General features: G+C 47.0%; 2 protein-coding genes across 2 annotated transcripts; one reads left to right on the plus strand and one right to left on the minus strand.

Annotated features, from left to right (window-relative positions):
- Window positions 1-9,052: 9,052 nt before the first annotated feature.
- On the minus strand, window positions 9,053-17,598 carry ENDOD1 (endonuclease domain containing 1). The gene is made up of 2 exons (XM_042838700.1): window positions 17,231-17,598; window positions 9,053-12,151 (listed from the first exon to the last, which is right to left on the minus strand). The coding sequence occupies exons 1-2, from the start codon at window positions 17,549-17,551 to the stop codon at window positions 11,018-11,020; spliced, it is 1,455 nt and encodes a 484-aa protein (XP_042694634.1). The 5' UTR covers window positions 17,552-17,598; the 3' UTR covers window positions 9,053-11,017.
- A 14,054-nt stretch (window positions 17,599-31,652) lies between these two features.
- Window positions 31,653-46,351, plus strand: CWC15 (CWC15 spliceosome associated protein homolog). The gene is made up of 7 exons (XM_042839090.1): window positions 31,653-31,742; window positions 33,495-33,633; window positions 35,667-35,779; window positions 36,898-36,986; window positions 37,845-37,955; window positions 45,288-45,406; window positions 46,016-46,351. Exons 2-7 carry the CDS (start codon window positions 33,503-33,505, stop codon window positions 46,143-46,145), a joined length of 693 nt encoding a protein of 230 aa, XP_042695024.1. The 5' UTR covers window positions 31,653-31,742; window positions 33,495-33,502; the 3' UTR covers window positions 46,146-46,351.
- Window positions 46,352-59,351: the final 13,000 nt, after the last annotated feature.

Here is a 59,351-nt window from a genome sequence, read left to right on the forward strand (position 1 = left end):
GACCATCATAACACAAAGTGTGCAGTCTCCTGTCTGTGAAGAGGAAGCTTGTTAGGTACAAATTAAATAGCTAGCATAGGGAATGTAAGTAGGGAATGGAGCTTTTGAGCTGGGACAGCTTCTTGTCATTGCAGAATCACTGTAAAATGTGTGTTCTGATTGATAGAGTACATTATCACTGAAATTGTTCCTTTTTTTTCTTGGTGATGAAGAGAAATGGAAAAGATACTAATTGGAAGAAACATTTGCATTTTCCAGAATACTCTGCCCACAGCTGAACATCACAAGAGTGTCATAATGCTGGAGCAGAAACTATTTTAAACGAAGGTAGAATTTGGGAGATAGCTATTGAAAGTAGTGTTGAGATAGCCTATGAAAATTTTGGTAAGCTGTAGATGGATTTATTTTTAGTGGTTCAAAAATCCTAAAGCCTTCATTAAAATGAAGAGGATGTACTTTCAGCTTTAAGAACTAGCAGATTGCCACATCAGCTTTTCCCGTGTATTAAAGAAGTCCTTAAAGCACAGGGAAATCCACGATTATGAACAACTACAAATGTAGAGCTCAATACAAATGTAGAACAGATTAGAGCAGAACACAGAAGAACACATTTTGCTTCTCTCTCACTTGAGTGCAGAAGATCACAGCACCAGATTCCTCAGTAGTAGTCCTGTTCATAGCAGTGCTGAGAGATGCTTTCATGGGATTGGGGAAGAGCAGCGTGTTGCCAGAATTTCAGTGGGAATTTAAGCAACTCAGCACTCGGCAAATTTCTACAAGGTGCCCACTTGCATTTCTGAGTCAGATTTTTAAAGATACTTAATCACCTACGATGAACAGAATACAAGCAGTTTCCATAGAGATTAAGGGAATAACATGAAGCAGATCCATGTGATTTGCAGCAATTGTTAACAAAATGGGTTTTTGGGGAGGCTTAAAATAGAGCAATCTTTCCAAAAGAAGTTAAACTGTAAGCTGATGCTCTTGCAAAACAGGTTTTTGTTTCTCATGCATGTGTGTTTTCCATGGACATCAACATGCATTACAGGTTCATATTCCAGAGTTTGGACTCCCTTTTTGAAGAGTTGGATTATTTCACCTCTGCTTGCAGAAGAGATCAGCTGCCATTAGCAAATGGATAGCTTGTGCCAGGGCTTAAGAGTTTTGGCCAGGTGAATGTAATGCAGATCTTCTTAAACTCAGCTGATTTTCTTTCAGATGCTTTTATTAGGTGTTCAGATCCTTCTCCCCTAAATAAGGGATGATGTTGCACAAAATAGAGGTGGGGTTGAATTCACAGTAAGGGAACTTTCCCAGTACTGATCTGAATATATCTGTTAGAATTGGTTTGCCACTAGCCTGTCATTTCAAGAGCTGGACAAAAAGGTCAATTTTCCCCACCTGAGCTTTAGATTTATTCTTCCTAATGTAGCCAGCATGGTATGGTGGTCTAAAGAGATGCACCCACCAGTTTTTTCACCTTTGGAAATTTTAAATGCAGCTTTTTATCTGCAGTTGAAAATTAATTTGACATTTCATACCTACTGCATGGATCACAGTGGTGGGAGATGGAAATACACAGTGACATGAGGAAACTGGAGGTGCATCTTGAACGGTGATAATTTATTTCTTAGAGCAAGTTTTCTTGCCAGGCCATCATGCAGCTGCCCACTCAGTGCACATCAGATCTCTCTTGTAGATATTTAATTCTGCTGCTGCTCACCAGGGGCAAAACCTGTTGTTTTTCAGCCTGCTGCCACCACCCCACCTTACGTGCTTCCTATCATTCTAACTCACAGTCCCCAGCAATCTTGCAGAGACAGCCTTACAGCCATAACCCTGTAAAACAGTGTAGAACAACGTGCACTTCTTAACATTACCATTCATTGCTGAGTTCAGAGGACCTTTCTCCTGTTCAGAAACACTTAATTCCAGGATCAGGTTATTTCTGGGCAGGAAATATGAATCTAGTGTAAAGTATGGCACTTAGTACTTGCTTAAAACATTGAAGTAGTTTTTGCTAGTATTGCATCATGTTCCATCTGTGGAATTAGAGGAATAATTCAGTGTATCCACTGACAGAATGCTTTCTTTGGCAAAACACACCTGTTTGAGCCTTTGAGCTGGGCAGGCTTCTTACAGGGAGTTGTCATGGGAATTCTGAGTTGCTCATGTGCAGCGTGGATGGGTGCAGGGCAGGCACCAGCAGGGCCTCCCAAGCTGCGTTCCCCGTAATCGGACAGACACAGATGGCCTTCAGAACAAATAGGTTTGGGTTTTTCATTTATTCAAGGGATAACTCTGATTGCAAACTTAGTTACTTGAGGTGCAGACACATTTGGATGTTGATCAGAGTTCATGGAAGATAGGAATTCAAATTCTGCCCTTGTTACAGTAGGTAGAGCCAGTATTTAAGTTGCCGATGAACGTACTAAATGCGGGCAGAAGCTCTTGCTGTAGGAATCAAAAACAGGCTTTCTGGAGGGGATACACCTGGTACAGGAGGATGTTGACACTTTGGCCAGTTAGAGAAGCTTCACTGATGTGTCTGAAAGGTTCATATGCATGTCCATGCATAGAGGAGGCAGTAAGAAATACCTTCTTCCAAGATTTTCTCAAGGATGAAACCCCAAGCTGCTCTGGAAAGCTTTTTCCTTTTCTTACTCCACGGATGGAGAGCAGAAGGGAACCTTTCTCATGTGGCTGCATAAAGCATGCTCCTCATTCACCACTCCATGCTCATGCCGTGCCACCAGATGCAAACCAGCCTTCCTTTCTGCTTCCCTCCTCATCCATTGCCAGGCCAGTGGGGCTGCGGAGAACTGGAGGCCCAGAGAAGTTGTGGATGCCCCATTCCTGGAGGCATTCAAGGCCACGTTGGATGGGATCCTGGGCAGCCTGATCTGGTGGATGGCAATCCTGCCCATGGCAGAGGGGTTGGAACCGGTGGGCTTTAAGGCCCCCTCCAACCTGAGCCGTTCTGTGATTCGGCTTTCCTATGAGACACTCCAGCATCCAGGGCAAAAAGATGTTCCCACAGGGAAACCATAATGACTAGGCTGCATCCCTGGGACTCTGTGAGGAGACACAGGCACCAATATTCCACAGCTATTGATCGGAACTGGATATAAACGGTAGCTTAAAAAAATAGGAATTCTGTAAACTTGAAATCTCTCAGTTTTACCCTTTCTCCTTTTGCTGGAGAGCTATATAATGAATGTATATGCTTTATCTTTCTATCTGACGTAACTGAAAATCAGACTGCCAACTTCTTATTTTGTATTAGCCTCTTTTTTTTTTTTTCTTTTTTAAGGAAAAAAAAGTTTGTGAGCAATATATGTAGCATGCTGTGAACGTCTGTTTTGATCTTTATAGTTACTCTTTAATTCATCAGTATTAACACCAGTTCTTTTTTGTGTTTCCCTTGGTACTTTGTATGCAGTGTAATCAGAAGCTGTGATGGGCTCTGCAGTCCCGTGCTTTGTTACTGTAACTCCTTGATTTCTATGAAGCACCTGACTGTGGGCCACTGGGCGGGCAGTGCGGCCGTACACCACTGCCACTTTTCAATCTCTTGTACTATGTATAGTTTTGAGTAGAATAAGCTTTTTAACAGAATATTGATGCGGTTTATGATTCACACCGGCTGCGAGCGTCTGGTGAGTGAGAGTCTTTGTATTTATAGTTGTTGGGGGGGGTTGTTTTGTTGTTTTGTTTTGTTCTTTTAAATTCATAAGGTAGCAAACTTGATAAACATAGCCACTTTAAACTGCTCGTGCTAAACAGACCCTGCTGTAGGTGGAATACCACTGTCCATGCAGGAGGAGCTCTGGCAGCGCTGAGCTGGCAATGCCCAGCCATGCTGAGCCATGCCTGCGCAGGCCATAGCTGCAAGGCCCGGCCCTCCTCGCCCCAGCAGGTCAGTTCATCCCCTCTGCACAGAGCAACCCAAGTGCGGAGGAAGCCTTGCTGGCGAGGAGGGGCAGACAGGCAGACAGACAGATGGCCCAGCGCTGGGTCAGCCCGCCAAGGTGGGGAGCGTAGCTCCCAGGCCTCTCTGCTGTACGCAGATGGGCTTCTGGTCCGACGGCCACAAAGGCTGGCTGCTAAGGGCAGGAATTGCTCCCCATTTGGGTGGTTGTCCAGAGACGGCCTCGGTCTGAGCCTCCCGTCAGCAGCACGGTGCGGGGCCACCCCAGCAGGCAGGCAGCTCCCTGCTGACTGCAGCCCTCCCCTCTGGATGGGGAGCGCCTCGTTCCGTGGCTGCTGCCAGCTCTGCCCTGTTTGGGGACAGAAGAAGAGAGACAAAGCTCTGATCCTGCTGCTCCGTCCCACCACGTCCCCTGCAGCTGTGCTCTGCTGGGCGATGGGTGGCACAGGGACACGTCCCCGCATTGTCCCTTGGGCTGCCGCCTGCCCTCAGCTCTGGGCAGAGCTTGCAGGGTCTGTGCTGTAGCGGAGGTTTGCCTGCAAGGCATGGCAGCTGCTAGGAGTGAACTGTGGGTGTCCACAGCAGCTTTTACCATTTTTTGTTCTATTTTTGCTGATTGGTATATCTTTTTTTTTTTCTTTTTTTGTTGTTGTTGCAGAGGACAGACTGACCTATTGGGATGGGTTGATTTTTTTTTTTTTTGTGCGTGTGATTTTTTTTTTTTTTTTAGTTTTTAAGTTACCCGACTTGAATTTATCTGAACAGATGCAGAAGGAACTTTTTTTGTGAGTTAAGAGACAAAAATGCATTTTTAAACAAAGGAATCATGTATTAACATTTTAACAGCAATTCACAAATCTGCACTTTTTATGAGGTTTTGAAAAATCTATTTATAGGTACGGAACAATGGGGTTTGTTTAAAACTGTATTGCATTTATACTTGCTGAAATTACTTTCATTGTTATCAGTAGGAATTTCATTGGTTAAATAAAACTGATAAAACCTGCCTCTTCTTCAGTGCTTTATTTACCGAGTGCTCAGGACGGGGTCAGCAGAACACTTGGGGAAAGCTCTAGTCCTGGAAGTGTTACACCCTTCTGTGTACTTGTCCTGGCCTTTAGTCCAGGTCTGTACTGCAAACACAGGTCCTGACAAATCTATTGCTCTTGCTGAAGGTCAGTCATGTCTTTTCAATCTGCAGCTCTCGGTGATTGCGGTTGAGGCAGTGGACATCGCGATTCCATGGACATGGCAATGTGACGGACATTGTGTCATGCCAAAGGAGGATGCCAGGTTTCTCTTCCAGTGAGAAGCCCACGGACTGTGCTGCAGGGCACTTTGTTAAATGGGATGGGTTTGGGCCTTGTACTTCTCAGTCTCTGTTTTTTTAACACTGCTTGCCGGAGAAGCCATAATTTCAAACACAACACTTCAGCTTTGCTTGGGCACAATCTGGAACACAGGCGGTTCCTTCTGGCCCTCAGGAAGCACTTCTGTGCTGTGTGGGTGATGGAGCACTGGCACAGGCTGCCCAAATGCTGTAGAGTCTCCTCTGACGATGTTCAGAAGCTGCCCAGACATGATCATGGCCAGAAATCCTGACCTGCTGGCAACACATTGCCTGATGCAGGCAGGAGTGCTGTTAGCTTTCTCAGCAGCAAGGGCACATTGCTGACTTCTGCTCAACTTGGTGCCCACTAGGACTCCCGGGCCCATTTTATCAGAACTACTTGCCATCTGGGTGTCTCCCACATGTCCTGGTGCCTGGGGTTGTTCCTCTCCTATGCTGGACTCTGCACTTCTGCTTGTTGAATGCTTATGTGCCATACTGGGCAGATGTGAGATGATTTCACCATCCCCTGTAGGCAACTCCTGTGTGATGCCTAGTAGGATCTAGGAAGGGATGAGGGCTGGAGCAAGGTGGGCAGCCCCACATGGGTGGCACAGAGATATTCATCTGCGCTGACCCTGAGGCCAAAAAAACAATGTTTTTCAACATAGAAAATAAAAGCACTGGATTTGTATTTGCTGTTTAACTTTAAACTACCCAGGTTTGCTTTTTATGCTCTGGTTTTCATCAGGACTTTCAAGCAAAATCTGAGCATTCCTGACCCACACAAAACTGCTTTTCCAGAAGGGAAGTCTTCTTTCTCTTCCTGCCTGAGCATAAGTAGAGTATTAACATTTCTTGGGAAAAACGGTGTCCAAAAACAGGGCATGAGAAATACAAGAAAACTGTCATTTTGACTACAGTTGGGTTGCAGTGTTTATCTTACAGAAAAATGGACTCCTGCTCACACCTGCAGTACAGCACAGTGAGATTGAATAGGTCAGATCAGGTAGCAGGTTCTCAGGCACATCCCACTCCACAAAATCCCACTTTTCATTGGGTTCGGGGGATGATCCATGGAATGAAAGGATGTGAGGATGAATTCTCCTCCATTGCTGGAGTCCTTGTACCCCTTCCCCAGCCCTTGGTGATGCCACTCATCTGAATTGTTACCCTAGTGGGAAAATGAGCTTCTAAGATGCTCTATACCTCTCTGACATCAGGAAAAAAAATTGTTGCCATTCAAAGTTCTTTGGCAGCCAGCACGGTCCGTGCTCTGACTCTTCCAAAGGCAACCCAGCATGAAACACCACACCTTAATTCCACAGAGACAAGTGGGTCTTTTTTCAAGTGTAAGCTATTATCTACAGCAATGCAAAGGTGTCTGCTTACACCAGAGGTCCCCGCCCTGCCAGCTCCTTACAGGTGGAGGATGTGCTTGGCCACCCCACAAATGTGCATTCAAAGCACTCTAGGTCAGGTTCTTGGCAGAGTGGGAACGCTCAGTACAAGTCAGGCCAACTTGCAGGGTTTGAAGTTTGATGGTTCATCCCATCCGCTGCATCAGGACCGCACACACAAATGCAGACCTCCACCTAGATGGAGCTGTGAGCGCTGAGGGTTTCCAGCAGCACTCAGGTGTTGGTCACTGCATCCATCCTACCCACATGGAAAGGAAGAGCAACCCAAGAGCTCTCCAAGAGGATGTGGAAAAGACCATCTCACCTGGGGGACCTGAGCCCCTGGGCACCTCGAGGTTCCGAATGGCTGGGACAAGTCCCATCAGCTGCCAGCCCCAAACTAGGCTTCACTGACCCCAGCTTTGGGCACCTAGCTGAGGCATCCACGGTGAAGCCTGGATAACTCATCACCATGGATCACTGATACACCAAATAGAGGCATGCAGGTTAAGAGATTTTAAATGCCCATGCTTAGGTGCTACAAATCCAGATAGCATTGGCTTCTCCAACCCCTCATATGTCATCGCTCCATGCCCATTCCACTCAGCTCTATGGTTTGTTGGCATCAGGACCAAGCAGACTATTTCTTTGCCATTCATTCTCATTGTTGAGCTCTGGCCACTTGTTTTGAAGCATCCATCTGCCATCTTTCCTCTGCCAGAGAAGAGCTCTCACTGCTCCTTCCATGCCCAAGGGCACCTTCCTGCCCACCTGGCTCCATGGAAATATTGGGCTGGGCTTAATTCACCAGAACACGGTGGAACAAGGCTTCTGCCCCTCAAGAAAATGATTTAATTTCACAGTCTCAAGACATTTGAAAAGGAAAAGGGGTCCTGAAAATAAAAGAAAATGAGGTATCAGGCAAAGTGTGTGCCTCCCACATTCACATGTCAGGCTTGCTTGAGGAAGGAATGCACTGAATGTCCACATCCACACCTTGAATCCAGAGCATGGGCTCTTCTTGGATGTTCCTGGTCCTTTCAGCCTTGGCCTAAAAAGACTTTTCCACTAAAAATGGCAAAATACTATGAAAATAACAACAACAACAACAAATGAAAGAAAGAAAAAGTCCTGTTTGATACATCAACCTTTTCAGACAATAAATTTCCTTGGAGGTGTTCCAACCAGCTGTAATACTAACACTGCTAGGAAGTCTGCAGGCCTTTCTGCTTGGCTGAAAACACCAGTTCTGCTGAAATCAATGGCAGATGTTACCCTGTGTTAGGCACATTCACAAAGTGAAGCAAGCCCAGAACTGCACAACAAAGAGCAATTGCTCCATGCTGAGTGTGTGGCATTGCAATCTCTAAGATGCACACCGCAGACACGCCTTGCACTTTGTGCTCCCAGGCAATCCTTTCTGGCCAAACAAGTTACACTTGTAATTATTTTCCAGTGCCTGTTTCTTTTGCTAGCGCTGCCTAAGTGGAAGAGAGAACTTGTGGACAAATAGGGCTCAATTCCCCTCCAGATTGCAGCAGCTGCCTACCTTGAGAGGTGCCTAGCAGAGGATGGAGCTCCAAAGTACACGATGGCAGCAGAGGTGGGATCAGAGGACCTGACACAGGGCTGGGCCCCATGGGCTGTGCTGCTGGAGTTGCTGTTGTTCTAGACACATGGCTTGTTTCTCTGGGCTCAATCCAGAGTGAAGATAACAAAGGTCACCTTGAAGTGCACAGAAACTCCTGCAGTGATGGGCTGGGTGATCTGGTTGGGGCAAGTTCAACTCACATTGCTTTCCCTGTCCTGTGAGTGACTCTGAGCCTGCAGTTATCATGATAAAGATAAGGAAGACCAGCCCTTCCCCCTTTGTCCCTCTGCAGCTCGGGGCAGCTCTCAAGCACACAAGACCTCTCTGGGGGATGTGCTCAAGGATAGGTGTCAGCACAGAGCAACCTGCCCAGAGGCTGGACTGGTCCCAGCCTTTTCTCCTGTCCTAAGACCCTCCACCCTGGGCAGAGGGATCCCATTCCCAGCAGAGCAGGAGGTCCTGACCCCCCGTTCCCTCACATGGAAACTTCCCCTCCTGCTTCAGTCCCTTCCCACCACAGACCAGCCTGTCTTGGCAGGGAACTCTTTAGGCACACGCAGAGCTAAACACGTTGCCTGCAACCCCCAGCTCTAACTTACATATTCTATAGCTTAATGAATTAATTCTTTTTAATGTACTTTGATAATGAAAAGGTGTTTTAAAAGCACAAAAGAACCATTAATATCAGATGTCAAGCCATAAAAGAAGAACAACTACGCTGCTGTTACTTTCTCGATTAACCAGAGCTCTCTGGGCTGTGTTATCTTATTTGCAGTTGAGACAGAAATGTGATAGCCGTCCCTCTTTGCAAAAGTAACTTTTATTTTGTTAAAGCCATACATCTCCAAGGACACAGTAAAGCTCTCAAGCCATAAATCATGCCCAGATAAGAATAATCTGAAACAATACTCTGCAGCAGGATGTTGCTTGTTCTGTAACAATTACTGGGTGTTTCAGGCAGATTTCCCACTGCCTGCTCAAACATGCAGCAGAGAAGAAAAATGACCTGTGCTGGTCAGGGTCCTTCATGTTGGAATCCCAGCGTGTTCAGACAACTTTAATAGCATGGCTCCACATCTGCCCAAATCCAACACTGCTGCAGTCTCCTGGATGGAAAGAACTGGCTGCTCTGCAACCAGGGCTGCAGCATGGAGACGTGCCCGTGGGCTGGCCTCAACCTCTCTGGGTGACAGTAGTGATGGAGATGTGGTGACACCAACTCCACAGTGCACTGGGATATGAGAGCAAGTTAGAGATAAGGCCATGCTTAAGGCACAAGAGAGGCATGTGGGGGGCAGCTGGAGCTGCATTTGGACATCGGTGCCACCACGTGTGCCCCCTGAAGGTACCCTGGGGCACTCATACCGGTGCCCACCACTGCACTGACAGCTTCAGCACAAAGGAGGGATTGGTCAAAATGTTGCTGATTTTGCATGATTAGACCTTCCCTCTTCTCTTGTTCCCACAAAGTCACATCCATGGGAATAAGGCTGAAGAAACAGGAGCAGTGAGGACAGGGAGTGCAGAAGAGGGGACAGGTGCCCTTCTGGCATGAACACTGCTCATAAATGAGTCACTGGACAGAGATTTTAGCAGAATGCATACTGTGCCCCAGGCCTCCCTCACCTCCACCTGTTCTCCAGGCAAGGTCTATTAAGACATAAAATCTGTGAAAGAAGCAAAATTATCCACAGTGCTCCCTTGCTCTTCCCCTGTCATGTGTTCCCCCTGCCCCCCTTGTAAGTACATCAGTGCTGCCACCGACCCAGACCGGTCTTACAGGAAAACACACGAGGATCATTTTAGAATGACAGAATTACAGAATGGCCTGGGTTGAAAAGGATCTCAAAGATCATCCAATTTCAACCCCCCTGCCACTCGAGCTGCACTTTCACAATAGGCCTAAGAAGGATAACCAGGACAGTGCCAATCCCCAGCCTGGGCACAATCCAGCAGAGATCTCTGGCACAAAGGATCACCTGTGTGTTAGATGAACCACCGCTCTGAGCAGAGGCAGGGCAGGCTGGTCACTGACACGCAGGCTGATTCAAGGCCAAAAGCACCGTCCACATGGCTGTGCTGGGCTTTGGAGCCCACCAGCCAGAGCAAGGAATTTGGGGTTGAGATCTTGACTGGTCACCAGGGAATAGTTTGGGGAAAGTGTGCTTGGTATGGTGAAGGGAAGGAGTTGGAAGCTGGTCCGGAGAGCTGTGAAACACACCCAGCCAAATTCCTTCCCAGGCTCTGCTGGCAGGACTCCAGCGCAGTCAGCAACGCAACCAGCAGCACAACTTGGACCCATTCCCTTCCTGCTCCCCATCTTGCCCCTAACCCTTGCACTCTGCCCACCTTTTCTCTTTCAGAAACTGAAGTCCTTCCCCAGACCACCACCTCCGCACCACGAGGGATGTGCTTCTGCAGAGATCACTGCCAGTGCACAGGTCTCAGTGTTGTCTCAGTGGGAAAGAAACAACCTTGTACCACATTTAGAGAGCATCTCCCAGAGGAAGCAGCTTGATGTCTGCAAATCACAGGTAGTCTGTGACCTGCACTGATAAAATCCGAACACTTTGAAACAGATAGAGCTTGAGTTGCAATGGTGATGTCCCCTCGCGAAGTTACCTTGGCCCTCCCTGTTACTCCCCATATTATTAATGTCACTTACAATAAATACCAGAACAAAATCAACAGCATTTGGCCACATATCTTAAAGCATTTCCCCACTCCTCATTCACTTTTTGTCTTTGCAGCCTTGATTTCCACTCCTATAAGTCAGCAGAGGAGCCCTTAGGGACAAACCGCTTGGCTATGTGACAAGCCACATAATAAAAGCCATGCAGGATGGAGGCTGTGGCATCAATGGCCAGCGAGAAGGTGCCACCGATCCCAGCGGCCATGTCTTTGACAACAGAGGGAATGGCACAGATGGAGTAGTAGGGGAAAGAAGCGAGGTGAAGGACAAACCCCACAGGGATGCGTAGAATCCTATAGGCGATGACTGCCACATCTTGAATAATTCCCAGAAAGCCCAAGAAGATATTGGTGATGACCCTCCCCACATCACAGGGGATGCTGATGAGCACCATGCTGATGGCTTTAAGGTAGGACACAGTCCCGTTCCACATGCTGTAGACTCCATCCAGAAGAGTACTGCCAACTCGCTTGATAACAAGCCACAGAAAATAAAACATAAATTTCACCAGCTCCACAAACAGGTAGATGAGGAGTTCTAGAAGTTTGATGAAAGGGGTAGCAATTATGCCAACTATTTTCCCCACCAAGCCACTGTCTTTGGCCTCCTTGTCATTTGTTCCTACTTGCTCTCCAGATCGGATCTGACTGACAGCTTGCAGTATTGCTTCCATTTTCTCACTGCTTTCATTGTCTTCTCCACAGTTGCCCTTGAACAAGTCAAGCCCTGCTAGGAGCTGCTTCTCCAGCTCTCCCACTGTGAGGTCTACTAAACTGCTTTCATCATTGACTTTTTTCACCAGTCCTAGAGACCATCCCTCTGGAGCATCACAGCACGCTGCCAGCCAGAGGGTCTCTGGCACAGACACCTTGCCTTTAACTCGGACACTGGAAGGAATCGCTCCTGCAAGGAGATACAACTGGTCCTTTTTGGAACAATGAGGGATCAGAGCTTGCTCCACCACCCTCCCGATGTCACTGTGCCAGGTTTTGCTCAGAGAGGGGTGCAGAGGCACAGCATTTGTCAGTGTATAGGTGGCCATTTGGAAGTCTTCCTTGTTGAGCAAGCTAGGGTTCAGCAGCCCTCGTTCATAACCAGAGCCCACATAGTCTGAGGTCAGAGCTTGATTTGCACCAAGGTTGGCCAAAGAGCCAACAACATCAGCTTCAATCACCATCTCACGCTGGTCATTCTCTGGATCATCTATCTGAAATAGCAGAAAGAAGAGTTAGTGCGTGCAATTCACCTTCCTGCAAAGCAATGTGTAAAATAGGTTTTGAAGTACGTTTTCCATGAGGACTGCTACTACACCCTGTGCCATGGATCCCATCCTGCATCCTTCCTTACTGTCCTTGTGGCAATGGTTTCAGAGGGGTGTGCACTGCCTTTGCTGTCCTGCTAAACATGTCAGTTCAGACTGCCAGTGCTGACTGCAACTCTCCAGTCCTGCCTGCAGCACAGCACGGCCTCCAGCTGCTCACCAGCCATCCTCCATTAAGCTTCAAACTGGTGTTTATTTTCTAGAAGGGATTTTTGGTATTCCTAGGGGAAAACCTAGAAGGGATTTTTAATAGAAGGACTGATTTAAGTCTATGTTCTCACCCCCTATGGTGAAGGCACTTTCAGTCCTTTTAAGCATTTGCTGTCTCATCTGTAGTCGAATCCAAGCAATGAAGAATGAAAGGCATGATCTGTAGGATGCCTAAGGTGGGCATTTACCTGTCTCCACTAACTGAGTAAGTTGGACACCACGGCAGATGACCTGAATTTCACTGCCTTTAACACGGTCATTTTTCTGAGCTAAGGGCTTGTCATTAGCAGTCTGAACCTGATCTTTAATGACCTCCCAGAGTCCTGTGGGTGAGGAGACTTTGTCATCACAGGTCCTCAAGGTCCTCAATGAAATCTGTGCTATGAGCTTGTGTCTGCCCTTGCCACCGCGTGGAGCCAGAGGCAGTAAGAACCCCTCCCAGCACCTTGCACAGAGCTATGCAAGGAGCTCATACACAGCAGGAGCTGGAGCACTGGGGCACCATGGTGTGTTCAGGGCTTTCTCAGGTGACTGCAGCAATCCCTGCTCCTTAGACACTCCTCTTGACACTGCAGCCTCTCCAGGGGGGTGCGCCAAATTGCTCTTTTCTTCCCCAGATTAGAGGGCAAGCACGTTGGTAGGAACTCTGTGGCGACAGGCAGCCTCTGGCAGTTGCTGCCTCCTGAAATCTGTTTCTTATCCCAGCACTGCACTGACCCCATTACATCTGCTCTCTTTGCTCCTGGCCTCTAGACTGTTTACTGCACTGTATAACAAGTTTTGGAGATGTACACAGCAAACAGTTCATATTCTGCCCTGAATCAACCCCCCAGTCACCCTCCCTGATGCCTGGGATCTCCTGGAGTGTGCTTGGACACATGCCTACCATCTGTGTCCTTGAAACCTTACACGGAGCTGGCACCCTCTCAGAGCCGCAGCTCCCTGCATCCCCTCCTCTATGCTCTGTGCTCGGTGTCTGCAGCTATCCATCATCCTCACTGCACGAATCGAGGTCTGGTTGCTTCTCGCAGCAGCCAAGTCCCTGCAGCCTGGCCTCAGGGCTGTCTCTGGAGCAGGGCTGGATACAGTGCCAACATGAACCATTTCCGAGGGCTGCACTACCCCCGGCTGCCTGCTAGGAGGGATCTTGCTTCATCTAGAAGGCTTTTTGCTTCGGGACTGGAAGAATTTCTACGTGCTGATGCACAAATCTCAGTGGTTTGTTTGTTTGGTTGGTCGGTTGGTTGTTTTTTTTTTTTTTGCTTAGGCACCTACAGCCTTCTCGACAGAATAAGAAAAATGGTGAAGGGAGACTGAGGTGCTGTACTTCAAAGGCATACAGACCTGAGACTGTGCAGCTGTTTCCTTGCAGAGATTCCCCAGCTGCATGGGCATAGACTTGAATTTCTCTGGTTATGAGCTGATGCATGCATACCTGGAGGTGCCTATCAAGCAAATATGTGCTTGCTTTGCTGTTCAGCTCCAGGGCTTTGCACATACCATTGGGATTGTTTGTATGCAATTAAGAAAGAACATAAAAAATGTGGCTGTGTGCTGTGCATGCGTAAGACTCTGACATCAGTGAGTGCTTATAATAACTCATATCATGGTCTGTAATAACTCACTATTACTGAGCTTTTCATGCCTCCTGTAATCCAGCTCCAAAGGCAAGCTGTCTCTAGCACTGTATCTAACCTACACACAAGCTGCCTTCCGATTCCCACAGCCTTTGGTTTGTGTTGCAGCAAGAGCACATCTGCATCCATGGGCCAAGCGTGAATCCACCTGCCAAAATACCCTGCAATAGCTTGGGGCAAGGCCCCAGCAGACAGGTAAACAACTTGACCCTGCGAGGATTTAAAAATAAATTATGCATCCAGACACCTGTTTGGATTAGAGCCCAAGCACTATCAATGCAATACGTGCTTCATGAAGTGGGGGTTGCCATTCTGCAGAAGGGAGTGAACCTCATGCTCTCTCATGGTCTCTGTTACAGGAAGCTCAAAGTGGCTCCAGAAGCACGTTTCTCCTAATGACCAAGGCTGACAAGAACAGCAGGTCAGACGTAGCTGTGATACAAATCTTGCCTTGGTTCTCTGGCTGATGGAAGTCACCAGATGAAAACACCAGGACATTTACCCAGCCTATCCTGGACTAGAAGAGAAGAAGCACCTCCAGTGTCCTTCATTTCTCCCAAGTCAAGATTCAGACCAAACTATAGGCTTTTAGACTGAAGTGGCTTACTCTTAAACCTAAGAATCACAGAATCATTAAGTTGGAAAGAATCTCTGAGCTCTCATAACCCAACTATCAACCCACGCCCACGATGCCCACTGACCATGTCCCTCAGTGCCACATCTCCACAGCTTCTGAACACCCCCAGGGATGCTGACTGCACCATCTCCCTGGGCAGCCTGTGCCACTGCCTCACCACTCTTTCTGATAAGAAATTTTTCCTGATATCCAACCTGAACCTCCCCTGGCACAGCTATTGCCTCCTGTCCTAAAAGAAGTCATCAACAGAGCAGGTTTGGGGACCCAAGTCTCAAGGCATCCCATCAGTATCCTGATAATCCTCCTGCCCTCTCATTTTTTAACAGTCCTGGTTGCTAGATTAATTCACTGTTTCCAGCTGCCAATCAGCTGTGGGTTGTCTTGACATTCCTCTTACTTGTCATCTGATAACTGCCTCAGTATTACATTTGTATCTGGTACACACATTCCTGAGGAGGTACGCATACAGGGTGTGAGACAGAGCCCTCACAACTTATATCCTGATCTATTACCAAAAAAAAGCACGTGACAACCTTGAGTCACTCATCAGAGCGCAGAGAGAATTTTTATAGCAATTTTCCTCCTGCTTCGTCTATCTCCATGTGGGTGTGCATTCACACATAAAAAAGCACATAGCACTGTGCAGTTGGGCCTGTTGGTACCTGGCCATCTCAGTGTCAGCCAATGTAATCCTTAGGGCCCTACTGCAGAGCAGGTGTTGTGAAGACCTTTCTTCACCATTTGACTTAGCCCAACACGAGGAACGTGAGTGACAGACACTCTTCTCCACTTTCTCCTCTTGCATCAATCTGGACTGCAGCCTTGCTGCCCAGCGAAGGCATGATCCTTCTAGGCCAGAAAGAGCACCAGTGCCCTGTCCCACCACCAATAGTCTTGCTCTAGCCTTCATCCCACCTGCCTCTGCAGCCCCATAAAGGCTTCAGCATTGAGTGAGCAATGGGCACTACATCCACTACATCCACTACATCCTGCTCATCAAAACACTGGGTGGGGGACTATGGTAAGCAGGAGAGAGACAATCTCTGTCCTCTTTCCCTCCATAATGCCACCTGCTGTAGCACAGTTTCCTCCGTGGTGGCCATACTGGGACCTTTCTTTAGCTGACTCCTTCACTGTGGTACAAAAGCACAACTTGTTTAGGAAGCCTTTCACTTTCATAAAATCATAAAATGGGAGGACACTCAAAGCTCACCTCATTCCAACCTTCTGCCATGGGCTGGTTGCTCCCCACCAGCTCAGGCTGCCCAGGGCCCATCCAATCTGGCCTTGAGTACCTCCAGTGATGGGGACCCACCACCTCTGTGGGCAGCAGTGCCAGTGCCTCACCACCCTCCGAGTTAAAAATTCTTTTTAACATCTAACTTAAATTTCCCCTCTTTTAGCTTAAGGCCATTCTCCCTTGTTCTGGCACTATCAGACCATGTAAAAAGTTGGTTCCCTTCCTGCTTGTAAACTCCTTTCAAGTACTGGAAGGCCACAAGGAGGTCTTCCTGCAACCTTCTCTTCTCCAAGCTAAAACTTGTGATGCTTCTTTTGCCTGGAGCCCCACATCCTGACCACCAGTCAAGCATGGCTGTACACGGAGCATCCCTTTGAATGTGCACCATCATGTCAGTTGGGAGGCTTTGTAGTTGAAAAAGAAGGAAGCAGGCAAACAAACAGCTCAGAAAACAGCAGCCAAAGGAGTAGAGAAGGAAGCAAAAGAGTCCAGGGGATTATATTTTTTCTGAGCACCTGATCCAGCTGTAGGTGTCCCTGTTCACTGCAGGGGAGTTGGACTGGATGGCCTTTAAGGGTCCCTTCCAACCCAAACAATTGTATGATTTTTCCTGCTTAGCACTAACGGCAGCAACTCCATAGAAGAAAAGTCCTCAAAGCTCTCAGCAATTTGATGCTGTCACCAGCTGGCATCACCCCAGAACGCAGCCACTGCCTCCCATGGGCTACAGAAGGTGGGAGGCCACAGAAACTTGAGGCAGAGCCAGCCGATGGCTTCTGGGGCTGAGCAGATTTCTGAGGCAGCAAGCGCAGAGCCTGGGGAGCAGGGTGAGCGTGAGGCGGTCGAAGCAAGAGGGCTGGAAAAGAAGGGAAGCCGCTGCTGGAAAGCCTCCAGGCCTGCCCGAGCAGGTGGGTGAGCCAAACCGAGGCTCAGCAGGCGGCACGTCTGCCTCAGGTGCTGCAAGTGTCAGAGCAGCCGACCCCCCCGCGCCAGTTGTGTCCCCCGCACAGCGGGGAAAGAAACTCCAGGCTCTGCCCCGGCACGCAAAGGCAAAAGGGCAGCTGGGGCAGGGAGGGCTCTCCTCTCCCCCACTCCGCCCTCGCACTCAGCTCTCCCGACGAGCTCTTATCCATTCACTTTCAAGCACAGAAAAATCTAAGCTCGGCATCTGCCAGGGGTTCACGAGCATCCGTGGGGCTCCGTGTCTGGGAGCAGCCCCACCGCCGGGGAAGCGGACCTACCTGCGGCTCCAGCAGCCAGCTCTCGTCCGCCTCGCTTCGGGCTGCCCCCGTGTACTTGAATGCGGAATAAAGAGGGATTTTGTCCTTGGTGCTGTAGAGGGTTGCAAAGCGCGGCTCCCCGTTGTACTGCTGACAGATCTTCACGTGGAAAGGCTCGGTGAATCCTTCCGGTGGGACTCGGCCGGGGAAGAACACGTTACACTCGGCAAAGCCGGCTTCGTCCTTGCCGACGACTCTGCCCAGGGAAAAGCTCGGGAAAAGCGACAAGCAGAGCAGACACAGCGCTGACATCTTCACGGTCCGCTCCCCCGGGCCGGCCATCCGGGCTGGGTACGGCGCAGGTCTGGCGGTGCGGAGAGAGGCGAAGGCCGGCGGGCGGCGGTCCCTGCGGGCAGCGGGCGCTGCTGCCGGCGGCGGCCACGGGCGGTGCCGCGCTCACGCCCGCTGGAACGCCGGGCAAGCCGAAATCATCGCGGCTGACTGGGAGGAGGAGGAGGAGGAGGGAAGCCCTCGGCTGTGCCGTATGTAGCAGCGGGGTGTGGTGTCTGCATTGCAGCACAGTCCCCGGGAGGAATTTTGGCTGACGCAGCCAGAACCCAGTTCCTGGGGCTGCCGGGGGGGATGCCGCAAAGTCAGGTTCGGAGCCCAGAAGAAAGGGCGAGCTGCTGTCCGCAGCAACCAGCCTGGCCGAGGGACAGCGAGGAAGGGAGAGAAGGAGGAGGCAGCGCGGTGTCAGCGAGGCTGGGAACACGCTCTGTGGGGAGAGTAGCTCCGTGCCATGCTTGGCCAAACGTAGAGCTGGCAAAAAAGAAAGATAATGCAAGGACTGAAGCCACTCCTTGAGTTTATGATCGGCTGTTACCTGCCTGTGAGCCTACAGCAGCTACTGCTGGGTTAAAGAATGACTGTGCTAACTGGGAAAGTTAATGTTTTCACAGCAGTGGAGTGGAGAGACTACGGAGTATCTCAAGATCAAGAAAACCTGCCTTTCCCCACCCTAGAAAGTGCGTACGACCAGATATACTGCCAATAACTCACTCCCACAACTTAAAAAAGCCACGGTGCCATAAAGGACACTGTCATACAAAGCTGTCACATTGCTACAGCGACTTCCAAGCAGGAGTCCCCAAGTGCCACCAATTCTCAGCTGCTCTGCAAGAGGCTACATGACACACCGCCTGTACTGCGAGCAGTGCCGTGGGACGGATGTCAGGGAAGGAGCCTGTAAAAGTGCTACAAATAGCCTGGGCTCTGAGACTCATTTCTGCACTCAGGGATGGATTCCTGAAGCAGCATAGCAAAGAAATACGTCAGTGCCTTTTCATGTGATGTTATCAGCTCGGGGAGACAGAGGCAGGCTGGACAGGCTGGGGAACGGCAGGAAATGCAGCCAGTAGCTTGTTTGGTTTCCAGGCAGTGGCCTGGTCACTCAGCCCTGGCAGAAAGAATTAGTCATGTGCAGAAAGATGATGGGAATGGAAACACGTGCGTGGCCCAGCCAGAGCACAGCAGCTCCAAAAGACAGGCTCAACATTTCATTCCCCTGGGTGTAAAAAAGGCTACTGGGAAATTGAACGCTGAAGCTAACTTGAGCTGTTTGGTGTTCATCAGATCCCAGGCTTGCAATTATTTGGGCAACAGAAGTAAATATTTTCCCCATGTTCTGAGCCATGTTCTACAGGGAAAGCAAGGCAATGCAGTGCTTCTAAGCATCCCACTCTGACTGATCTGCATTATACCAAGCTGGGCATGGTCCCAACCCAGTGTGAAAGCAGGTTGGGATGCCTCAAGATGGGCACAACAACCAGCAGCATGCTGAGCAGAGGGATCCTTCTGCCAGGAAACGGGGATGTCCTGCCTCCAAGGGCACCTCAGCCTCAGTGTGATGCATCAGCATTCTTTCCAGTCCCAAGGGCCTCTTATATGCTTTTGGGGAACTGTCTTTCCGGGCTGTGAGGCTGCTCTATGCCTGCCTATTTTTTGCTGCATGCACCAGCACGTAAGTAGCACTAGGGATTCTGAAGAGTGTTCAAGGCCAGATTGGATGGGGCCCTGGGCAGCCTGGTCTAGTATTAGATACGGAGGTTGGCAGCCCTGCATGTGATTGGGGGGCTGGAGCTTGATGATCCTTGAGGTCCCTTTCATCCCAGGCCATTCTACGATTCTACGATTCCATGATTCTATGATTCCATGATTCTATGAAGAGTGCTCAGGATCTCCTGTTCCATGCTGACTACCAATATGGGCACCAGCATGGACCAAGGGATGATGACACTGCCATAAACCCGGTGAGGCTGGCACTGAAGGCAAACAGTTGTGCTTGATGTGATGGAGAAGAGGGAGCTCATGGAAGGTAAAAGAGACATGCTCATAGTACCATAGAATCATTTGAGTTGGAAGGGACCCTTAAAGGCCATCTCCCCTGCAATGAACAGGGACACCTACAGCTAGATCAGGTGCTCAGAGCCCCATCCATCCTGACATTAAGTATCTCCAGGGATGGGCATCCACCACATTTCTGGGCAAAGGGACAAGAGAAAGGTGATGTATCAGCAGCAGGTAAAGGTGCATGGGAGGAGAGGAGACGCTGCACAGCACAGATTGCATGCATGCTGAATTTGCAAGGCATGCCAGAGAGAAAGTGGGGAGAAGTGATTTGTGACAAATTTTGGAGAAAGGACAAGAAAAGAGGCTCTAGAAAATGATGTTGACCTGGAGGAAGAGAAGGAGATTGAGCAAAAATTAGTTGATGAGATACTAAGGAAAGCTTAAGAAGGGAAATGGATAGAAATAGATGTGAAGAAACCCAGAGGGGAGAATGGGAGTGGTCAAATGAACAGATGGGAGAGAGCTGAGGAAAGCTGTTTTCTGTGAAAAGAAAATGAGGAGAACAACATGAAGATGGGGAGACAGAAAGGAGGCTTTCATCCATCTTCATTGACCTCCTCTTCCTGAGAGTCTCAAGCACAAAGACCAAACAATCCTGAAAAACACGGCAGTATTCAGCCCTGTAACAACAGGAGGCCACTGGCTTGTCTGCCCACTTTCCCACACTGTGCCTCCAGCCCGGTCTCTCTGTTCACATGGTTGACACTGAGTTTGCTGCAAATAACTCCTTTCTCCTCACATGCCTGACCCTGCTAGCCTAGACTTCCCAAACATACTTGACTCCAAGTATTTCTCCAGGGCAGATCTCTTGTCTCAGCTATGAGCTCTGGGTGGGTTGCCAGACTGTATGTGACTGTCCCATTCTATTCGGAACAAAAAGGAAGAAGAAAGTGATTCAGTGGAGACACCACTGTCAAAGATTTGGCTCAGAGCGCGGCAGTCCCAGCAGACACGCCACTGCATGTCAGAGATCACATCTGCCTCTTCCTTGTCTCATGGGGATGGAGTTTCTTGCTAAAATTAACTCAAAAGCGTGGTCTGGGAAAGGAGCCCAGTGCTGAGCTAGGGAGAAAAGAAAATCTGAAACAGTTTCTGTGTTAAAACGAAGAGATCCAAGGATGGGAGGAAGAGGGGTAGAAAGAAGATGATCATCTATTTGGGGAAGCAAGGCACTGTTGCAATTTTGATTCCCACCTTAAACCAGGTCTTTGTGCCACTCTCTGCTGCCTGCTTGTTAGATGCTCACACAGACAACTTCACACCTTCCCCATGGCATCCTTCACGCTGGTCAGCATCACCAACAGTGCTGCTGCACTGCCCTCCTCTTGCCATGATTCTCACAGCACAGGGAGCACCAGCGAGAGTAATGGCCTCAAGCTGCACCAAGGGAGGTGCAGGTTGGATATCAGGAAATATTTCTTCTCAAGAGAGTGGGAGGCAGTGGCACAGGCTGCCCACAGAGGTGGTGCAGTCAAGAACCATGGAGCTATGACAGAGGAACAGGGGCAGTGGGCATGGTGGGGGTGGGCTGATGGCTGGACTAGGTGATCTTAAAGGTCTTTTCCAACCTTCCATGATTCTATGAAAGACCACCAGACATCTCAAGGTCAGGGTATCAGGGATGCAGACTTGCACGTATAACAAATAAAAGCGATAAAATCCTGAGTCCACATCCTTCAGCACTTCATCATTAGTCTTCAGACTCAAGAAATCTCTACTAATTGAAGGAACTAGAAAATAAGACAAGAGGAGTGACTGAGAAATTTGGGATTGTTTAGTTTGGAGAAAAGTAGGCCAACCTCCTTACTTGCTCCTTCCAATTGCATGGAAGGAGGCTGCAGTAAGGTGGGTATTGGTCTCTTTTTTCAGTTGAGAAGTGACAGTGATGCAAGGAAATAGCCTCAAGTAGCAGCAAAGAAGGTTTAGAGTGGATATTGGGAAGAATTTATTCACAAATAGGGTGGTCAAACATTGGAATGGGCTGCCCGTGCTGGAGTCGCCATCCCTGGAGGTATTTGAGAGCTATGTAGATGTGATGCTAAATGATGTGGTTTTGTGGTGGGACTCAGTAGGTCACGTTGATGGCTGGACTTGGTGATCTTGAAGGTCTTTTCCAACCTGGATAATTCTATGGATCTGGACAAACTCCAGGGTATTAGAGACTAGCACAACAAATCTCCAGTGTTTGACAGCCCAAGTCCTAGAGGAGAGAAGGCTGTGGGGTGACCTCACTGCAGACTTTCAGTAACTAAAGGCAGCCTATAAGCAGGAGGGGAATCAACAAGGCAGATAATATCAAGACTAGGGGAAATGGTTTTAAGTTGAAGGAGGGAAGGCTTAGGTTGGATGTCAGGGGGAAGTTCTTTACTATGAGAGTGGTGAGGTGCTGGAACAGCTGCCCAGAGAGGTTGTGGATGCTCTGACCCTGGAGGTGTTCAAGGCCAGGTTGGATGGGGCCCTGGGCAGCCTGGTCTGGTATTAAATGGGGAAGTTGGCAGCCCTACTTGCAGCAGCGGGTTGGAGTTTGATGATCCTTGAGGTCCTTTCCAACCCAAGCCATTCTATGATTCTATGATAAGTTGGATAGATTTAGATTTTGAAAGTACATGGCAACATTTTTAATAGCGTGAATTTTAACTACAGAAATGAGTTATTTAAAGATGTGCCGAAAGCTCAACAATACAATTTTTTAAACCAAGATTAAAAGAGATGATAGTTTGTGTGACAGTCAGTTTGCACAGCCACAGCAGTTCTTTCACATCTTAAATTTGTTTGGGACAAGAAAGTCACTCGCATGCTGTTCTTCTAGGTGCTACTACTTACTTTTCCTCATTGCCAGCATTCGGTCTTTTCACAAGCGCGGTGTGGCTCAGCCAGTGCTGAGGCTGTGCCGTGTGGAAGCCAGGTGTGAGACGGCTCCTTACAGGCTGCGCTGGCAGAAAACCCACGGGTGGGACCACAATGAGAGGCACAGGCTTGTTGCACTTGCATCATCTCTGAAGAGGGAATGAGAAAGCCATGATCTTTCAGAAAGCTAAACCTGCTGGGGGGGGCCCAGCTGTAATCAGGAGGCAGACAGCAGCCGCACCCAGGGCTGATCGTCTCCAGCAATATTTGGCACTGAGGAGTGGGAGGAGGAGCGAGGAGGCTTTTCTCCATGTCTCGTTGCTGCAATGCACCTCGAGGCTGCTGCAGGCATATGTTAACATCACATTTTCCACACTGTACTTCTGGCTGTGCTACTCTTGGGCAGCACTGCCTTGGGATGGATTCAGACATGAAGAGCAGAGCCACCATTCCTGGGATCGTGTCACTGCCCTGAGCACAGGCGGAGCTTCAGCCATCTGTGTGCGCACGGCAGCATGTGTGCAGTGGGGAACTTCCTCTAGAAAACAAAGGCAGCAATGCTTCTGGGCACAATAACTGACCACAGTGAGGAAGGAAATTCTAGTCTTAAATTAGTGCTTTAAATAAATGAGTGGCTGTTTGAGAACACAGGTTAAAATAGAAATGCAAAACTCCAGGTCTCTGGAGAGCAAACCTGGCAGAGCTGTGATTTTAACTTATCTTAAAAGAAGAAAAGGATTTTGCAGCCTCTGTTCTGGGATCTGCTACAGAACTGTTACTGATTATTTACACTGCCTGTTTTGACTTTCTTTGGAGGTGTATTAACATGTTTGTGGCTGTGTACACTTGTCATGCTTTGCAAAGGGCATGAAAACTTTGCTTGTCCTCATCTTGTGCAGCCATGAATCCTTTCCTTAATGCAGGCAGTCGGTGCAAGCTTGTTCCTACTCTCTTAACTTCAGCATCAGCAGCCAGGCGGCCAAGGTTTTAGTCCTTCCTCCTTCAGTAGGCAAGCAGGGGTTGGGGCCAACCCTCCTTCTCCACTCTAGTGCTTCAGTCACGGTCGTGCTGCTCTGAGCAATTTCTCGTGCTGTTGGGCTGTGCATGAAGCCTCCTGTTCATATCATTAAAGTACTTAAATTCTCTATTAAATGTGCAGTAAGGACATACTCATGGCTCAGCAGGGACCACTGCAGTCCCATTAAGCATCAGCCTCTGTACCATGACATGATGCTCTCCAGGTCCTCTGCAGCACCCTGGAGGACAGAAGCCCTGTATGCACACCTGATCCTCTGCACCCAGCAGTGCAGCACCACTGCATGGTTCATCACTGAACCATCCTCGAGCACGGCATGACAGAGTTGCTAAGTGCATGCCAATGCAGTAATGAGTGAGAGCAGTAAGATCAAGGTGCTTCGTGTGAGCTTTTGCATGTGAGCTGCAGCACAGAAGTGAGATGGGCTGCTTGTACTGTGCTCATTTCAGGCAGTGGGCCAGGGAGAGCAGGAAAGGGAGGGGAATGCTAAGCTCAGTTTCAGTTGCTACTACTCAGCAGCGGTGACACGGAAGCAGGCAGCATCTCGCCAAGGAGAGGCAAACGTGCAGAATGCCTGCACAACGCCCTGCTGGGGCACCTCCAGCTCCCACAGCACTGTGCTCAGCTCTGGCTGGGGCAGCTGGCCACTGCAAACCCTGAGCCAACCATCCATACAAGGCTCAGTGTCAAGTCTAGCTCAGATAGATGTTGCAGTTCTTATGGTAAAAATACAAATGGAAGCACCCTCATGAGCACATCCCTGCAGCACTATGCTCAGGCCTGGAGCCCCCAGCACAGGAAGGATGTGGAGCTGTTGGATCGGGTCCAGAGGGCCACGAAGATGCTCAGAGCGCTGGAGTACAGAAGACAGGCTGAGGCAGCTGGGCTTGTTCAGCACAGAGAAGAGACACCAAGGAGACCTCATTGTGGTGTGACAGTACCTAAAGGAGCCTGCAGGCAAGATGGGGAGGGACCCATCATCAGGGAGTACAGGGATAGAACAATGTGAAATGGCTTTAAATCAAATGGGGTAGATTTGGGTTATACATTAGAAAGATTTTTTTTTGCAGTAGTGGTGGTTATATGCTGGCACAGGCTGCCCAGAGAAGCTGTGGGTGAGCCATCCCTGGTAGTGCTCAGGGCCAGGCAGGATGGAGCTGTGGTCAGTCTGGTCCAGTGGAAGGGGTCCTTGCTCATGGCAGGAGGGCTGGGACTGGATGATCACTACGGTCCCTTTCAATCCAAACCATTTTAGAATTTGGTGATTCAGTGATTCTGTTATTCTATAAAAGCTCTCTGGGCTTCGTAACACAGGAAATCAAACCACACCCTGCTGTTTTATGGGATATTGTACCTACAGGTCTCAGAGAAAAAGCCTTTGGTGCTTTATCCAGCTTTTTATAAAGAAGGAACAGTGCAGGACCTGGGGAGTGGGGGTTAACTTTTGCAAGGTTCCCAAGCTAGTTGCTGTGCTGGGAGGAAATACAAGTTTCTTTTTCTTCTGCTTATTGCAGGCCTCCATAAGCAAAGGCTCCCCAGAGGTCTCAGACCTGAAATAATGTGAATTGGAACAAAGAAAAAAGGAAGAATCAACCTGGCATCTCTTCACTTCTACATCAAGAGCACATTGTTTTCCAAGCTGTTGTTCTTTGTTTTCACTTGACTCCGAGTGAACTGATTTCTGCCCACACCCAAAAGGAACAATGCGGGTGTTTGGGATTGCTCCTGACTCTGCAGTGCCTCCAGACTGAACAAACACGTTGCAGAGTGCAGGGTCAGTAGCTAAAGGTGGGCTGTTGCAGATTAAGAGGGATTGCTGTTGGTTGACAGCAGTTGGAATCCTTTTAGTTATTAAATTGTCATAAATTAATATGGCATCTTTGGAGGACGTGGGAACTGATCCTATGGCTTACCTTGTTTTCAGTGAGCTTGAGGGCTGCACTACTGAAATGCTGCTGGAAAAGAAACTCAGCCAGGTTTTAAATGGGTCAGGATGATGCATGGCTGTTTGCTCTTCTTATAAACTCTTCCTCGCATTCCTGATTCAGAGACTCACTATAGACTAGGAGAGTCCATGCTTTCATGCTGGCTGCTCTGTTCCTTGCAGCCCCATTTACAAAAAATACTTAGCTGCACCTTGAATCTTCCAGTAACAGAAATTTTAAATCCAGAAGAGTCTCATCCAACTGAACTTGTCTGGTCTGGAGAAGAGGAGGCTCCGTGCAGCTCCCTGAGCAGGGGAGGCAGACAGAGGTGCTGGACTCTGCTGCTGGGAACTGGTGGCAGGACAAGAATGGCACAGAGCTGAGCCAGGGGAGGCTCAGATTGGACATTAGGAAACATTTTGTACCATAAGGATGGTCAAACACTGGGACAGGTGGCTGATGCCCCATGCATCCCTTCTCCATTCTGCCTGATAAGCTGCCTGTGGGGTGCTTCACTGGTATTCTTTGTTCCATATCTACACAAACAGTGAAAAAACCCCAAGAGAGTCCACAGCAGTGTGTGGGCAGCAGGCCCTTGCCTCCTGGATGGGCGATACAATGCTCATTTGGGTGTCTGGGCATCCAGATACTGAAAGTCCTCCCAGACAAGCAGGGACTGAGTCATTGTCAGCCAGCTGAGAAAAGGATAAAATTAGCTTAGTCCTTAGCAGAGCTGTTTGGCTAGTAATTCACACAGTGAGGTATTTTTGCCTAACGCTGGATGCAGCTATCGAGAGAGGTATCGCCCAGCAGCTCATCTGCATATAAATATCACAGGGCTAAAATAAATTGCTTTGTCCAAGCTCAAAGAAATTATTTGATTCTGCAGAAACAAGAATTCCCCCACAGGAACGAGCGTGTGCCCAAGATAGAGAGCAGCAGAGCTGTGTGCTCTTCAGTGCCACCCATGCCCCCAGCACCCTCCTCCCTCCCTTGCTGAGTGCCTTTGGGCTGACATCACCTTGTGGGTGGGGAACTGCTCCAGCACAGCCCCACGGGCAGCAGCTCCCCCAGCCCTCCTGCCCCACTGTGGGCTCTTCTCCATGGGCTGCAGCTCTAGCCTGGACTGCTCCTGCAGGGGTATCCATGGGCTGTGCCTCCTCAAGGCCTCATCCATTGCTGCACAGTGGGCTCCTTTATGGCTGCACATGGAGACGTGCTTCATGTGGTGCCTGTGGGCTGCAGGGGGATGGCATGCTCCTCTGTGGGCCTCTCCTGAAAGCTTAGGAAGGGCCTAGTTCATGTTCTTGCCTGTGCCTTTTCTTGCAGGGAATTCTTGCTGACTCCTGGATTTTTCTCTGTTGAGAATCATTATAAAGTCTCTTCCTCATTGCAAAGCCATTGTCAGATCATGCTTACTTCAAGAAGCAAAGACAGACAGCAGTACAGGGGCTGTGATTGAGCACAGAGGCAAACAGCCAAAGAATCAGTGGGGTGGGAGGCAGATGGGAGGAGTCTGAGAGCTGGGATGATTCTGTAAGCACACAGAAGAGCAGCAGCACAAGGGTTTCATAGCAGTACAAGAGTTTTATGGCCCCACAGCAGTACAGAGGGCATGATGGTGAGCAAGCCCTTGGAGATGCCTTCATCGGAAAACAGCGCCATGCTGGCTCACCAGCTGAATCACAGCCCAGCCAGACCTCTGTTCTTTTCCCAATCAAGGAAACAGAGACTTCCCACCAACTTCTTTTAAGGCTGCTGTTTGGATGCTGAGCATTCCTGCGCTGGGCTGCCACTGCTGACAGTTCCCTGCAACATCACCAGGGCAGTGGGAGGCTCAGTCCTTGAAAGAACACATGTCCCAAGGAAGGAAATGTGCTGTGGCCATGCAAGCCACGTCCTGAATGGCAAGACACAGGTTCTTAAGGAAGGGTGGCAAGGGGAAAATTCCAGCTCAGACATTTCCATTTGGGCACAAACCTCTGCTCAGGTCGAGGACATGCTGGTGTACTGCTCACAGTCCCACATGGCTTTAAAAGCACAGATCACATGCAGTGCTGCTGTACCTGAGGGTGGGCAGAAGGTGATCTCAGAGCCTACAGTGCAAGAGCCAAGGATTCAGAGAAGGAAGTTCCCTTGTTTAAGTTCCCACCCTGAAAAAAAAAAAGAAAGAAAAAAAAAAACAAACAGTGGAAAGCAACAATTAAATCTACAAGTAACGTTAAAAATGGAAGAAATGAGGAAGAGATGGCAAAAAGTACACATAAGAAGCTTTAAAGAACAAAAATATGACACAGGAAAGAGGGGGATATATCCCTGCTTTGGCAAGACAAAGAGGGGCTTTTTGAAGTCCATTAGAAACGCAAGAAATCTTCATAATGTCAAAGGCCAAGAAGCAGATGAGAAAAATATTAATAAGTCTCCAAACAGGCACAAGGTTTATGCAAATGCTTTTGTTCTCTTTTAGGAAGTGATGCATTCTGCAGTCCTTTGGTAATCTCACAGAAGGACCAACATTTAAGATCCATACATATTTGCAAAAGTCCCAGCATCCTGGAGCACTGAGATAACCAGAGAATATTGGTCTCTTGGTATGAACCTTTAAAATGTCTCTGGATACAGGAAAGCTGCAGAGAACAGAAGCCCACGGATTCTGGGGAGCTGCTGTTCTTCAGCAGGAGTTTCAGTTTGGTCATAAAGAGGCCCTGTAAATGTAACAAATGGAGAATTCATGACATGTTTGATTGGTGGTTCATTATGATTGCAAAACAGGCACTTTGCTGTAGGAGCTGCACCCCTTGGTGTGTGTGTCAGCGCCCAGAGGAAGTAACGTGGTAGTCTCTGTATTCTGCATTTGCACTGGTGATCTACAAATAAATACAGCATTGCAGTAAAAACATTAACAGGTACCATCACGAATTTGGGATGGTGACTAAGAGACCATGGCAGTGATACCACAAGGGTGGTTTTTTTTTCAAGCCAGATGCATTTAACACAAGTAAAGATGTCAATTCATCTAGGATCAAAGACTACATGACTTTTTTTAACCAGAAAGCAACAGCCCTGGAAAGAATTTAAGAATCAGCAAGACTTGCGTCTGCATTGGAGTGCCCAGAGCAGTGGTGTGGGGAAGAAAGCCAGTGTGATTCTTGGGTATGTAAACAGCTGCATAGAAAGCTGGGGGGGAAAGGGATCTTAGATCTCCAGCTCACCTCATTGGGGTTGATGTCGAAAGAGTTCTCATACTTCTGATGATGGTAAGTTAGAAGGAGAGGAAGAAAAAGCAAATAACTGGTGGGAAGAAGGAAAGGACTAGAAGTGGCCAGTCTGCTTACCTCATGCAAAGGTAGTTACAGGACTAGCTTACAAAGTGTAAATACCTGGTGGGAAAATGGGCTTTTCACATTGTGCACAGCAGATACCCAAGGTTGAGAAGAAAGACAAATGATCTGAAATTAAAAGTAAACAAACAGCCATTTTGAACTGTGAGGATAATTAATCACTTCAGGAAATCGTTAAGGGAAGCAGTGAATTTTCCTGCTTTTCATGTTACCCGTGTAATTCAGAATCTCTCCCTAAGAGTTGCCACAGCCAAATTGCTCAGCAGAGGAATAGCCAAGGGTGTGTCCATAGGGAAATAATTGGTGCAAAGAGGTACAAGGCTCAGGAAGACAGCAGTCTTTGGTCATGAACTGGTCTGATCAGAGCAAGCATAGGAAGGTAAAAGACCTGGGATTTTGTCATTGCTTTTTTTTTTTTAAACCTTATCTGATGGTTCACGATCATGAAAACAGGGCCTGGAATGCAGAAATTCCCACTTACAGACAAGTGGCTATACCACTGAATTTTATTGGTGTTGCCTTCTACATACATGCTCTCATGAATGAATCTTTCATTCTTTCCAAGAGAAGCTATGAGAGGGCTCTCCCAAGGCTCCATCCCTCTCTCCGTGCAGTGAAACCCCAAGGCAGGGCCATGCTGCCCAACAGTTCAGGCAGGCCCATGCTCCTCATCCCAGGAGACCACGAGAAGGCAGAGGGGCTGCCAAGGGAGGACCTTCACCAGTGCAGAAAAAGAAAAAAGCCATGCCACGTTGCTCAGGACCTGCTCTGGGGGTCCCTGCTTGAGCAGGAGTTGGACCAGATGGGCCCAGATGTCCCTGTCAACCACAGCCATTCTATGATTCTGTAAACATAAAGAGTTTGGGCCAGTCTTGAACATGTTTGGGGTTAGTTCAGATCTAAGAAGCTTAGCATCCTGCTCACGCTGAAGCCCAACAGAAATGAGATATATTCCCCAGCTCAGTGAGCAGGAAGCTTTCATAAATGATTTAATGATTATCAATAAAGAAAGAAATTAATTATTAGAGACCTTTAAGATCAAAAGTTGTGGACCTGTGAAGGTTCAGTTCCACTGTAGCAAGACTGAGGTGGGATTTTTATGGAGTCCAGACTCAGGCACCTCAACTCCTCCAGAATCTCTTCTTCAGCACCCACATCTTCTAAGGAAGACTTTGTCCACAGAATGTGCCCATAGCTGTTTTTACCTCACATCTATACTCACAAACTGGGAGGAAACACCTCAGGGTTGCAGGGAACAATTCTGACCAAAGACACCACAGCTTTCCTTTATTCAAAGATCAGAGCAGTCAAATTAGTGTAAGAGCTACTTCTGATTTAAGGCTCAAAGGTAGATATTAATGCATATACAAATAACACCCACCATCAGAGGTGGATGCGCTGATTCAGCTTGGAAAGCTGGGCTCCATCAGGAGAGGGGTGGCTGGCAGGGACAGGGAGGTGATTGTCCCTCTCTACTCTGCCCTTGTGAGGCCCCATCTGCAGTACTGGGTCCAGTTCTGGGCCCCCCAGTACAAGAAAGACAGGGAGCTGTTGGAGAGAGTCCAGAGGAGGGCTATAAAGATGATCAGGGGGCTGGAGCACCTCCCCTATGAAGACAGGCTGAGGGAGCTGGGCTTGTTCAGCCTGGAGAAAAGAAGGCTGCAGGGTGACCTCATTGAAGCCTTTCAGTACCTAAAGGGAGCCTAAAATAGGAGGGGAGACAACTCTTTGAAAGGGTAGATGACAGCAGAACAAGGGGAAATGGTTTTAAGTTGAGGGAGGGAAGATTTAGGTTGGATGTCAGGGGAAAATTCTTTACTAAAACAGTGGTGAGGTGCTGGAACAGCTGCCCAGAGAGGTTGTGGATGCCCCATCTCTCGAGGTGTTCAAGGCCAGGTTGGATGGGGCCCTAGGCAGCTTGGACTAGTATTAAATGGGGAGGTTGGTAGCCCTGCTTGTGGCTGGGGAGTTAGAGATTCATGATCCTTGAGTTCCTTTCAACCCTGGTCATTCTGTGATCCTGTAATTTCAGGTTGCTGTGATTCATAGTCTGCAGCCTGACACTGATGAATTCCTCACAGGAATTCAAGGAGGTGACACTATTTCTCTGTACAGCAGGGCCCACTTCTTCCAAGGGCTTTCTCTGAAGGCTCCAAAGGGTGTGCTCTGCCATTAGGTGCTGGGGCTCCTTGTGTAGTAGCATCTTTGGAGACCTCTCGTGGGCTCTTTTCAAAGTCGCATGCTGTGTGAGGGGCTGCCCAGGAAAAAGTTTCCTTTGGAGATGTATCAAAGTTTGACATTGCATGAATCACCAAAGTCTGATAAGCTGAAAGCAACAGCAAACACAAGAGAGAGACTGCATTTCAACTCTGGGTGATGTGCTCTCACATGATGGCTTTTTTACAGACAGCAATGAACATACCCCAAGTTAAGGGCATCAGCTGTGGGGAGCTGCTAGCTGGGAGACAGGCCCAGGTGACGCTGCTGACACAAGGACTGGAGGGCCCTGCTCCTCCCTCCAGCTCGTGCCCTGGACTCGTTCCTACCCCTCAGTTCTCAGACTCATTTGTGACAGAGGCCCTGACAGCGGCTTGTCTACACGGGGGAGGTGGCTGGAGCTCACAGAAAGGGTGAGAAAGGCGCGAGAGGATCGGCCAGGCACAGCCTAGATGGCCAAAGCTTGAGGACAGCGGGGCAAGGAGCAGCTCGCATCGCAAGCTCAGGCCGCGCGGCAGGGGAGGCAGAAGAAAGTCGCCATTGCTACTCAGTCAGCAACAGCGCCTACTTCCGCCTAGGTAGCGAACATGGCGGACGCGCTTCCGCAGAGACGTAAGAAGTCCTTCCGGTCTCCATCTCTATGGTAGGTTCTCCTTCCGCCGCTCTGCTCTATGGCCGCCGCGCAGGGCCTTGTGGGTAGTGGGCGGGATGATGGCGGTGGCGTAGTGCCTGGCTGCTCACCGGGAGGAGATCCTGAGGTCAGAGGCGGGGGTTGAGGGGACTGAATCGGGGGTTCTGAGCGTGGGGAGGCGGTGGGCGGCCCGGTGGGACCGGAAGGGAGGCTGAGGCGGTGGGGCGGCCTGGCTGGGCCGGGCGTGTGCCGATGGACGCGTCTCGGCCGGCCCGGCGTTGTGCGGCACTGCAGGGGCTGCTCCAGTGCCGCGCCGCCGGAACCTCAACGGAGCGAACGGGCCCGAGTGGCGTCAGGCCGAGTGCGGGTCCCTTACGGCTCAGATGAATGGATGAGCCCGGAAAGATGCTGCAGGGGCAGTTTCCTTGGGATTTGGTAATGCTCCATGGGTGTACGCAGTCGGGCCGGGGCTTGAACTCAGAGATCCCTTCCGTTACCTATAAATAACACAGATAAGTCCTGGGGTCACGTCTTTCTCTGGTCGTGGCTCTGCACCAAAGCCAACAAAGCCTGCCGAGCTCCGGTTCGCCTGCACAGAGTCATTACAAGTGTCTGCAGTTGGGGGCAGTGAGTGCGGGCTCATGCTGGCTGTCTCTCTTCATGGAATCATAGAATGGATTGGAAGGGGCCTCAGAGCCCACCCACATCCAACTCCTGCCATGGGTTGATTGCCCCTCACCAGCTGAGGCTGCCCAATGCTCATCTAGCCTGGCCTTGAGCACTTCCAGGGATGGGACATCACAGCTCTCTGGGCAGCTGTGCCAGGGCCTCATCACCTTCTGAATGTCTCTTGCTTTTAAGTCCTTAGGCTGTGCTTATGGATGTGCGTGTGCTGGTGAGGCAGAAATGTGTGTAGTTTCATTTAACAGACTGAAGGTGGCACTGATGGATCATCCAGGATTTTTGTTTGTCTGGTTGGTTTTATTGTTTTGGTTTTTTGGTGGGTTGTTTTTGTCTTGGTGGAATGCCCTAAACTTTTGGCTCTATGGTTTGGGCCTGCAGGGCCTCTAGCTGCTGTCTGCAGTGCTGAACACAGTGTGTGCTGACAGCTGTTGTGTAGCTGAAACAGCTGAGCCCCTTCCAGTCCTCTGCCATACCTGCACTTCTTGGCATCGGTTATCTCATTATTAGATCCTGTTGGTGCTGCATGAATTTCTGTAGTTTCTGTAAGAGAGTTGGTGAACTTCAGTGTTTGTCTGAGGAAGGTGTTTTGTTAATTGCACTTAATTCACATAAGCACTTCACAAGGTTTGTTGGCCAGCTAGAGCTCTGCTGCATTACCAGTGTTGATGCTGTGCCTGTAATGGAGAAATGAACCAGGCCAGGACAAGGACTGAAGTTTAGAATGTGTGACCATTGTCACTGTTCAGTTATCAGCACCACCACGATACAGTCCACGTTGGCTGGCATTTGTGGTGATAATGCTAAGATATGCATAATTGAGAGATCATTTCCAATAGGCTCTCATTTTTGACTGTGTTTTTTCCGGAGGGGAAAGAGTTATACTTCTACCAAGACTTAAGGATAGGAGACTGGCTCCTGGCATTTTATCCACTTTTATAAACAGGACCTCACATTCTTATTGTAGTCTCTACCATCTTTCAGACATGTTGGAAAAGACTTCATTTTTAGAACATCTGAGTAGAAGCTGCCAATTAAAAAAGCTCCTTAAGCTTTAAGGCTCGTGTGCCAAATGATAGTTTGTATTGTGTAGTGGAATTTGTTGTTGCTGCAACAGTTCCAGCAGCATCGTAGCTTCTGGTGAATGTCTTTCACTTTAAGTTACAGTAATGACTGTTTTTTGCCCTTCACTCTGTAGTTACTAAAATGACGACAGCGGCCAGGCCAACATTTGAGCCTGCAAGAGGAGGAAGAGGAAAAGGTGAAGGAGACTTAAGTCAGCTGTCCAAGCAGTATTCCAGCAGAGACCTTCCTTCTCATACTAAAATCAAATATAGGTAAGTATTGTTATTGTCTGCTTGCAGCAAAGCAGGCTGGGGATGTTTCACTAATCTATTTCTTTTTGATGTGGCCAACACTCTGAATTTTTTTTCACCTTCGATATTCGTTTGCTTGACATTCAGCAGACACCGATATTGTGCAGCGGTGCTGAAACTGCACATCTCAAAAGCAGACTTAGGAAACTGAATGGCTTGCAACTGATTTGGAAGATTTAATTTTAGTGGTGTGGATAACTGCCTGTGGAAGTGAATCATGAGGAGGTGATGTGTAGAGATAAAGCATTTCAGGTAGTGGAGTGAAAAGGGTTGGGAGAGGCAGCTGAGCTGATAAGGTGCTGTTACTTGCTGAACAAGGTGGGATAAGAGGTATTAAGTTGAAAATGACACGATTTTCCATCTTTTAAGACATGTATTGGCAAAGAATTGCTGGAAAAGAGCACTAAGAAGAGGCAGGGCAACATGAAACAGCACTTGGACATTAGTAGGTGTTGGAAGAGCTGATGTTAAACACTGGAAGAGGTTCTGGAAGAGTCATTTGCTTCAATTGGTGTGAAAAATAATGGGATTTTATATAATTATTATCCTGTGTTTGGAATGCTTAGTAATTTGTTTATATTCTTTTCAGATAGCATGAAATCTGTAGTCAATGTGCCAATTGGATTTAACTGAATTGTATCAGCCTAAAAATAGTGTGGTTTTTTTTCTAGCTTAAACTATTGCTTGGGTTTTACTTTCTTAATGCAGATGTTCACCCTTTCACTGCTTCCCTCCTGCCCATTTGAATAACTTTGAAGGTGACGTGGATATGGGAGTTGGAATGTTTGGAGAATACCAAAAGCAGGAGCACAAAACGTGCTGTTAAGGGAAAAATGGCTGGTGGTTTGTCTCTTTAAATAGAGCAGGAGTGTGGAACACCAGTCTTGTTCTGAAAGAAGTGTGTGGGGAGAAATACATACAGGAATGTGCAATGTGTATGGTAACAGATCCCTGTGAGTCTGTGTGTGTGTGTGAGGGGGCATTAAGTGTCTTAAGTTCATTCTGGTAAATATCTGATACAAAGTTGTCTTTGCTAATTTGCCAGGACTGCATCACTGCAGGAGAGATTTGGTATTTCAGTCCCACTCTCCCATGTCTCATTGGCACAGGGCCTGGGGGGATTTTTGCAGCCATGTCAGGGATTCTGAATTCAAGTTTTTAATTATAAAAGCAAATGAAATGCTTCAGCATAAAGGCAGCTTGTGCACGCTGTGTATTTATAATGACTGGAGCCTGGGTTTCTTCCAGGCACTCTTATTTCCAAACCTGAGTTCACAGTAAGGTGAAAGGAATTGCTGCTTGTTTTTATTCATCAGTTCTTCTCAAGTTTTCCAGAGAAGTTCAGCATATTCTACATGGAACTTAGTGTGACTTGAATATAAGTAGTCTGTTGATTTTTGCCTGTGTGTATTATATAAAAGAGGGGAAAAGATGCATTTGCAATGTATTTCACTAAAGCTAGTGTTGTGCTCATTCCCTTCATATTCCCTCTGTATTTCCATTTTTTTTTTTTTTCTTTTTTTCTTTTTTCCCCCTGCAGTGGTACACTGTCTCTTCTGTTTTATGGGGGAGAAAAGATTAGAGAACAGCAAGCTCTAATTTTGGTCTTGCAAGCCTGGGAGATTTGTTTGCAACAGCAATGTGAGATGATAAAATGGCAAAGAGTAAACCAGAGTGTTGGTCGGTGTCGGGTTGGACACTGAATTTGTGCTGCAGAGAACAGATGTAGAACCACCTGCAAAGATCTAGGCAGCATGGCTTTGCAAAAATGTGTGTAGATCTTTAAAATTCATTTGAGAGCCTCTGGAAGGAGTGTGTGTGTTTGATGCTCTTGTGTGTGTAACGCAGACAGAGAAAGAAGCGTGTGTCCACGTGGTACCCAGCTACGTGCAGAGAGTAGAAACGTTCACCACTGGATTTATTGGCCTTGTTTGATAAATTGCTCTTAGTTCCTGATTGTCATCTTCAGCCTCTTCCCCTCGTTGCTGTTTCAGACAGGCCACTCAGGATGCTCCCGAAGAGGTGCGTAACCGTGACTTCAGAAGGGAGCTGGAGGAGAGAGAGCGGGTTGCTGCGAGGGAAAAGAGCAGAGACAGACCAACCAGAGGTAAAGCCCAACCCCTAACAGCCAGATCTCAGTACCTTCACGTGACACTGCTCTCACACAAAGTTCCATGTTGTAAGTTTCTGAGTTAGACACTGTTAGAGAGCACAGTGTGGGATATTGGCCTGACTTTTCCAAGCTGTGGACCTGCAAGGGAGTGCTCACAGGCTTCATGCTAGCAAAAATCCTAGGCCAGCCAGTAGGGAAGCATCAAGCAGGCCAGCTGATACAGAATGGCTGTAATGAATTGGCAGCAAGTATGTACAGTTAACAAAGGGCTTTTTTTTTTTTTGTGCTTGGACAAACAAGACAGGAAGGAAAAGGGGAATGACTCATCTTCAACTGTTAGAGCATCAGAGAAGTAATAAATTGCTTTTTAAAGTATCTGATTCAGTTCATGTACTGTGAAGTGAGAATTAAAACAAAAATCAAAGTTGTTTGTTATTTGTTTGAGAAATATTCATTTTTTTAATACAAAGCTTGACCAAGTGTACAGAATCACAAAATGGCCTGGGTTGAAAAGGACCACAATGATCATCACGTTCCAAGCCCCTGCTATGTGCAGGGTCACCAACCACCAGACCAGGCTGCCCAGAGCCACATCCAGCCTGGCCTTGAATGCCTCCAGGCATGGGGCATCCACAGCTTCCTTGGGCGGCCTGTGCCAGTGTGTCACCACTCTCTGTGTCAAAAACTTCCTCCTAATATCTAACCTAAACCTCCCCTGTCACAGTTTAAGACCATTCCCCCTTGTCCTATCACTGTCCACCCTCACAAACAGCCGTTCCCCCTCCTCCTTATACACTCCCTTTAAGTACTGCAAGGCCACACTGAGGTCTCCCTGCAGCCTTCTCTTCTCCAAGCTAAACAAGCCCAGTTCCAGGCTAAAAGATAAGGCTGGGGACGTTACTGCTTTGTTTGGGGATGCCTGCATGGGAGGAATTGGCATAGGTGTCAATGCTGAGGGGTGAGGAGAAACTTAAGCATAAGCTCATATTTCTTACTCTAATGCAAGACAACTTACTAATGATTTTTTTTTTATCAATTTCTGAATTTAGATGCTGTTAAATTAATTAATTAAAAACAGCACAAAGCCATTTTCACTTATTTTAATCTTATAGAACATACAACATCATCTTCTGTGTCTAAGAAGCCTCGGCTGGACCAGATTCCTGCAGCAAACCTCGATGCAGATGACCCTCTAACTGATGTATGCATTCTTCTCTGTCGTCTTCCTTTCATTGTCCTGTTTTGGGGTTTTGCCACTGATAGAACATGAGCTTCTAGATATTTAAGAATATATATATAAATTAAGAGTTGTAACTGAGAACTGGTTTGGGGATACTCTACAATCAGTTCCTCTATTCTGATGGAAGTCCATAGTAGTTTTACACTGCCATCAGTGATCTTTTTAGAAGCGGGGAAGGATGCTGTGACTACTAGCATACAAGAACTGGGGAATTGAAGGTACTGCTTAAATTACTGGTGTTTTTTTAGCTTCAGTCTAAGTACTGGGTCAGTCAGAATTCCCCAAAGGCAAAGCAGTTGAGATATGCTGATTGTCTGCGTGAATAAGGAGTTCTTGGCTCCTTTCTTTGTGTTGATGTGTTGGAGTTGTTCAGGTACTGACAGCATGCTGATGTTTGTTTTGTTTCTAACAGTGCTATATTTGGTCCCAGCAATACTGGATGAGGTATTTAGGCATACAATTATAATGACTTGTGTTTCAGTGAGTCAGAGTGCCAGCTCTCTGGGATCTGTCTGGAACATGGCATTTGAATGATTAAAAGATAAGAACTGCAGTCCTCTAAAAACACAAACATTTATATTTTTCTCTTTATGGTGTAAGAGCAAACGAACCATCTGTATTATATTTGCTGCTCTTACGAGCACTGGTCCCAGCTTCAGAAGTCAGCTTAGCTCAATGCACCTGAACTGTCTGGGGAACTTCTCAGTTCTTTTTTTTTCAAACAAGAAAGACATCTCTGCAGTCAGTGTTCAGAATGAAAAGCTGTGTCTATGAATTTCACGTAATAAACTGTTTCTTCTCTGCTTTTGTTGCTGATAGGAGGATGATGAGGATGATGAGCTGGAAGACAGTGATGATGATGACACTGCAGCTCTTCTGGCTGAACTGGAAAAAATAAAGAAGGAGCGAGCTGAGGAGCAGGCTCGGAAGGTAACATCTCACTCATTCCCATTAAGGAGCATCTGGTTGTTTTTGCAAATGTGCTTAGTAAAACTGTTGTGCCTTAAATTCTGAGCACAGGTGAGAACGGGTAAAGTGAGTGCCAAGCTCAGAGCTGGCACAGTACCTCAAAACAAGCTTCTTGGGTCAATCTGATGACTTTGTTCTTATGTCTGATGTATCAGAAATACTTTCTTTAGCAGACATGTTTATGGGTGAGTGTTTTGCTAAAATGTTTTATTTACTTTCCAAATGCTTTGTAGAGGCATTTGAGTTAAGTTAATCTTGCTTTTGATGTGCAAGTCTTTCTCTGAAGACAGGTCTCATATCAAACTGTAATTGTACTGGTGACCTACCCATGGCATCATCCAGTGGAACATTTCCTTTGTTAATCAGCTTTTTTGAAGCAAGAAATGAGATTTTTATAAAAGAATTAAAAATACCAGCATATTCTTTGATGCTTTTGATCTTCTTACATTACTACTGTGTTGCCTTGGCAAGGAATGCCAATTGAAACTATAAAACTGGAACTGTTTTGATATGATTATACACAGGTGACTGTATTTTGAAAATATATCCACAAAAATGAAATGAATTAATTTCCATAGCATAATATACAGCCTTGTAGTTTAACTGCTAGTGTGGTTTTTCAGGAATGCTCTCCCCTAGAGACAACTGGCAGTAAACTGGGCATGGTGTACAGCAGGAAGTAGGAACAATTAGGAAAGAATAGTGTTTTAGCTGCTGTAGGCACAAGAGGCCACTCTTGAACCTAGAGAGTTCTAGTCCAGGTTGGATGGGGCCCTGGGCAGCTGGTCTGGTATTAAATGGGGAGGTTGGTGGCCCTGCCTGTGGCAGGGGGGGTGGAGCTTCATGGTCCTTGAGGTCCCTTCCAACTCTGTGATCCTGTGTAAGGAAGTCTGCAGTGGCAAAACACTTCAGAAGGTTAAAATGTGTACCGTGCTCCTTCAGTATAGAAGCTTTCCAGTAGAAGTCTTTTGATTCTTGAAAGTAAATCACACTGTGCAGAAACAAGCGCCTTTCTCTATTGGCCTGTAAAAATTGGGAGTGTTACACCTACAAAACTCTGAACTTGTCACTAGAGGGTGCTAAAAGCTCTGAATTCTTTAGTTTGGCACTCGTTCTGTTTTGCTGTGGTTTGACTGGTGTTGCTCTTTGCTTTCCTGGCTGTTCCCCACCCACCAGAGGTAGGGCTTGTTACAGCACCCAGGGCTACATGCAAACTCCATGCACACAATGGCTCCCCTATTTCATCTGCAAAGTGACCATTAGCCATTTGTAGTAGTGCATATTATTGCTCTGGTTGTTTTTTCATTGAGTGACAGTTAATTAAAATTAACCTTAAAGATTACGTCGTGAGAGATGACGTCTTGTTGAATAGTGGGCACTGTGCTGTAGTTGGAGTTGTGTTTTCCTGGGGTTCTTTGGAGTGTAGAGAACAGTGATGAAAAGCAAAGACCAAAGCAGAGTGCAGCATCGGAGTCTTCAGTAGTAAGGCTCTCCTGAGAGAAGGTCTGATATTTATGCTGGCTTTAAGGGTGTGATCTCTAGATTATGCTGTTACCCCCGTCCTTAGCATAAGGCATTACTGACAAAAAGCTTTGTGACCAATTTGTGTAGATCTTTTTCCCCATGATGTATGTGGATTTCACATTACCGTGTCTTGCAAACTGTGATTTAAGCCTAATTTAGTAGGTAACTTTATGTTTGTTATCTGGTTGACTTCAGGATAACATCTCATGTAAACTCTTATGTGTAGCTGCTGTTAATCCTAATCCACTTGGAAAAAAAATGCTTTATCTACTGAAGCAGTAGTCCTTAGTAGGCAGCTTGGGTAAAGCAGTGGCAAGGCCAAAAGGAAAGAGCAGAGTTCTTCTTCACATTCTGTACCTTGTTCTCCAATCTGTGCTGTTCTATGGGCAGATGAGTTGCCTGTGAGCATCCTTGGAACAGGACACAACAGGTTGAGTATAGTACTGTATCCCAAATTTGTGCTGTATGTTATTTTTTTCCCTGATAATTACCCTGAAATGCTAGTGCAGTTATTTCTGAGACTTCGTTTAAGGTAAATGGCTTATTTTAGTGAACTCCTTTCGCTCATTGCTTTGGTGTCTCCTGCTTAAGGATCCACGGAAGAAGGGCTGTTTATTCCAAAACACATTTCTGCTCAGGCAGCTGAAACTGGAAGCCAGAGGCGTGCTGTCTTTCACTTTGTCGTGTTCTCTGGTCGGTTCTCTCCTGTGGTAGTACCAGTTTTCCTCAGAAACCTCTAAACCTAGTTTTGGTAAATGCTAGTATTACGAGATTCTTTCTTCATGGCATAAACAGAAATACCAGTGTGAAGGAAGTCATTTGTCAACCAAATAAGAGACTACTCAAAACCTACTCACTTCTCAAATTCCTTTGTATTCTTTAGAAACATAAAATAATCATCACAAATTAAAAAGCTGACTGAGAATGGCATTTGTTCTGGCTTTCTTCCTGCCCTCTGTCGCTTCAACCCCTGTGGTTGTTCCCAGTGGAGATGGAGCCGAGCAGAACACTGCAGTTCTGGGAGCTGTTTCTGTGGAATAGTTCTGCACTTGTCTGGAACTGCCCAGCATGAGGACTGCTGTGTGTGCTGACCATCCATGGTAGGGTCTGCTGGGAATATTCCAAATTCAGCATTACAGCAGTCTTAATTTTCAGTTCTCGAGTGTTTCCTTAAAAGGTAAATTGAAATAATTAGAAACAAACTCAAACCATTGAGCAGCTGAGCACGTGTGCACTGCTCCAGCAGAGCTGTTTCAGCTTCCGATCCTTCTATGCTTATCTGAGAACAGACTGAAAGTTTTGGCTTTGTTTTCTTGCAACTTTATTTCACAAAGTGCTGTTCTATAAGTAAATGTCCCACTTTACTGATGGCTGAAACAGACCTTTGCTCTGTTCTGTGTTTTAGCCACATCCTCAACTTCTTCCATCTAAAACATGAAATGAATTCCTATGCATGAACTCTTTCACTTAAATTAAAAGTGTATAATTAAAACTAAAGTATAAGGTAATGATTAAGAAGGATTTCAGTGAAGAGGCCAAGGAGATGATCAGGTGTATTTCTTCATTAAGTGTTTGTGAGATGTGCTAGCAATCCTCATCCTTGTCAAGAAGTAATGGTAATGGCCCATCTTTTGTGGGAAGGATGGCATCAACTCTGCATAGAGACACCACAGTTACAAGTGCCTTGTATGTTTATTTTGTGGAATTTCAGTCCATTATTTGAATAGAGTTAGTGACTTACATAGGATTATATTACTGGCATGGATTAAGTCTTTTATTAGGTATTATTAGATCTTATTCCCCATTGCTAAAGGCAGTGCTGTTGTTTGTTGGTCAAAAATGAGCATTGAAATAACATTGTGTTGTGTGAGTTTTAGCCTTCAGTGCAGTACAGATATTTTGGTTTTTTTTTGCAGCAATTCAGAGTCTGCAGAAACTGAGCAAGGTAACTCATGGTAATACAGTGGAGTCATTTCAGCACTTTCCTTTGCTCTGCACTTAGGATTGGAACAGTGCTAAAAAAAAATAAAAACTGTGGTAACAATATTGTTTTTCTTTATTTTGTGGTCAGAAACAAATATGCCATGGGACTGTTATTCTTGCAGCAAGATAAGAAATAATTTAGGTTTAGATTTAGTTTGGATATTGCGGGGAAGTTCTTTACCAAGACAGCGGTGAGGTGCTGGAACAGCTGCCCAGAGAGGCTGTGGATGCCCCGTCCCTGCAGGTGTTCAAGGCCAGGTTGGATGCGCCCTGGGCAGCCTGGTCTGGTATTAAATGGGGAGGTTGGTGGCCCTGCATGTGGCAGGGAGTTGGAGCTTCATGATCCTTGTGGTCTCTTCCAACCCAAGCCGTTCTATGGCTCTGTGAATAACTGTTCAGTTAAGGTTAATGTAGTTCTGTCTGCTTTTTCCCTAACTGATGTTGCATAGCAAGTTCAGCTGCAATGGATGCTTGCTGTGATGTCCCATCCATGTGGCTTCATCTCCATCTGCTTCCTTGGCTTGTGGGACTCCCTCTGCCTGCTGACCCCTCACACTGTAATGTTCCTGTTCTGTTGCCTTTACCACCTGCACAGTGGCAGCAGAGGAAGGAGTTACTTCCCAACAACAGGGCTGATTTCTGGTTCATCCCTGCACGTGGTTGGTACAACACACTGCTGTTGCAAAGCACCGCGCAATGGAAACGCAGACAAAGGTGTCATTTTAAAAAAGGATGATCTGAATAGGGATGCACTGTTTGCTCCCTTAGGCCTTTCTTCTGTTGTAGGCTTGCTGCATCCATAGCGTTTTAGCTTAATATGCCTTTGTTCCAGCACACAAAAGAACAGTGCTGGCTTTGGAGCACCCTGAGCCTGCTTTACCAGCAGCTGTGCTTTATCTGCCCCAGAGGTGTGAAGCTCAGACAGCTGGGAAGGTTCTGTCTGCTCTGTTCCATTTGATACAGCCCGTGCTGTACCACTGGGAGCATCCCAGCTTTCAGTAGAGGAGTGGGCAGTGCATGATTTATGTGGAAAATTCTGAAATGTAATGAAAACCTTTTTTGGCTGGAGGTGAGGAATTCTACAGCTCTGGCCAGAGTGCATAAATCAGTTTAAGTGCAAATGTCAACTTTACACCACTGTGAGTTATACCTTGTATTTCCTCTGTGTCATGTCTCTAGGATACAAGCTTTAATAAATAACCCATTTCTTAATTCTTGCATACCTTCTTTGGGAGGTTTTGCTGAAGGCAAATAATAGAGAACTCCTGAAGGCTAATCTTCGGAGTTAGCCTGCTGTCTAATGCAGCAGCTCTGTTGAGATGTCATCCAGCCTTGTGATGAGTGAGCTAGCAGGAGTGCTGGGACGTCTTTGTTAAGTGACTGAACCTGACGATGTCTTACTCAACACCTCTCTGTTCTCTGTGTGCTTCCAGACTCCAATCTGTTGGCCTTTAATCACAAAGATAAGTCAGTGTGGTTTGTTACTGCTTCTGGTTGTGCTGCCTCTGCAGGTCAAAAGGAAACTGGGGTCTGTGTGTGAGCAGAGCTGGGAGGCAGCCAACAGTGGCACAAGGTGCCATGGGGCTCTGCAGCATCGCTGTCAGCAGATATGGAAATGGATCTTTGAAATTATGATCTGTAGATGTTTTCAGTTGCTGCCATCACTATAGAAGAGCCAGATTGGGATGCACATACAGGTTGTTTCTGCAAGCTTCCGTTCCACTGCGATGGAGATGCAGTCAGTGCAGCGGCAGAGCCTGGAGCACAGTGAGCTCCTGGTGTGTGAAACTCATGGGGAGTAGCACAGCTCCCTTAGAACCTCATTGTATTGTACTGCTCTCTGCTGAGCTGTGAGCTTGGGTGCCTGCAGGCACATAGCTGGATATCCATGTCTTCCTCTGGAGATGCATCCTGCCCTTTGACCACTGCTTGCAGCATGGCACTTACAGGTGCTGTGGCATTCTTCAATTTCAATTTTTTTTGTCACCACATTTTTACTCTTGTGTCTGACAATACTTCTTTCATTATCAGAAAGCAAACTCCGTGATTGATGGAGATGGAAGGATATTATGTGGGTTACACAAAACAGATAAAGTTGTGATGATGCCTAGCATGCTGCTTTAATGTCTGATTATGGAAAAATGAGACATGCAGCTGTGTGACTCTGGGTCAGTAACTCTGGGTCACTGCCAAGGTTCATGTCTCAGAAACCTGATGTATTGTGCTCTGTGTGCTGCCTTGAGAAGAGTTTCCCTACAGTTCAGCTCTAAGACAGGCAGCTGCTGTGGCAGCTTGAGAAAAGTTCTTTCTGTAGAAGCATTTGTCAACTGAGAAATACTGAGTTCTTATATTGAATCATATCATAGAATCATAGAATGGCCTGAGTTGAAAAGGACCACAGTGATCATCACATTTCAACCCCCTGCTATGTGAGGGTCGCCAACCAGCAGACCAGGCTGCCCAGAGCCACATCCAGCCTGGCCTTGAATGCCTCCAGGCATGGGGCATCCACAGCCTCCTTGGGCAACCTGTTCCAGTGTGTCACCACCCTCTGTGTGAAAAACTTCCTCCTAATATCTAACCTAAACCTCCCCTGTCTCAGTTTAAGACCATAGGAGAGGTGCTCCAGCCCTCTGATCATCTTAGTGGCCCTCCTCTGGACTCTTACTGCAGCCAGTTTCTCATGAGTACTGTCCGGTATGGTACTGGACAACACAGGGGAGCATTTGCATGTTAACATCCTGCTGTAGGTTTACCTAATGGCCTTAACGAAGAATCTGATCACCTCTACCTGTAAATCAGTACTGATTTATTTCATTTGTTAATATATTTTAAATCCAGCCATGGATTTTCTGCACTCAGAAAATCACCTTGATTTATTGTCTCCATCTTTTCATTTCTATAATAAATACAAGCAATGCATTGAGCTTCCTGCTGCACTAATGAGTCTTGAGGATATTTTTTTAAACTGGATGCAGAGAAGGGAAACGTGGTCATCCCAATGAGAGAATTCTGCTTTCCTTCTTGTAATCCCACAGAGCAGCCCTTGTGATGCATTTCAAAGGGCACTGAAAAATGTACTGATGTAAAACGAATGTTACACAATCATTTTGAAATCTGTGAGCGTGTAAGTCACCAATTTAGTGATACATCTGGAAATGTGGGCAGTGAAATCCAGTTTGTGTTGCCAGTAGTGCAGAGCTTGGCTTATGCCTGAGATACACTTCTAACAGTCGATCTTTCTGATCCTTAATGTTGGAACTCGTGAATAGTTTTTATTTATCCACTTAGTTTTCACCTTACATTTCCTAGTATTCGTTTTAATTGGTCCCTGTGGAACTGGTACTTGCCAAAGCCAAGCAGAGTGCTCAAGGTGATAGCGGAGTTCCATGTTGCTGGAAGGTTCCTTCCACCTACTGAATATTGTATAATGTATCTTCTTTTCTCATGAGGATAGGGAAAATCTTTTAATCTGTATGCAGTTTTTCTTACAATAAATATGTAAATGTCAAATCCTAGATTTACCTGAATGCTTGATGGAACATTCGAAATAAGTAGAGCAGAAAAGAGTACTGCTAGATCAACAGTTCATTAGCAGTGTTAAGCTCTGTAGTGTATCTTCTGTCCTTATTCTGCTCATGTGCAAGTGTCACATGCTCTGAGAAGGCTGAGCTGGGAATTAAAGCTATGAATGTATTTGCAGCTAAATTATGTTTATCTTTCCCTATCAACTAAATTTAAAAAAATGGCCCTGAAATGTAATATCTGTCAATTTCTGGTTCTCAGGAGCAAGAGCAAAAGGCTGAAGAAGAAAGGATTCGGATGGAGAACATCCTGAGTGGGAACCCACTGCTGAACCTCACCGGCCCAGCACAGCCCCAAGCAAACTTCAAAGTGAAGAGGAGGTACAGTGCAGTCTGTGCTGTGATATCCATCCCCGATTCTCTCTTGTTGCTCTGAGAGTCTGTTAAATGTCATCATTTCCTTGCTTGACTCTTGCAGCAATGTGATGTGAAATGAGAACACTGCATATAGTGGTTTGTCTTGCTCATTTCTCAGACGTTGTTCACATTACTATGAAAAGTAGGAGGACCAGTTTTCCTCAATTTGATGTCATGCTTCCATTTAAAAATACTACTTTTATTTTTAGAGTGAGCAGAATTAGTAGATAATGATCTTTTCCTAAAGAGGATTCTTGTTTACATGTTACATTACTTTTGTGTTTAGTAGAAATCGGGAGCATTGAAGGCTTTCTCTGCTCTGTTCAAGTGCCTCTTATTTTCTGCAAAGTTAAGGTAACCTTCAGTGCACTGATATTATTGCTTCTAACTCAAGACCATTTAGGAGATGACTCGCTTCAGAAGAACAGATCTTTTCTTTTTGAAGCTTACAATTCTCTCCCAATGACGAATTGCTTGTAATGCGTTGAAATAGGAAAGCCAAACTGTACTTAAATGTTTTTTGTAAATAGCGTCACGTTGATTTACCGAAGTAAAAAACATCTTTCTTTTCAGGTGGGATGATGATGTTGTCTTCAAGAATTGTGCCAAGGGGATAGATGAAACAAAGAAGGACAAGAGGTTTGTGAATGACACTCTGAGATCAGAATTTCACAAAAAATTCATGGAGAAATACATCAAGTAGTACAGTTTTATGTGCTGTGGTGCTGACGGATTCGGCAGGTTGTTCCCCCACTCTCCCTCGGAATTCAAGGCTGAATATTTGGTCATAAATTCCTAAATGCTGTATCGAAATTGTCAACAGCTTCATAAATAATAACTGCTGTGTATGGAGTTTTATTCCTTCAGTATGCTTTCCTTTTTGTTTTAATTAAACCAGTTTGTGTTTCATGAGTGTTCTTCTGTTCACAAGAATTTACTTCTGCTGTCCTTCTTGTAAATGGTGGCAAAAACTGTTTTGCAGTACATGTTGCAGTTGTGTGAAGTGCTTTCCACAACTGCCTGCATTTGTGGCAGTGGTGGTTTGTAATTGCGTGAGTGTTGCTCTTAACAGGGAATCGCCGAATGTGATGAGCAGTGTGAGCAAAGTGGCCTTGCTTTCTCTTAATACCTACTTACACACACAGTTAATCTTCACTTTTAGTTTCTTTATATTAGCAACCAAATCATAGGTGTGTGGGATAGCTCTAAGTTCCCAACCCTGCAGCTTCTGGGCTCATTGTTTCTGGGGCAAAACAACATAGTGCTTGGGGCACCACTGAGTGCAGAATTCTCCTGGGGGCCTCAAAGGCTTTTCCTCTTTGTGAATGATTCCAGTCCTTCAGGCACAGCCCAAGCTCAGTCGTGTGTGTGTGGTTCAGTCGTGATGGCATTGTTGGAACCTTGAGAGGGTGATCTCATCGAGATGTCATAGTACAGTGAAATATTGAAGTGGACATTTTAAAGATGACAACATAACTCAAGATTGATGGAAACACCTCAGTTGTGAAGGGATTTATTTCTTTTCCTCTCAAGTCACTTTGGCTGTGTTTCGAATCTTGGCCAAGTGACGCGCTGGATACAAACACAGCCTTTACAAAAGATGGTGTAACACTCTGTAGTTCATTCTTACTATCTTTTATAGTAATAGCATTCTTTGCAAGCTTTTAGTTTGAAAATACACCTGATTTTATTTTTAAGTGAGTAAAGGCTAAGAATATATATATACTTGTATCCTGCAAGAGTTTTTGGTCGTTACAGCTGCATTTCCAGCCCCATGAAGCAATGCATAGCATACTCTTGCCAACAGCTTATACCCATGTTTACTTGGAAGAGAGATTTTCAACGTGCTTAGGGTCATGTGAGCTCCTGCAGCTACTGGAGGAATATGTGCTTGTGTTACACATGCTACCTGCCTCGTGACAGCACCGCTTCTCGAGTCAGAAAACACATTCATAATACTTCATAATTCTCTCTTTCCACTACAGCCACTAAAACCTCGGTATACAGGCAGTGTGATTAGAGGGAGGGGGGGAAGAAAGTTGAGAGCTGCACTTGTCCAAGTCTGGCACTGGGGGAGCAGCTGCTTCTCTAGGTCTGACCTAACAGCACTGCTGTCATGGCAACTACAAAAAATAATTGCTGCAGCTGTATTACGAGATGTAATCCTTGTGCCAAAGTCAGCGAGTAAACATACAGCTTCACTGGAGGGGTGCATAGCTGAAACACCACAGGTCAGTGCATTCATAGAAACTGTAAGTGCATAAGCTGTCATTTCTATTCCTGAGATGCTGCAACTCTTTCTGTAGAGAAATCAGTACTTCTGGGAAGTGGGCTGGGCCCTGCTGACTGAGCTCCTGCTCTGTACGCAGCTGTTCCTGCAGGTGGAGGAGCACCCGTCCCTTTCTTTGCAGAACACAGAGGTGTGCTTGGCCGTGTTTTCCTGTAGCTCTCTCCCTCCTTTGCTCTGGAGAAAGAGCCCCGCAGATCCTGCACCTCTGTGAGCTTTTGTGTTTGTACTGCTGTTCAGCAACACCACTGAATTTGCAGATCTTGTCTCTCACCTCCTCTCCCAGAGCTTTTGCACACAAGTAGGCAGCTAAGGAGTTCCAAGCCTTAACCCTCCCAGAGTTCTGCATGGTTGACCACTGAGTTTTCTTTATCAGTTGGGAAGTTGTAAAGCACTGGGAAGAGCACCGTGCTTTCCAGATTTGTGCTGTTACTGATGCTTCATTTTCTATTATGCTTCTAATGCTCATCTGAGAGAAGTCAAACAGTTTGTTGACAAGCAACTGTGAGATCTTTAAAAATAAAAACAAATCAGTTCTTGAGGTTCTACAGCTCTGCTCCTAGCATGGATTTTTCCAGGAACTTCTGTTTGGTGTGGCAGATAACTTCCAACAAAGGAAGTTTGTTGTTACAGCAACAGACATGGGAGACAGTGAATGTTGTGCACTTGAAGGAGTAATGTTTCTACACTTCTAAACATCAGGACTGCTTAATCATGCATGTTTGCAAGCACCACCTCAATGTACTGTAACTGGTGGCTCAGAACAAAGCCATGTGCTTTATCAGCTGTTCCCCTCTTGCTTATTCGTATCTCCAGCAGTACAGTTATCTTCACAGAACTGAACTATAAACTCTAAATGTAGAACTGGAACTGAAAAAGAGAACCCTTTTTCTGCAGAGACAGAACAGGAAGATTTCTAAGTACGTGGTATTTTGTTGTTATTTTTTTGATTCATTTTGTTTCCTAAAGCATTGTGTTTGAAACTTTGTCTTGAAATATGTGAAGGGGTTGTTAGCACCAGGGGTAAAATGTAATGATAGTCCTGCAGTGGGGTCAGCTGTGCTGTGTCCAGACAGAATTTTAAGATGTTCTGCATCTATTTTTATTCCTTGAGCAGATGAGTGAATATTAAAGGCTCTGTACTGCGCTCAGCCACGTTGTGATGTGCATTTGTCACAACATCACCTCATCAGTGGCACCACTGAAGCAGAAGCATCCAACACTGACACCCCAAGTGTTCCTATCTGTGGCCATGCTGCTGGACCTGAAGGTCAGAGCTGTGCCAGAAGGGCTGCTGGCATTTTCTTTCTTTCTCAGCATTAAGTGCTCTGCACTGCAGACTCTGAGCGTGGTAAGAAGATGCCCACAGAAATGTTATTTGTGAGGTTCTCCGTGCCACCGCTGCGACCTTCAGAACGAGATTGAGCTAGCTGCTGCTCAAATACAAGCCTTCCTGATGAGTTTTGTCTTGCTCACTTGGGAAAAAAATTGACATGCTTTTCCTTAAGAGATAAAGCCTATCCTTTGTTGTAGGTCAGCTGCTTTTTCTCTAGGCAAACCGACGTTTGTAAACTGCTCTTTCTTCAACCACTACGGCCTCACTGCTGTTCTTACCATCACCAATCACAGGTTTGATTTTAATGTAAAGAGGCACTTCTTGAAATGTTACACTTCCACGGGAAAGGCATCTCAGAGCTCTTCTATTGAACTGGGGATAAGCAGAAAGGAAAACGTTTCCTTAGGTATCCCAAGTCACTTATTTAAAAAAAAAGCAACAACAAAAAGAAACACTGAATTCTGATGTCCATTAGTCAAATGTTTCTGTTGTGTTGAGATACTTGAGGACAGCTTAACAAGCAAGAGGGAGAACGACTTCTAAATGGTCCTTTCCTATGAGGAAAGGTTGAGGGAACTGGGCTTGTTTAGCTTGGAGAAGAGAAAGCTGCAGGGAGACCTCAGTGTGGCCTTGTAGTACTTGAAGGGAGCGTATGAACAGGAGGGGGAACGGCTGTTTGGGAGGGTGGACAGTGACAGGACAAGGGGGAATGGTTGTAAACTGTGACAGGGGAGGTTTGGGTTAGATATTAGGAGGAAGTTTTTCACACAGAGGGTGGTGACACACTGGAACAGGCTGCCCAAGGAGGCTGTGGATGCCCCATCCCTCGAGGCATTCAAGGCCAGGCTGGATGTGGCTCTGGGCAGCCTGGTCTGGTGGTTGGTGACCCTGCACATGGCAGGGGGTTGGAACATGATGATCATTGTGGGCCTTCTCAACCCAGGCCATTCTGTGATTCTATGATATGATCCTATGATAGTGATAGGACGAGGAATCATTTTAAACTAAAAGAGGGGAGAATTAGGTGAGGTGTTAGGGAGAAATTCTCTACTCGGAGGGCAGTGAGGCCCTGGCACAGGCTGTTCAGACTGGGTTTTGGTGATTTAAAGTAAAACTGCCTGCAATTCTAGTATGTCTAATGCAACTCTTCACTGGAAGGGAGACTGAGCTAAATCTAAATGGATTAAATTTTGTAACCCAAATCTCACTTTGCATCAAACCCTCCAAAACGGAGGGAAGCTGGCAGTGTGCAGAGGGTGGAGAAAAGAAGCAGAAAAACACAGGGACATCTGATTGCCCTCTGTTGGAATCTGTAGCAATCAATAGTTTGAATAGGAAAAGATGATTTCTAAATTGTGCTGTCATACAACTTTATAGCTGACATCAGACATCTGTTAGAATAGATTTTATGCAAACAGAGACTGTGAAGTAGGCTGTATTCTGAGGAGCTTCAGAAGTCAGGGTGGAGGGCAGGATGGGGATGCTGCTCAGTGGCACCAAAATTGTGTCTAGGGGCTGAGTGTGAGCTCTGCCTCCTTCAGAATGTGGCTGCTTCTGTCCCTGCAAGGCTTCTCCTCCTCCCAACTCTTCTCTTAGAAATCCTCTTGCTAGGAGGCTGCATTCTTTGTTCCTTTTGCCCCAAGTTATTCCCAGGGGATGGGATTTCAAGCAGTGACAAAGGTTTATTTTTACTGTATTGGAAGAACAAACAGTAGGTTAGAGCTGGAGGAGGATGGGTTGACTTGCCAGCCTGCTTACTGTGTATGGGGTTCATCCATGTCCCCTGGAGTGTCCACTTGGACTTAGGGACAGTTGGGATTGGTGAAGCATTTGGGTGCTGCAACAGCTCTTCAAGAGGCTGGTAAGTAGACTTTCCCCAGCAAAACCTTCTGCTAGCAATGTCCATCACGTGTTTAACCACAGGCTTGCTTTGGGCTGCACAGTGCAGGTGGTTAACACTGGGATTTGTTCTGCAGGATGGTAGTGCATTAGAACATCTTTTTGGTCTGACTTCCAGGGCTGGGTTTGTGTCAGATAAAAGCACATGTAAGCTGATGGTGATGACAACAGATCAGTTCTCTGAGAGCTTTAGCAAGTATTTCATGTTGAAAACGTAGCTCTTTTATGTACAGATCCTTTATGTTTGCCTTTCAAATGTAGGCTTTTTGAAAACGTCTATTTTCAACGCAGGCAGTGGGAGAGAGTTTTAGGGAATCAAGGACCAATAACTAAATAAACAAGCAGATTAAAGTCCTTCTTTATGTAATACCCTTTCTGCCATTTGCTCCAATAACAAATAAGAGCTAGCTGGTGCTAGATGGAGGCGTTAGAGCAGCAGATGGTGATTAGGACTCCTGCCATCTATTTTCAGCCACCAGCCCAGGATGGTGGCCTGGTTTTCATTCCCCTGGTCTGACTCACACTGCAGAGCTGCGTTATTTGTGGAGCTGGGATCTTCCCTCCTTCTGGGCCTCTGCTGAGTTACAAACGGAGATGAATCCTGCCCTGTGAGGGGTGCTGGGTGTCATGGCACACTGCTGCGTTGTGCAGTGCACCGCAGTGGCATCTCCTATGAGACATGAGGGTGCAGGAGGTCTGAGCTAACCCTGCAGAGGGTGGAAGCACTCATCTCCAGTCCCTTGAGTGAGGGATTGGTGCACCCTGGGGCCTCACTCTGGGGACTGCTGGCACCCCAAGGTCTGCTTCTCAGCAGAGGGCAGAGCTTGAGAGGGTCCCAAGTTAAATGGAAGGGGATGGGAGATGCTGATCAGGGCAGGGATGGGGCTACTTGATTCACACAGACATAACGCCTGCAGCGTATAATGCTGCTGAGCAGAGGAGTCACCATGAATGGCATTGCAGAGACCAAAGCCCATGTGGCATTGCCCATCTGAAGCTGCTCAGGTGTTTGAGTGAGAAGTGAGCTGGGCGGAACACTGGAGTGAAGGGCAAGTGGGAAGAAGCCTCACCTCAGGTCTCTCTGGTTTCCTGCCCTTTTCCAGGCATCCATTTGCTGAGTTGCCCCATGGGCTCAGCTTTAGCAGAGGTTGGGTGTGTGACAGGGCCTAGCAAACAAGAACTGCCGCTGCCTTTGGCACAAGGTTATATTGAAATCACACGCTGTCAAAAGCAAATAGTTCTGCTCCATTAGCAGCAATCTGTCCTGGGAACTTGTTATAAATTGTACTCTTCCTTCTTACAGAGAATGATTAACAACTCCTGACTGCAGATGGGTACGAACAAATCTTTTCTTGTTGCTCTGCTGTGGGTTGGCTGGCTCCTCTTTGGGTTTTTGTGGTGTGGTGCAGCTTTGTCACTTTCTTTGGCCCATTTCTCCCTGTTTCTCACTGTTTCTTGTCCTTGCTTCATTTGCATGCTGCCTTTCTGACTTATCTCTGACCAACAGTGTTTGTCTTGCAGGACAACTCAGTAGCAACAAAGAGCAGCACTGGATTATTCTGTTTAAACATCAGTTTAAACATCATTGGCATGTGTTTTCCTTACAAAACATCTCAAAAGCAATGGAAGGATGGTTGAGACCGCTGCAGCACACACTTATCCACGTGCCTCAGGCTGCCCGTCCCTGGGGCTCCTCCTTCCCCATTGCCCCCCTCAGCAGCCCCTGCACTTCTTAAGGGTTTGTCATTTTAGGAGCTGAAATGAAATTAAAAGTGCTGAGCTGAACACACATTTCAACTCGCTGCTTTAGAAGGGTCAAAGAAAACCCGACTCCAAGAATGAAAAAGTGAGTGTTCAGCTTTCATCAAAGCTGCTGGCATCTAGGAAGGCAGTTGGGTCATTGCAAAGTAGACAGATACTCCAAGTGTAATAACATTTAGAATAACACATGCTTACCCAGCGGTCACGTTGTATATGAAGTTCATTTCTATTGAGTGAGGACCTTTTCCAGGAATAGAACTCTTTTTCTTTGGAAATTCACAACTGCACTTCCTTTGATGGAGAGGGCAAACACACAAATATCTTTGCGCTGTGGGCAAATCTGAGCTGACCACAGTCCTCTCCTGTTTGGAGGTGGAAATATCACAGAGAGGGCTGTTCTGGCACACATCTGATGTTTCAGCATGGAGGTGTTGGTTGGACCGGGTCCCCAAGGTTGCACCAGGCCAGTGTGGGCTCACAAGGCACAAGGATTCCAAATCACTGCTCCAGATCCTCTGCCTCCCCCCCAAGCATTACTTTGATAGCTCTGTGGATTAAAGAAATGGGTTTTGCTTTATCCACAGCGGGGAGCCAGCTGAAGATCTGCACCAGTGCTTCAAGCCCCTCCAGGAGAGCAATTAAAGCCATGGAGTCATGGGCTTGCTTCCAGCCTCGAGGCATTGCTGGCTGCTCCAAGGTGTGCTGCCAGGAGTCAGAGCTGATTCTGCACCTCTGGAAACTGCGTGGATTTAGGAGTCTGGCTCTGAGCTCCTCCTGCCCTCATTGCAGGTGCTTGCTGCTGCCCAGGTGGGACTGAGGGGTCCTTAGGCTGTTTCTGCTGTGGCTGTATGACATACCATGATGAATTCTCAACTCCCTTTTCAATTCTGCTCTGCTGGACGGCCTTGCCTTGTTGCCCGTAGCAACACCTGCTTGAAAATAAGATCTGTGACAAACGGATGGGTTTGCTGGTGGCCATGTGAGAATGGTTGACATTATTAATGATAGCTGTTACTACTACCACTGCTATTTATAGCTGTTGGGGCCATGCAGCAACTATTTTTGCTGGGCATGTGGCAGTGTGTGACTCAAGACAGGGTCACCCAGATGGCATCTCTGCGAGCAGAGCAGCAGTCTGGGGCAAAGGCTCAGCGATCACGGAGGGGCTGATTTCTCTCCTGTTGCCTCAACAACTGCTTTTCTTGGCAGGGAGCTGGTGGAAAGAAGCCTGCAGTGTCAATAAGGAATCCTTTTTTTCCTGGAAAAAAGACATATACACGTCAATGTGTCCAGGAGAGCCAGAGTGGCACATCATCAGGGCTCAGGCTGTGACTCAAAAGGGACAATACTGCTTGGTGCACAAGTCAGAAGCGTCTTCAGATGAGCTGAGCTATGCGAAGTGGCTCATGGCTTTGGACATCTTGGTTTCTGGGAGACCCTGGTTGAGCTGTTGAAGACTGCTCTGTGCAGATAACCTGTCTTCTCTAGTCCCACAGAATGTTTACAATCGTGGCCCCGTTAGTCCCCTTTCACAAATTACAGCTGGGTTGTGGCATCCATCAATCCATACTCAGAGGGCACTGATGCCCTGGCACAGCTGCCCAGAGAGCTGTGGTGCCCCATCCCTGGAGGTGCTCAAGGACAGGTTGGATGGGTCCTGGGCAGCCTGAGCAGGTGGGGAACAACCAGCCCGTGGCAGGGGATGGGCCTGGGTGAGCTTTGGGGTTCCTTCCAACTCAGGCCATTCTGTGATTCTGTGATTGCAGCCAGATAAATGGGCACAGAGGCACAAGTGCTGCACAGGCAGGCTGGATCCAGGTGCAGCTCTGGATTCCCAGTCTAACTCATTTGCTCAGGGCTGCCCAGTCAGAGGAGGAGCACAGCAAAAGCTGGCTTCATCCTTCTTGAGAGCTTGGGGTGCTCCTAAACTTCCATTTTTCTGCATGCAGTTAGAAAGCAAGTTACTGTTGACAATGATGAGCTGACAAGTTCAAATTAACAAATGATAGTTTGTTTCAGAACAAATCATATTTTGAGGGAATGTGCTTAGAGGAGGGGATAGACTTTGGCCTCACCAGCTTTCAGTTGCGATCATTTTCCTTTTGACTGTTCACCTTTAAGCAATTTAGTCTGTGAAGCTGAGGTTACTCATCCTCAAATGAAGATGCTCATGCTCATCTGTGGCTCTTCCTCTCCCCTCCAGGACACTTAGCAAACATAAGCTGTCAGAAGGCATCACACCAATCCACAGCTTTCTTAGCATTTATATTTTTCAACGCAGTTTCCCCAAATCACCTTAAGATCCTTCTGGAGGGGTGCAGAACAGCACCCAAATCTCTGTGGCACCATCTCCTGCTCCACTACCCTGGCACACACCAACCCCTTGGTGTGCAGGAGAGAGGACCACAGCGGTGTCCACCTGGAGGAGGACGGAGGTGGCCACCAGCTGTCCCCAGGTCTGGTGAAAGCAACAGTTCCATTCAAATGTCCCTCTGGTTGTTCCCATCCTGTTGGGGTTACTCATCGTGTTGGCCCCCAGCTGTGGGTTCGAGCTCTGTCATCCTGCACTTGCTCTGGAGGGTCCCAGACAAGAACTGAGGTATTTACAAATGGAAAAACTGCAGAAAAGGAATGTGTTAATTTGGTGTTTTCTTTCTTCAGCACTTGAAACTGCTGTATATTTGCCAATCTTCTAATGGACATTGCCAGTATCTATGAATTCGGGATTTTTGTCCTGCTAAATTCATCCTGTTTCTATTATTCCACTTTACAGGATTGTTCAGTTCCTCCAAAATGAAATGCTTGCTGGTTGGTTGTTTTTTCCTTTTTTGTTTTGTGTTTTCCTTCAACTATTACATATTTATGTTACCACAAATTCCATTAGCATGTTATTCATTGCACCAGCAGCATTTCCAGAAATATTAAATATAACCCCAAATTCACCTTTGAGGCTCTCCAGTACGTTTCTCCCGTCAAGTTGAGAAAACCTTTCTAAAGCTGAATACTGATATCCCTCTTAGTCCCTGTGCTTCCCATCTCAGTTTCCTCCCCCTGGGGACTGTCTTCTTCATTTTAACTGACAATTTCTCATGGGACAGCGTAACAAAAATTTGGCCAAGCCCAGATAGAGTTGACTGACTGCCTCTCCTTTGTCTAGAAAATCAGTTATTCAGGAAAGCTCCCAGAGTTCTTGGGCAAGAATTTCATTTGGCAGGCACCATAGACAAACGGAGAAGTAGTTGCCCAAGGCATCTTCCTTGCTTTCTTAAATTACTGTTTTCCAATACCGCTTCTGAAACATCGTAGATTAATTTCAGATACTTGCTGTTGGACTTAAAACTCGATGACCTGACTCTTCCCTGTCTCTGGGGTGGAGCTGGTCCAGTTCTTTCAGTTTGTATGCACTTAGCTCTTTCAGATTTTCATTCCCTTCAGATGTGGTCATTTCCATATCCTGATGTCCCTCATTCATCTTCACTTTGTGCTGGGATTCAAGATCCTTTTTCTTCCCAAAGGCTGACACAAAACAGCCACCTCATTTGAGGGATGGAGTTCAGTATCTTTAAGCTTCACCACATCCTGGGCACACAGAAACCACATTTCTTTGTTCTCTTCTCATTTGTGACTCATGAACATTTTACTAGTTGTTTTAATTTCCTCTGCAAGATCGAACGCAGCTTGACTTTGGTGATTCTCATGTTACCCCTACACTTCCTGACCTTTAACATAAAATTCTCTTTGCTGGTTAATTAATCCCTTTTTCCATCCACTGCAGGCTTGTGGTTATTCCTAATTTTGTTTTTGTGGTAATTCTTCATTCAATTAAGGCATTAACCTTTCCCCTGAGAGCTTTCCTCTCTTGCCTGGGATATACGATCCATATTGTTGTAAGTTCAGTTGATTTCTCTGAATAATTCCCTTAATTTCTCTAAATTCCCCCTCTGAAATGTTAACTTCTTTTTTATTTGAAGGGAGATGCCTTGAGGGCTCCTGATCCAGGATATTTTCTATGACAAAATAGTTCTGCGAAGTCTTTATCTCTTAGCAAAGCAAGTGCAAGGTGTTGCACTTGGGTTGAGGCAATCCCAGATACAAGTACAAAAAGGGAGAAGAGCTCACTGAGAGCAGCCCTGCAGAGCAGGACTTGGGGATCCTGATGGGCAAGATGGACATGAGCCAGCAGTGTGCACTTGCAGCCTGGAGGGCCAGCAGCAACTTGGGCTGCATCAACACAGAAGTTGCAGCAAGGAGAGGGAGAGGTTTGTTCCCCTCTGCTCTGCCCTCATGAGGCCCCATCTGGACGCTGTGCCCAGGACACAAGACATAGAGCTGCTGGAGTGAGTCCAGAGCAGCGCCATGAAGATCAGAGGGCTTGTGGACCTCTCCTATGAAGAAAGGGGAGACCAACTTTTTACGCAGTTTGATAGAGACAGGACAAGGAATCACTTTAAACTAAGAAGGGAGGTGTAGGTTAGATGTTAAAAACAAATTCTTTACTCAGAAGGTGATGAGGCCCTGGCACAGCTGCCCAGAGAGCTGTGGTGCCCCATCCCTAGAGGTGCTCAAGGCCAGGCCCTGGGCAGCCTGAGCTGGTGGTGGGCAACCAGCCCATGGCGGGGGTTGGGGCTGGGTGGGCTTTGTGGTCCCTTCCAACCCAAGCCATTCTGTGACGCTGTGATTCTATGATAAAAACAAGTAAGAAAATAATTTCCTTTATCAGATATTTCAGGGAAGAAACCAAACTGCTGTGTCCAGGAGTTGCTGCATCTCACAATGGTCAGCAATATGACGATTCATTCAGATCTTCATTAGAGACTTCTGTGCTTGGTATCATCAGCTGTATGACAACAGCACAGCACTCCCTGTCCTTACCTGCATCTAATGACAGAGGAAAATGCCACAACAACCCTCATGCTGACTTTTTGTGCTCCCATTTCCTTCCTGTCATTGCTGACACCACCTAGATACCTCCTAGACAAGGCATGCAGGATGTTGTTCCTTTCACACAGACTAACGCTCTCACTAGTGCATGTTTCTGAGTAGCCATAAGGTCCACTTAATCTTCTCCACCTCTGCAGCTGAGTTTGTGTCCCAGCCATCATTTCCCACACACTTGCCCAGCCTGACCCCTGCTATTTGCCTGATCTGCAAGCTGCCATGACAAGTACCAGTTCTGCTTGATGAAACCTGCTCCTTTGAAAATGGTTCTGTCGGCTTTCCCTTTCCTCCACCAGGAATCTTCATCAACCTAAGATCCTTACATCAGCCTTACACCAGCCTTTAATGAAGCTGTCACCTCAGAGTACCTGTAGGTAATTGGTTGGAATCTGGGTCCCATCCCCAAGCTCAAGGCTACAGATGGTTCCAGTCCAGCTTCCATCTCCACTCTTGTCTTCTGGCCTCCTCCTTGCCTCTCCTATGTTGTTAAGCTTTGGAGCTCCCTCAGTCTGCAGCAATCAGAGAGTTTAAGGGGCTCTGAGGCTTAAGGAAAGGCTGAATCCTCCCTTCTTGGGGCCTAGGAAGCAAGGTTCTGTCAAAAATCTGCCCCACTGCTACCACAAGTCAGTCTCTGCTGCTAAGCTGGGCGGAACTCTGTGCCTTGCCAACCTGAGACCAGCTCAGTCCTGTGGGACTTTACACACGGGCTGACTGCCCCCATCTTCCCAGTGTTACGGTTCTTTTCACAGCTCTATGACCACTGCTGGTGAGGGGCCCAGACACAGGCCTGGAAGGAGCGGCCTGGAAGAGATGGGAGGATCTGACAGGGACATGCTGATAGAAGTGGTTGCTCACACCACCGTGCCCCATGCTGCCCACCACACAACACACAGCCCCTTTGCCCACTCGGTTCATCCTCTTTTCCACAAAGAACTGCCAAGAGAAACCTTCAGTGCAGAGATCCCCCAGAGGGACAGTCCACGTAATTGCGTTTGTTGTGCAACCAAACTCACCGCTCCTTATCCTCCGATAAGCTGCCTTCAAAAAAATGCTAAGAAAAAATAATGCAAAATACCAGATTTGGGCTCTTTAAGAAAAGCAATTGCTGCTGCGGATGGGACGGTTCTCCCTCCCCTGCCCCCTGGGCTCCTGCCAGCAAGCTGGGGAGGAGCTGTGCGTCCCAAACATCTCCTCTGCTTAGGGCTTCAAGTGCATTTTTCACATGGGAAAAAATCTTGTAGTGTAGTGTCCAAAGGGAAAGCTGACGTGCTTTGGGTCAACATTGCCAACTCCGAGCAAATGTTTGCTTTAAGGAGGTGTGTGACATTCCTTTCCAAAACCAAAGGGAACCTGGTCTTCAGGAGCTCTCTTGAATTTTAACCAGTTGAGTGGACGAGGAGGCAAAGAGGACTTCCAAGACTGCGTAGTTAAACAAAAAGTTTTAAATTACCAGCCAATTCCTGTGAGCATACTGTTGTGTTCCCTGCATGCAGAACTCAAGCCCAGCGCTCAGGCCCAGGTGTTCTACCTGGATAGGTGCAAATGGTGCTGATATGGCCACACAGCCCCTGGTCACAGAGGGGTGACAAGTCTGGACAGACAGCTGAAGCCAAAATCAAACTCTTCACCTTCAAATCACCTCTCCTCTCCTCTCCTCTCCTCTCCTCTCCTCTCCTCTCCTCTCCTCT

The sequence above is a fragment of the Centrocercus urophasianus genome, unplaced genomic scaffold (genome assembly GCF_019232065.1).
Source record: "Centrocercus urophasianus isolate 14NV4802_14NV808 unplaced genomic scaffold, USGS_Curo_1.0 seq_9, whole genome shotgun sequence".
Classification (NCBI taxonomy): domain Eukaryota; kingdom Metazoa; phylum Chordata; class Aves; order Galliformes; family Phasianidae; genus Centrocercus; species Centrocercus urophasianus.

Coding starts and splice junctions, on each gene's coding strand:
- ENDOD1 (XM_042838700.1), bottom strand. CDS start 17,551: ATGGCCGGCCCGGGGGAGCGGACCGTGAAGATGTCAGCGCTGTGTCTG. Junction 12,152..17,230: donor GCTGGCTGCTGGAGCCGCAG/GTAGGTCCGCTT, acceptor CTGCTATTTCAG/ATAGATGATCCAGAGAATGA.
- CWC15 (XM_042839090.1), top strand. CDS start 33,503: ATGACGACAGCGGCCAGGCCAACATTTGAGCCTGCAAGAGGAGGAAGA. Junction 33,634..35,666: donor CATACTAAAATCAAATATAG/GTAAGTATTGTT, acceptor TTGCTGTTTCAG/ACAGGCCACTCAGGATGCTC. Junction 37,956..45,287: donor CTGAGGAGCAGGCTCGGAAG/GTAACATCTCAC, acceptor TCTGGTTCTCAG/GAGCAAGAGCAAAAGGCTGA.